The 71,486-nt window shown below is 49.5% G+C and overlaps 1 protein-coding gene across 1 annotated transcript; it reads left to right on the top strand.

Annotated features, from left to right (window-relative positions):
* Window positions 1-36,979: 36,979 nt before the first annotated feature.
* EXOC3L4 (exocyst complex component 3 like 4) lies at window positions 36,980-59,224 on the top strand (the record flags this gene model as incomplete). Its single annotated transcript, XM_082485782.1, has 12 exons — window positions 36,980-37,166; window positions 37,627-37,959; window positions 42,134-42,785; window positions 45,769-45,886; window positions 46,935-47,060; window positions 48,319-48,419; window positions 50,382-50,477; window positions 52,716-52,830; window positions 54,901-55,023; window positions 55,624-55,776; window positions 56,786-56,907; window positions 59,062-59,224. 12 exons carry the CDS (start codon window positions 36,980-36,982, stop codon window positions 59,222-59,224), a joined length of 2,289 nt encoding a protein of 762 aa, XP_082341908.1.
* Between the last annotated feature and the right edge of the window lie 12,262 nt (window positions 59,225-71,486).

The following is a 71,486-nucleotide window of genomic DNA, read 5'->3' as shown; positions in this document are numbered from 1 at the left end:
GAAAAAATGAGTCCTGAGTTACTCCAAACAGACAAGCTCTGAGCATGCCAGCGAGCTTGGAAAATGGCACATTCATGAGGTGTTGGCCAGAAAGGAGATCCAGCCCATACTCGCTAGACTGAAGAAACTATGTAGGCCTGGAGGAGGAAGGATCTGCACCCTGTTAGCAAGCACTCAGTGCACTTCCGAGGGCACTCTCCTGAAGGTAGTTGGCGACTCCCACCTTGCCAAGGCTCAGACAAACGGGTTATCCAATTTTTTAACACCCTGGCCCTTCTGAAGAATAACCTAGGGACACTGTCCACAGACAAGTCCTACAGCTGGTTCACAGTGGGGGTTCACAGTGGGGTGTTTCTTCACCACCAAACACCATAAAGCATTAATTGAACATGCTAATGAAGCCCTACATGCACCTTTTGCCATAGGTGACTTGCCCTCCATGGCGAGCCCTGCATGTTGCCCCAGGGTCTGGCAGCCTCTCCTTCCTATTCCCTGCAGCACGAGCCACCCAAATTTTTCACTTGCCACAACTGATTCTCACCGGGTGGTGGGGTGAGCAGCCACAGGGGAAGGTGCTCATCCTCACACAGCTCCTCCGATGCCCCAAGGCAGAGGGCCGGGCTCCCCTTTCTCTAGTGCAAATCCCCACTGCTTTGGCTGCAAGCTTGTTCACATCAGCATCCCGGGCTCATGAAACCCAATGGCCCATGGTTTGGTCCTCCCACGGTATTGTAGATCCCTGTGTCCTTGTCACTGCTTTCTCACCCAGCACTACCAACTTTTTTTGTCTTCTAAATTTTTTGGTACAATCACAAGGCCTGTTGTTTTGGTTTGCGGCTGTGGGCTACTTGCTGTATAAAAGGCAGCAGGAGGAAGGTCCAGCCTGTGACATAGGGGCAAAGAGCTCGTAGTAACTGCAAGGAGATGTCAGCACCCATGCTCGTCACCTTCCAACTGATTCAAATCATAGAATCATAGAATCATAGAATCAGTGAGGTTGGAAGGGACCTTTAAGATCATCAAGTCCAACCATTAACCTATCCTGATAAAAACACCACCACTTCTAAACCATGTCCCTAAGCACCTCATCTACCCTTTTCTTAAACACCTCCAGGGATGGTGAATCCACCACCTCTCTGGGTAGCCTATTCCAATGTTTAATAACCCTTTCAGTGAAAAAATGCTTCCTAATATCCAATCTAAACCTGCCCTGACATAACTTGAACCCGTTTCCTCTTGTCCTATCACTTGTCACCAGGGAGAAGAGGTCAGCTCCCATCTCTCTAAAACCTCCTTTCAGGTAGTTGTAGAAGGTGATAAGGTCTCCCCTCAGCCTCCTCTTCTCCAGGCTAAACAACCCCAGATCCCTCAGTCGTTCCTCATAAGGTTTGAGCAAGGGGAGCTGGAAAAGCAGCAAAGCACACTGCTTCAGCTGTTCCCGTAAGAGTGGTGCACCATCAGTGGGATCAAGAAGTAACCTCCTCCTTTCTAGGGAGATCCACCGGCACATGTGGCTGCCACCATTTCTGGGTGGCCCTTTTTGAGCTCCAGAGGGTCCATATTTTTGCTCCCAGGAGATAAGTGTCAGCAGTTTGCACAGCCACTGGCAGCGTGGTCTGACCTGGGCTGTGAAACTACAGAAGAAGACAGGAAGAAGTGAGGAGAGAGGACAGACCTAGAAATCCCGGCACGATTTTCACAGCTGCACAATCACTTTACCATGCCCGCAGCTCTCATGAGCTGCTCTCAAGATGCAAACATAAACACGTCCCAACCTATACAGGGTCAGTAGTCTCACAAACATGGAGAAGACCTTGAGAGACCTGGCATATACAATGTGTGGCGTCGGGTAATGTTATGTTGTGCGTGACAGCAGAGGCATGTTACAGGGAGATTTGAACAATGAGGTTTCTGAGGCTTGATGAATTGTCTCTCTTTCCATTAGACAGAGGCAACACCCCACTCCAGAGAGCTCAGATTAGGGCTGTACAAATAGATGAGATGTTTTTGGCCTTAATCCTAAATAAAAATATTTTAAGAAATCAGAATCAGAGCAACCTGAAAAAAAATGTTGTTATTCTTTTGGGCTAAGTAGACTGGTTTGAGCTACCCATCCCTCTTCTTCTCTACAGTGATACTGCAGAAATATTTGTGTATGGATGCATTTATTTTGGGACATTTGAAGAAGAAGAAAAAAGAAAAAAAGAAAGATGGCTGTCTTTTCCCCCTGCTGCAAATAACTGTGGGAGCCTTCCCTCCCTGAGCTCTTCATGGCAAGTGGTTGGTGTCTTGGGGCTCTTGGCCCCATCAAGATTTTACCACCATGCAAATCAGGGTCAGGAACACTAGAGCCAGGGTTAGACTCACAAGCATGTAGAAGGTAATGGTAACCTTGTAGGGAATCCAGAGAAATGGAGAAATCAAGACTAAGCCCATGATTAAAAGGATGCCCTAGTGTCACTAATCCAAAGACTGATGGGGTTTGCACTAACTTGGCCCAGGAGTCGTTATAGGGTGCTTATATAGGAGTACTGGTGTCAAAAGGCCAGAATTTGGCCACCTGAGGAAGAGAGCTTGTCAGTACTGGGCAGGAAACCAAAATTCTGCTTTGTAGCAAATGCCCTATTAAAAATCTCAAAAATAGACCAGATTACAATAAAAAAATTGAGTCAAATATTTAAATAAGAATTTTAGGGCATTCGTTTTGATATAAAAACCAAATATGAGAACAGAGCTTTTCTGAACCATTCTCCATCCTCAGCAATTCCATTCCAGTAATATCAGTTAGATTACCAAAATACTGTCATTCAAAAAAATATTCCTGAAAAAAAAATTCATTTTTCTGGTGGAAAATCATCTATTGGTATTTTTTCAGCTCAGGCTCGTGCTAGGAGTTATTTGCTGTTCTGTATGATGAATGTATAGCACAACTGGGAGCCCATGACAAATGCATGCATATGACCTAGTCAACAGGAAAATATTACTAGGAAGAGGAAAAGACAGGTACAAATTTTATTTGTATTATCATGAGTTGTGGTTATTTTTATGGAGTAATAGGATGCTGGCAACCTGTCATTTTTTTACATTATTAAAAGAAAACTCAATTTTTCAGAAAACACTCTAACTGACATTTACTAAAATTTGCTTTCAGCTACTCCTTTAAAACATAACTGAGTTTTCAGGTCCTCTGGAGGTCTGCAAGTATCTTTGGCATGGAAGAAACAAAGCTGGTGACCAACTGCACCGAGGAAGCAGTGAAGCAAAGTGCACCCACTGCAGCTACATGCAAAAAAAAACAGACTGAAAAAACCACAAACCCCTCCTTATCGGAAATGACTTCTCAGTTCTAGTCATGCTGAAGGCTGACGCAAAAAAAATAAACATTGACCTCTTTCATAAAGATCTTTGAGGGCTCTCAAAGAGGATAAAAGCTCTATAAAAGCTATTTATGTTGTTGTCAGAGAAGTATGTTTTCTACCTTGTCAGCAGGCCCTTATGCTTTCCAGCAAGGCTTGCTTCGGTTGGAGCTTTGCAGTCCTGTCACTTAAGAGTTGAAAAGGGACAGTTTCTTCCCTTCTCACCATTTAAGTAATGGCAATGGCAATGGATGCTTAAGGCTAGGGGAACAAAATTTTTTTCCTTCCAAAAACCATCATATTCTGGTGCAGGAGAACGGTGAGGGGAGCATAAAAAGCTTCATGCCTTCACCTAAAGCAGCATTTACGGTCTCTTTGCGTTGGTCCCATTTATGGATCCTGTGGGGCCCTTTTTAATTATACATCTATCACCTTGTCTTCTCCCAGGCATTGTTGTTCCCCTCAGACATCTTGAACGGTCTCTGCACCTTCTCCCTGGGCATCAAAACTCCTTTCTGCCCCCCATCTGCCTCACCTGGCACCCATACCCTGCCCGGACCTGGCTCATCGCTTGCTGTGTCTGAGACTGTCAATGGACCCCATGACCAGCCCCGCTCTGCCTGTGCCTTTGGTCCTCAGAGGACCGTGTGTTGGGGAGGGCACATCCAACCTAGGGCCACCTCATCTCCCGGATCCGCTCCCCTTGCGGGAATCCTGGCTCTGGCTGCTCCCCGACACAGGGAGCACATTATGAATGCCTTTATATCAGGGGACTACCATACACAGCCCCAGCTCAGTCTGAATTACAGATAATTTCAAATTGCAGAGGGAAGAAAAATATTTAGCAAAATTATGTAACCGAAGTTCAAAAATAGCCTATTGCCATCTGGTTGCGCTATTTTGAAGACTGTAAAACCCTCAAGTCTTTTTAAAGCTAACTCTACTGTTTGCAAACTCAGCCAAATTTTTTACGAAATCTCCAATCTCACATGCTTGATTTACCTCCGGAGTTTTTTGAACCAGCTTTGCCTGCACACAAGCCATATCCAGTCATACAGCTCCATTCCATGTCTGCCGTGCATATTTTAAAGGCCCTGTCACATTCCTATAAAAGCAGGTGCACAATGTCAGGAGACAAGAAAATTATAAAAAATAAAATAAGAGAAGATAAAATAAAATACCCTCAAACACTACAGATTAATCCCCAACCCACTTTCCTGCCTTCATTAGGGCTGTGCTGGGTAAGGGCAGAGGCATCAGGAGACAGCTATTTTAACAGCCTGAGCAGCAATGGAAATACCATCCCCCAGCTGTTAAAGGAACTGGGAACTGCAGAGAGCCCGAAACAGTGCCCAGGCATGACCTTCACCATTAAACAGAGGATAACTTCACGCCATTCACACCAGCTGAAATGTCGGCATGGAAGGGAGCATCGCCCTGAAAGCCCTCCAGGCCAGCAGCTCACCACCACGGGGACAGAGCCGAGCACCCAGCAGTGTAACAAGGTGCCAGGAGGTGAGGTTATCCAGCCTAGATCAGCCACACATCACCACTTCTTAGGTCTAGTATTCAAATATCCCTACTGACTACTAACCTTGCCAACAAATCCCAAGAAATCACCTTCCTACAACTGCAGTCGAATCTCAAAAGTTCTGCATCAGTGAGAGCGACTTGTATGGAAACCTTTAGCATTCAATATTGGTTATGTATTGTTCTCCAGTATATAGAAAAAAAATAAAACAATGCTTTCAAATGTATCCTCAGGTAATCTAGCCTAAACCCGATCCCTGCAGCAGAGATGAGGGGCAGCACCTACCTGCTCTGCTTTCGGACTTGCCACCACGGTGCTGAACTAATGACTTCCACGGCCAATGTACCAAGGAAAGACTGTTTCCCTCCAGCAGTTTTATGTGTACTGCCTTTCAGCCTCATTACATAAGGTTAATTATTTCTCACTTGCTTCCTCTGTACAGGTTGGCATTATGCACCTATTGCCTGCCCTGATGCTTTGCAGTCCTGACCCTTTTTCACAGTTGCCTTCCGAGATAGGGGTAGTCTCCCAGCATGGACCTTCATGACCTCTGGAGACACCATCTGCCTCCATTCATGCTCACCGGTGCCCAAACCTGGAGGGAAACCTGGCCTGAAACAAAGCCTGGGACCACCCCATTTACCTCCAGGAGACCGGCTGAGGTGCTCCTGCAGAAAGCGCAGTCACGCAGCTGCACACCCAGTTGTAGGTAAACACGGAGAGCAAGTTATTTAATAGCGTTATTCTAGTCTTACTCTCTTGGAGTGAACTATTAGCTAATAGTCAGGACTTCATAGGGTTGTTCCTTCACTGGAAAAATTGAGAATCTAATTAAGATGTGTCCCAGGTGCAATTCTGTTTATTTACGATGACTGAGTACAAAGCCTAGTTTTGCCAAGTGTGGAAGAACAAAAAAAGATAGTAATAACAATAACAACAAGAGCAGTTTTCTTACTCCCATTTACCAAAGGTGCCGTTTTCCATGGCAGCTTATAGCTATCTGAATAGAGACTGCTGCCACCCTGCCTCCCCCTGCCCTTGGTCCCTGGCTGCGCAGGGCTGCCACTCTTGTCTAGGATACATAGGATCTGATCAGACTGCCAAGGGCATCACGAAGGAGGTGGAAAGGATGCCAGGATGGATGCCATGATGCCATAAGAGTATCAGTTTCAGCTGTCTGAAGCTGCCATCCACCAGCAGGTCTGGGTTTCCAACAAGCTCTGTCCCTGATGGACAGCAGAAGTACTTCTTTGGCTTTCTTTCTAAGCCACGTGAGGCTATGACTAATGAATCCCTCTGACCTTGCGATTACATTCCCAAAGAAAATCCCTGCCACTCACTGCTCCCCTGGAAGAGGCTCCTGCTGGCCTGGGCTTGACTTGCAAGGCCATGCTTGCTGGTGGTGTTGGCCACCAAGTGACAGCGCCTGGCTGTTCTGGGCTCTCTGAGGGGAAAGAGGTGCTCAGCACATCTGTCACCCCTGCCAGCCTCTGAATAAAGATCAAAGACCCGCTTGATTGCAGCCATCATAAGTCCTGCAGTGCGGTGGTTTTTTGGCTTCATTTTCCTCGTCTCCTCGGCAGCCCAACGCCCTGCTCGCTGCGCCCACCTCACTACTGCTCAGTGAGCAGGCTATCCGCAGCGACACAGGTTTATTTTCTCCTTGGGCTGTCACAGTTAGTTGGGAAACCCAATAAAGTGTAAGCACTTGAAATTAATCTTCTGAAGGGCCATTAGTTAGCCTCTATCAACACTGACTTTCATCTGAGTCTTACTTGGTCCCTCATTAACCTAGGTGCAGAGCTTTGCCAGCTCCATCCTCACCCTCCCTTGGAGGTCACTCATGAAGGTGAGGAACATGAGGCGGCGTGACACCCGCTCTCACCCCGAGCACCGACCGCTTGTCCTGGCAGCGTGCTGTGCCTTGCACCACTCTCATCCCGGCCATCCCAGGGCCAGGGCTGCTCGCCGGCCTATTTAGCCTCTGGGACAGAGGCTCTTTAGTCAGACCGGGTCAGAAAAACATCATTCAGTGAATTGGAAGTCTGACATATTGTGCTGCTCCAAATGAAAACACGCTGAGTTCAAGTTGACGGTTCCAACTGAAAAAAAGTACTTAAAAAAAAAAAAAAATCAAACCAACAAATCTGTATATCAGCATTTCTGACAAAAAGCATGTAAATGACATTTTTAGTTGGAAACTGACTTTTTTTTTTTTTAACTTGAAAAGATAAAGTCAACAGGTGAAGAACCACATGGTCAGACAGAAGTTTCCCTCCTTCCATCTGTCTCTGTACATGCAGTCTTGGCAGTACATCACCGTACATGAGGAAGAGGGGAGAATCTGATTTACCCATTTAAAAAAAAAAAATAATCAAAAACTGAGAAAGCATTTAATGTGCTTATGGAACAACATCTTCCCAACAAATGCTCCACTGCTGGTTGTGGCTATTAAAGTTCTTGATGAAGTTTCTCCTTCATCTCAGGACAGAATCTCCCAAAGCCAGACAGCTCTATAGAATCATAGAATCATAGAAACAGTGAGGTTGGAAGGGACTTTTAAGATCATCAAGTCCAACCATTAACTTACCCTGATAAAAACACCACCACTTCTAAACCATGTCCCTAAGCACCTCATCTACCCTTTTCTTAAACACCTCCAGGGATGGTGAATCCACCACCTCTCTGGGCAGCTTATTCCAATGTTTAATAACCCTTTCAGTGAAAAAATGCTTCCTAATATCCAATCTAAACCTGCCCTGACATAACTTGAACCCGTTTCCTCTTGTCCTATCACTTGTCACCAGGGAGAAGAGGTCAGCTCCCATCTCTCTAAAACCTCCTTTCAGGTAGTTGTAGAAGGTGATAAGGTCTCCCCTCAGCCTCCTCTTCTCCAGGCTAAACAACCCCAGATCCCTCAGCCGTTCCTCATAAGGTTTGTCCTCCAGACCCTTCACCAGCTTTGTAGCCCTTCTCTGGACACGCTCCAACACCTCAATGTCCTTCTTGTAGTGAGGGGCCCAAAACTGAACGCAGTACTCGAGGTGGACAATCTCGAGGTGGACAGACTATGACAATCCCACATTCAAGCTGCTCTCCTGCTGTGGGCAGAGAAAATTCCCCCATAACCAGGGTATTCCCTGCACTGAGCTGGCTCCTCTTGAAGCTTTCCAGTCGCCTCTGTCTTTAGAGGGCTTGATTTTATTTCAGGAGAGAATCACATTTTCATTCTGATTTCAGGCTAGATCCAGCGCACATCAACTCCGTGCTCTGTAACCGCTACGTGCATTGCTTCCCCCTTGGTAAGGCACCATCATCTCTTCTGCTTGTAATTAAGACAGATGAGCGGCAGTTAACAGCGCAGAGGTTAATGGCCATTCAATTCGCAGTACACCACGGGCAGTGCAACGGCGAGTGGATGCATGCAGCCACGCACTCATCTGTCACCTCCTCCACCAAGCAGCCCTCCGCCAGTGAAGCTGTATGTGTGGTGTGGTGCCATCTTCCCCTGAGTGCTTTGGGTTGGGCAGGGAGCAGGGTGCCCCAGCCAAAGCTACGCCTGACTTGCACCCCCCTCAGGGCTGAGCTGGGGGGGACCCTCTCTCTCTAACCAACTATACAAGGCAACCCTGCTCTGACCTTCGAGACCGTAGTTTGGTGCCTAATGTCCCAGGCCATACACAAGGCTCAGTCTCCGATCTTTCCCCTGTTCCCCACCCTGCCCTCCCCGGCAGGTAGGATAGATGAGGAAACCCACCCAAACTGCATCTGTGCCGGCGCCAAACACAGAGGAAACACAGTCGCACCGCTCCCACTCGCTGTCTGCTTTATGCACAAGAGAATTGCGTTAGCTCTCAGTCATCAGCACAGCATGCTCCCACACACCCCCCTTCTTATTGTCCACTGTGGCCTTCTCCTCTGCATCTCCAGCAGCTTTCAGAAGCACTGGCCTCCCTGAAACCCCCTCCCATGCAATAAGCCTGGCCCCAACTCTTTGTTTATGTCAACACAGCCAAATATAGGGACCTTCATCCAGAAACAAACTACTTTTTTTAACCTAATTTACCCAGAGGGTCCACTCAATATCAAGGTCCTCTTCATGCGTTACCACTCTCCCAGCGTCTACACTTGCAAGCTTACAAGGTTTTCTTTGCAAGCTACTTAGAAAGTTAAATAGGACAGAGTGAAGCTCCAGGAACTGTCCATCTGATGTAGTTATGAGATTGATTTCCAGAGAACAGTCAGCTCAGAAAGGCAGCAGCCGCCACCTCCAACCTGCGAACCGGAGCTTCAGAGAAAGCATTTCTGAGGAGGGGCTCCTTGGACAGCCTTTGTGATGGGGAAGAAGGGTCCTACCACTTGTGTAAGCTGTCAGTGACTATGAGATTTTTTTGCCTGTGCTTCCTAAAATAATGAAATTCCTGTAAGGATTTGTGCATTTAGCCTGCAAGTCCTAGAATGGCATCTGAGTTGTCCTGGGGCAGGTCTGGGAGGTGTGGAATGTTTGTCAGGTTGCACTACTGCAACCTTTCCATGGACAAAAATCAAGCATGAAGCAGGTTTCACACAGTGGGACCATGGAATCCCCAGGGATATTTGAGGAGAAAGGGGAAGAGCAGAAGACGCTGACATTTCATTTTACAGCAGTAGAAGCACTGTGAGTTGGACGCTTGCTCAATTCAGAGATGCACCAGGACTCTGCATTCCCTTGCTCATCACATGCTGAAGCTTTCATTTTACTTTGCAGCACCTGATGAGGGTCTGTCATGGGAGTTTGGCGGATTCATGCCACTTTGTTAAGAGTTAACTGGAAGCATTGGTATTTCTTGACCATCAGTCAAACTACAGTTGCAGTGGCCCCGAGAGGGAACAATAGCAAGACAAACAGATTGGAAAGCCAATCCATAGGTGTGCATAAGAGATTTGTCATGCAAGAAAGCCTCCTATGACATCCTTCAGGATGTCTAGAGACTGAAAATGAGGAAGAGGTGAGCCCGCCGCCCAAGCAAATCAGCTCTGATCTATCCAAGACTGTCCCTGAAGCTTCAGCTGAGCAGGGACCAGTTGTGCATCATGAGTGAGATGCCAGAGCTGCTGCTCACCTGTGGCTGGTAAAGGTTGGAAAGAGGTAACAGCCTTCCTGGAAGCTGTGGTCTTGTATGTAAAGAAACTTGGAGGAAAAAAACCAGCTTTTGGAGGTCTTGTCTGCTGTCTTGGAACCAGCATTGCCTACATGTCAATTTAGGCACCAGCCTAAACAGGATTTAACTTCTCATGCATGGTAGGAAGAAAGAAAGCCTGACTGCTGTTAGTGGTTAGGAACCTGCAATGAAGTTCCCGACTGATCAGCAGGTTTTAAGGAAGAGAGTTTCTAGACAGGAAAGAGAAGCAAAATAGGCTCTTAAAAAAAAAAAAAAAAAAAGTAGTAGTATTCCAGTTTCCTGCTGCCAGCTCTGGTCTGGCATGTGGAGGCTGCTGCCCTGCAAACTGCTCGGTGGCCCTGGCACAGGCATCGCTCCACACCAGCCAGGATCTAATTGCACAGGGCTCATTCAATTGTCCCAACTGAGACCTCGCCCATGGGCTGGCCAGGAGCCCGGGCTGGAAGCCTCTTCCATTTCCTTCACACGGACTTTACCCACAGTGGAGCGAGGAGCCCAGTTCCCAAGGCCCATCTCACCCAAGTACAGCCTCTCCCCTATGCTGGCAGGTGAGTGTGGGGCTGATGCTCTCTGCCTGCCACCTCCTGGGCAGGCCCTTGGGAAGTCTAGCTGTGCTCTGCTTTGGAAAAAAGCCTCCACACCCACAAATTGCTTGAGAAACGGTTAACGGCTACAGAAACAATGACTATGAGGGAGACCCAGTCTTCACTGTGAGCTGGTGGCATCACTGAAGAGTTCATCCTGAGCTGTCAAAGACAGGATCTCATTTGCTGCCAAACACTCAGGAGCCTGGGAAAGTCCCTGCTTTGGTGCCCGCCCTGAAGAACAGGGTCACACTGGAGACAGCCTTGATACTGCTCCTGCTGTATCAGAGCTGTAGCAAGGCCGGTGGGTAGAGCATGCAACAGAGTGCCTTGGTTGCCTCTGCAGGAATACATGTTAAGGAAATATGGGAAGGGAAACAAATTGGACCCGTGCCCTGTTCTGATTCTTTGTGTATGAGAGGCTGGAAGTGTTTTGTTTTCTGCTTTTTCTTACTTAAAAAAAAAATAATCAAACATCAAGTTGTGTTTTGGCAGAGGTCTCCTCAGAAGATCTAGAGAAGTAGAGTGGGAGGTTTTGCAGCTTCTAGTGAAAGGGGGAGAGGAGGAGGTGTTGAACTGCAAAGATTTTCTCTTCCAACTGTTGGTTAGGAGTGGAGTTAGAGAAATGTTAGCTAAATACAGACTGCTTAAAACATTTTATAGGAAAAGCAATTCTACTCGAAATTCGTCAGCTTTTACTTGCACTGTCATAATACTATTATTTCTCCAGTGAAGAAAAAACAAACAGGGTAGACAAGACCTGAATTTCTAATGTAAAAACAAGAAATAAAACAATTTTTGTACCATCCTCACACAACAAAGAAGTTGACTGAGTGCCCATTTCTCCTTAGCTATGCACATTCTTTGCTACTTCTTCCTCTTACGCTAAGTGTAAGAGAAAGGAGCACATGGGACTTAGGCTTTACTTAATTGAAGTGCAAGATGCCTCCCCCTCCTCGTACTCCCAGTGCACAGGACCAGGGGGATTTCTGACCTTGTCAGTGATGGAGGTCTAAGAGATACAAGCATACAGGCCAGGCAAAACTGGTTTCTCAGGTCTAGAAATGGAGATGAGATTGGAGCCTCTAGGTGGAGGACAAGGCTGACAACTCAGAAGATATTTCTCAGGTGGAGGAAAGGGCATGCTGATGGCTATTTATGAGCCTTGGACCCGTTAGTGGTCCTCTACTGACCGGCCCTAACCAAGCCGTCTTGGCCAGAAGTCAGGACCTCAAAAAGCAAGCCTGAAGCAATAGACTTGTTACAGATAGGTTTCCAGAATGTACCTACAGGGACGCCAGCTGGAAAATCAGCTCGAGTCACAGGCAAGATGGAGAGTGCAGTGATCTGCTCAGCATGAGTGAGTGCAGACAGCCAGGAGTAGGCTGCATCAAACTGAAGAACAAGCAAGTGCTGAAGCTCTGAGAGACCCGAGCTGGAGGGAGAGGGGACACTGCCCTGCCTCTGAGCGACACTGTGCAAAAAAAGATCAGCAATAGGTGCAAGACTCTTGACAAGGATTATGCTGTTAAAAATCCTCCAGCACTACCCCTAAACAAGAAAGTTGCAGTGAAGAAGATTGAGACAAGTGCTATCATGTCATCAAAGACTTTGTTACAGCAAGATTATAATATCAAACCTTTCACAGGCAAGGAGACTATGCATGTAAAGATAAAGATGAAATATGTAACATCAATGGGCCACATGGAACTGTTTCATACATTGGAAATAAAGACAGGAACTCTGACATCAAATCACTGACAACTTCTAATTTTTCTTCCCAAGAAAAATTAGAAGTGAAGCATGTATTACCACATAAATTTTCTTGTAACTAGAAAGAGTTTGTGTGACCATACCAGGTAGACCTGAACAGTATTGCCAGGATCCCAAATGCTTCTCCCTGCCAAAGTAATTTTATAATAAGCAAACAAATAAAACTTCTAAGACATGCAAGAGAACTTGACCTTCATCCTTCAAAGAACTTATCTACATGGAATCCAGTTCCCAGAAATGTGTGCCAGACACACACGAGTGTTGCAGAGTTTTGTGATTTCCTCAGAATAGGAGGTAAAAGGTAAAAATTATGTCAGAAGACATGAGAAGTCCTCATGAAAATAAACGGGCTGCTCTGAGTATCCTCAATATTAATAGCTAGGAGAAAAAGACTGATGAAAAACATGTTCCAGACTGATCCTGCAAAAGATCGGCTAGAGAAGAGAGCTAAACGTTCTTGACAAGTTTGCTGAGGAGTGTGAGGTGGCGAGCATAAAAAGGGTACGTGAGATCCCTTCCAAACCTCAGACACCTACAAGTGAACCAGTTGCAAATAGAGTGACTCAGTCAAAACTGACACAGAAATATTCTCTCTAGCTATGAAGGAAAAAAACCCAACAAACATTAAGTAGACCTTTCTATTCATTATGTTGAATAAATATTACTTGAAACAAAACTCATCTTTATCAGCATAAAGGCAGAATTTGATATTAATCACAAGCAAATATCACCATAGAGGATTTCAAAGTGAAGGCCAACAAAGTAAAGACTCACAGAGCAACACGCCAGGATAAAATTCCTGCCATTTTCTTCCAGCAGCTCTGTAAAGAAACCTTCGAAACAAAGCCACATCTCCTCAGCTGAGCCTGGGAAAGGAATCTACCCCTAAGGATGGGAAAAAAAGATGTTCAAAATTTCCTCAGCAGATTTAAACTACTGTAACAATCAGGATGGAAACATGCTGTTGCCTGTTCCAAAGCAATTCTTTTTGCATAACAGCACTAAGCAGAGCCCACAACACTGTCAAGAACAGGCTTCCAGTGCAACTTGGGTTTTGTCCTATTCTTGCATTGACCATATTTTCCACATCATTTAAACAAATGGAAGAATAGAAGCTATCGTGTGTCCATATTATATTGGCTTTCAGAAAGCCTTTGACAGGGCAGACAGAGACTTTCCATGGCAGATATTCTCCAACACCAAAGCAGTCACACTGGGTCACACGGAAGGTCCATCTAGCCCTACATCCCAGCTCCACCAGCAGCCAACAAGAGATGTTAGGGAAAGAACACAGGGATGGAGCATGCATACAGTGATTTTTCTCCCCCCACCTACCCACCCACTCCCTGTGTGTACTTCCTTCATTCCCCATCCCAAACATCTGTGACTTAAGGTCTTATTGAGCCAGGAGACCATCATTGTATTTAATTGCCTTCAGTGGATTTTAATTTTCCTTGACTACCTACTCTGTGAATCTTCGTAAAATTCTGTCATCTGCAGCATCCCCTGGCAACGCAATTCACAGCCGAACTGTATGGTGTGGAAAAAATTAACCTCTTTTACATTTTGTGCCAACCTCCTGCTAATTACACTTGATGATCTTCAGTTCTTGTACTGACAGAAAAAGGGTATGATCATCCCACATTCAACTCAGGCCTCTTATGATTTCATAGTCCTCTCCTACATTCTCCCCATTTCTCTCTTTCGGGCTGAAGATCTGTAGTCTGCTAGAAATCTTTAGTTACCTAAATCTAGAGGAATCATCCAGACACAAAATGTGATCTCCATTCATGAGCTAAGAAATTCTCAGTGCTGCCACTGAGTAACAAAATCAAATATTTCTCCTTCCCTGAGCTTGAACTGATATTCACTTCTTCGAAGGAACGGGCCTTTTTCATGCCAACTACAGTTCCAGGTTTGGACAGCATGGTCGGCGATCTGGGCTTATCTAACAACATTTATCTCCCGAGTGATACACAGGATGCAACAGCACACAGCCAGCCTAGTTTGAACCAGCTAGCAGCAAACAAACCTTAAAATCAGGGGGAGAGAAGCCAGCGTGTCCTCATACCATCTCCTAGGAACAGGATCCCTGAGAATTTCTGATGTATTTTCTCACCTAGGCAGCAGTTTTCCCAAATCTGGTGGCTTCAGCCACAATGGATAGCGTGCTTTTTGTAGGATCAGCAGTGGAATTCCAGCACCCTCAGCACCAAGCTACAGCTCATTAGCAATAGTGCACTAAGCATAGGTCAGAGTCTTAGAAGAGAGGCGAGTCCAGCCAACAGCAGTTAAATAGCTTTTATTGTGAATGCCTGCAGCAGATGTTCAGAATAAAGTGGCCAGACATAATGAAAACTACTGAGATCTTATAGCGCATAAGTCCACCCACAGCTGTACAAACAGCACAGGAGAGAAGGATTGTCTCGGGTATTTCCTACAAAAGCTGGGCAACGGGGTCTCTAAACAAACTCTGTTAGAGGCAAACCCCGAATGAAAACCAGCCTAGTGTGATTTCTGCAATATAAAAACAACTACAGCAGTGATTTTACAAAAGAACAGTGTGAGAAAATTAGAAGCATTTCTCCATTACGGGGCTCTCTGGCGGGGACAAGCTCTGCTTCTCGCACCTGGCGGGCGAAATGTGCGTCACGCTGACCAGAGGTTGGATTGGAGCTTACCAGGAGCATCAGAACTAAACTGATCTCAAGTGATCTCAAGTGCCATGATCCCTGCTGTATGAGCAAGGCCCTAACACACTTGCTGATCTTTCTGGCTTGCTATAACCTCATTATTATAGCTTTTGGGCTTTCAGATGGCCCAGGCCCAAAAGGGCCTCATGATGATGTCCCACCTCATGACACGCAGCATTAGTGCTAGTGTAGTAAAAAGGGTCTCAGCTGTTCATGCAGCTGACCAAAAGGCCTAATTTTACTTAAAAAAAAAACCAACCTGCATTAAATGTAACCTTCAAAAGCCACCTTCTTGCCTTTGAGTTGGTGCATTGATGTTACTTTGACTTGTGCCTCATGGTACAGCATTACCCTTAGAAAAGCAAAAGGAGCCAAGTTTTAAAACATTTTCTGTTGTTGCTTATAGAACTTCACAAGATAACATTGCTAGACAACTTCATGTAATAGTTTACAGACTTGTAAGCTTTTTAATAGCAATCCAAAATTATTGTCTCTTAATATCGCCTGACTTTGGAGGAACCTTGCCAGTTTCCACCAGCCAGGAAATCTGTTCCTTGGGCTCATTCACAGAACATTTTGAGCATCTCTGGCAAAACATTGGCTTGAGCAAGAGAAGAAGTTACTCTGAAATAAACTCAAAAGTACATGTATAGACAGCAGCAAGCAAAATTCCAGAATAACTTCATTTTCATGGGGATACGCAGGCACCAAAATGTCCACAACATGACATTTCAGCATCCCCGTGCCCCAAACACAAAGCAAAAGAGAAGGTCTCGTTTCTCTGCAAACGGTCCCAGAGCTGATCAAGGAACAGTCAGTGCCACCCGTCTGCTGCAGTGGCCTGAACAGCACAGAAATCAAAATGGCTCCAGCACAAAAAGATAAGTCGTTGTGTTGTTGTTTTGTTTTTTCCCTGAGGGATAAGATCTTCCTTTAAAATAAGCCCATAGAGCACTTGATGTGAGGCTTCTTCCTAGCCACAGCGCAGAGTCGGAAACCTACTGTGGTCACATCTCAGCTGCCCCTTTTACAGGTACTTGGTAGAGACGCAAATAATTGCCTGAGATTCTAGAGTAAAAGCTGATCGAAGGCAGACCTCAAAGCCCAGTTGTGGAAGCCTGGGGCCTCCTTACACGGTCTGACATGAAGGACCCAGCAGACCCACAAGGGAGGCAGCAAAGGCACTCTTCACAGCAGCTACCTCTCCACACAAGTGCATCTACAGCAACCTGGCAATTAGGGGAAGCAGCTCAGGCCCCACCAGCTCCAAAGCCCTTCAGTGCTTCAGGCACTACAGGTCCAGCAGTGCCAACCCCAAGGGGTGCAAACGCCAGAATCACAGAATCACGGAGTTTTCAGAGTTGGAAGGGACCTCTAGAGATCATCTAGTCCAACTCCCCTGCCAAAGCAGGGTTGCCCAGAGCACATTACTCAGGACTGCATCCAGGCGGGTCTTGAAAATCTCCAGGGAAGGGGACTCCACAACCTCCCTGGGCAGCCTGTGCCAGTGCTCCGTCACCCTCACCGTAAAGAAGTTTTTCCGTGTATTTGAACGGAACTTCCTGTGTTCTAACTTGTGCCCATTGCCCCTCGTCCTGTCACTGGGAACCACTGCAAAGAGCCTGGCTCCATCCTCCTTCAACCCACCCTTTAGATACTTGTACGCCATAATAAGGTCTCCCCTCAGCCTTCTCTTCTCCAGGCTAAAGAGTCCCAGCTCTCTCAGCCTTTCCTCATAAGGCAGATGCTCCAAGCCCTTAATCATCTTAGTTGCTCTTCGCTGGACTCGCTCCAGCAGTTCCCTGTCCCTCTTGAACTGGGGAGCCCAAAACTGGACATAGTATTCCAGTTGTGGCCTCACCAGTGCCGAGTAGAGGGAGAGAATGACCTCCTTCGACCTACTGGCAAGTTCTCAAAAAGTTCTCAAAAAATCAGCAGATTAAACAATAAAAGCAGGCTGCCAGTGGTCTTGCTTAACAACTTCAGGTTAGCACAGGGAAGATGTTTCCCATGCCAGAGAGGGTCCTGATGGAGCATTGCACCAGTGCAACAACGTGCAGACCCAACCCCAGCTCAGGCTAGAGTCATTTTCTCACCCCGGCTGCCCTCTCACACAGGAGTTTTTAGCAGCTTTGTGCATTCACACTCACCCACACTCAGCTTCAGTTCTCCTTCCCTCCAGCTTCCCCTGCCCCTCCAGAGGGTCAGAGGAGCATCCACCATCAGAGAACAGGCAGCATCACGGCTCATCTCACCCTAACACTGTCCCTAAGCACAAATCCAATGCCTCTGAGATGCCTCTTGGTTGGTTTGCTTTAGCAATACTACACACAGCTGTGGAGAAAACAGCAGCCCCAGCACTGACCTGTAGTTAAGGAGTTATGTGAGCTCACGTGCTTCAGCTGGAAATCATCAGCTGATCAGCAATATTTACTTATCATTAGCATAAATTTAAAAAATAACCCTAAAATGACACACACAAAAAAAAAAAAAGTTGTGAAGGGATTTCAGCTGCTCTGTATCACTTCTCACCTTCGGAAAATAATGTGGCTTTAATGACTTCTTTTCAATGGGGCCCTTTGCTGCCCGCTGTCAGTTACACTGTGGTGTTTTGCAGGTGCCCCATGCAAAGAGAAGAACGATTTCTTGCTGGGAGGAAATGAGGCGTGAAGTCTCTCAGCAAGGCTGTTTCACAGGTTACCTGCAGAGCAGAAGTCCCTGCCAGTACGTCACATCAGCAGCCCATCTCCATCCCAAGGTGTGACACCTCCCTCACCCCCTCCCTCGGCAGTGGTGGGGCTTTGGGCACAGCCGAGTTGCCCATGGCCTCTCTCCTGCCCTGTGCGAGGGAAAAAAATATCACCAAACAGAGAATTGAGCTGCCTTTTGTTTGCTTCCCTCGTCATCACTTTGAGTCACCATGCGGAGGGTGTGTGGTGCCTCCGAGCGCTGCAGTGACACACCGAGCCCTGGCACCGAAGCCGGGAGCACCGATGAGTGCTCGCAAGTGGCGGGAGGAGGCACCATTGACGTGCAGGAGTCACGATTTTTTCCCTTGCATCACTATGTGATCCTCACAAAAGAAACATAAAGCACGCTCTCCATCTCTCCGTTTCAAGCCCACGTCTTTCTCGAGGAGACCAAACCCACGCCATTGCCCAATCCACAGGCAGCACCCTGAGGCCATCCTCTGCTTCTGCTCGCCGCTTCCCACGCTGATGCTGCTAGACCCTTGCTCCCGCTCTGCATGTGTGACCACTCCTCGGCGGAACGATGGCAGGGGACCATGAGACAGGAGCACCTCACAGACGCCTCTGGTGTGGAGTCAAGCGCTGGAGGGTCTGAAACCCACACAAGGCTGCAAATGGAGCCTGATCTCCCTGCATTTACAAAGCTCATCTGGAAACCCTGAAGCGACTCTCAGAAAACCCTGCTTGCCTCAGACTTTCTTTAGAGACTAGATAAAGCAAGAAAAAAGTTTGTGCAGTAGCTGCTTTTGCCTTTTGATAGCTTGTTTCTCCAGCAGACAGAAAAGATAAAGGGAGCTCTATGGGGAAGAAATTTGCACTGAAGAATATTTCTGAGTCACTGATCAGTGAAGGAAATAAAGGGCTTCAGAGCTTCTTGCTCACTTAAAGAAAAAAAAAAAAAGGATCATTGATTTTACTGGGACTCCCCTAGGCAAAGCAGTCACCTAAAGTACAATATATTTTTATTGTGCCACTGGGAACTGGATGCAAACATTTATAAATCTTCCTTTGAGGAGGTTATCACTCAGCCGTTTTAAATAGCTTTCTGCAATACGAAAATCCTTAAAACCAGACACCCCTCGCATTTAAAAGGTGCCTGCGGGGAGGCGAGGCCCTGCGTTTGGAAACGCACCGTGTGCCCTCACGGATGAAGCCCCCTTCCCCAACGGGAGGCTGAGGCAGAATTGTCCCCCAGCAGCCCCCAGAATGTGGACCAGGACCCGCTGGAGCCAGCCCAGCCCCAAAAGGGCAGAGCATCTGCGGCACCCCCTGGGGCAGGCTGGGGGCAGCAGCTCCCTAAGCCAGGTCCACTGGATGCTGGGGCAGGCAGAAACGTGGTGGGTCAAGGTTACTGGAGCTGGGTGGGATTAGCTGCTGGCCGCTACCAGCAGGACCGGAGTTTGCTCATTTAAAACTCGCTCAGGTACCTCTGCATTCGCCGTGCTCTCTTCGGGACTGCAAAGCCAGCACAGCGTCAGCGAGGTGTAGCTTTGCGAAGGTAGTGGCAGTCTAAGGCTGCCAGAGAGGTAAGGAAGGCAGGAAAATACATCTTTTATTATAGCAGCTGATGTGTCAGAAGAACCGGACAAACTCTGGCCCAGAAAGGGTTTAGATATGCTACAGCTTGTCTTTTTTGCAGTTGTGTTAATTCATCAAACGAGGATGGAGTCTGCAGAGGCTGTGGAGACCACCCAGGGCTGGTGTGTTATCTGTTCGGCACTGCTTTGCTGCACTGAATTAAAATCAGTGTCGCTAAAGCAGTATAACTCACTTTTCAGGCCACACAGTAATTAAAAGGCGTCTTTTGAAATAGTTTTCTCCTGTACATTGAAGGAAACATTCTCTGTCTCTTCCCGTACAGGAATGGGGGGCAGAAAGTGAAGTCTGCTTCAAAGTGAAACCCGGCTTCAAAACAAGCGAAAGAAAGCGGTCCTTCAGAGAGCGGGTGGCCATGTGGGACTCCTTGCTGCGTGACGTTTTGGATGCTAAAAGTTTGCATGCATTCAAGAGGAAGCTGGAGAAGTTCCTGGAAAAGGAACCTGCGGAGTGTTGCTACATGCTTTCTGCAAACCACGTTTAGCCCAGGAAGCCCCTAAGCCGAAAATGGTTGGAGGTTAGAGGAGTATATGATGCATCTGTTTTCTTCTTACTTTTCTCTGTGCGCCAGTTTGTGATGGCTTTCAGAGACAGGGTGGTGGGCTAGATGGACCTATGGCCAGATGCGGTATTGCCAGGTTTGCACTCTTTTAAAACAAGCCACACTGATCCAAATCGTCTTTACACCAGTATGACAGTGTCTGTTCATTGGTACCAAAATAAACTACGTGGGACCTGTGTAAAGGAAGGGCTGAGGGATGCAGGAATCTAAAACAAGAAGTGAGAAGAGAAGCCAGCTCCCAGGAGCAGCTGTGCCACAGAAAGCAAAGTTTTCTCTGGATGATCCCTTGGCCCTTCCCTTCCCTCCCTGGGCCCCCACAAGGACAGTGGCAGCTTGCCAGCTCCTGGACCAGGGTGGTCACAGCCCCCTCACCAGCTCCAGAAGGAGACCCATCTGCAGGGACATGAAAATACAGCTAGGAAAGGAGCAATTCCTTTTTGGGCTGGGGTCCTGCCGTTCCCCCCCTCACAGGCAGCCTGGTTTGTTTGCACAGCACGTTTTGTACTTGTTTCTCTTGGAGTACCAGTCCCGGGCGGAGGAGCGGAGCGGGTACAGATGCGTGGAGTCCAACCGTACAGCTCATCCTCAGCCATAAACATGGGCAAAATAAAGTATCAGGCTGCTTCTTTTCCCTCCATGTCTTGAAAATGGCAACAAGAAGTAGTTTCCATTTCTTCTGTCCCCTGTGTTGCCCCTGCTTCCTAAACACTGAGCTCTCCCCACCTGGGCGCTCCGAGGTAGCAGTGTGTGTATCCCATTTGGAAGCACGAAAGGGAGCATCGCTTGGCCGGCATCGCTCTGAGCTGCCCTGTCCTGCCCAGGGAGGCTCAGCAGGAGCAGCGGAGCCCCCTGGCCAAAATCCTGTGAGCAGGGAAGGGCTCAGGAGCAGGAGTCACCAGGGCTACTGGCCACGCTGGGCAGCAATACAATGCTCCCAGCATGGGTGCGTTGGAACCAGTTTGCTCACTTCTCAGACCTTCTCAGTTCTAAAGATCTTTCAAAAAACCCAAAGAGTAACAGTAATTAAATGCAAACCAGTACCTGGACATGGTCAAGCGATGCTGGCCTGAGGGGTGTAGGGGAGGAAGCCAGCAAATATGTACCCTAGTGTCAGAGTAGCACAGGTCTGTCACTGCGCCACGACGAGCCCCACCGAGGCCACCAAGAGCGAGCGAAGCATGAAATCCGGTCGGCTATAGGCAGTCAGTCACAAGAAAGCATCTTCCTGGGGGCTGTTGACATTATTATTCTAGATCAAGAAGCAAATCCTACGTGTTAGTTACTTAGTAGATGAAGTTACCATGCCAACTCATATGCTACCTTTTTTTTTTTATTATTATTATTGCAAGAGTAGGCAGCGCTCCCTTGAGATTTCACAAAAGGGGAGGAAAAATGTCAAAGTGCCAAGAATATAATGGAATTTCTAGTCTCAACCCTCTTCCCCACAGATCTGTTTTTCAGCATACATCCCTCTCCTTCTCACGGCAGCAGCGGGGCTAAGCCAAGAGACTCTCTGAATGGTAATTTAGTGGCCAGCCCACGATATTGTGGTGCTACACTTCAGTAATCCGCAGCTCTCTGCCCCCGCTTTGCACAGTTTTCAGGGAACTAATGCAGGGCGCTGGTGCCAAATGATTGCACAGCCTTCCCCCAACCTCTCCTTGACTTCTCTGCACTTCTTCCTTTGTTCACTGTTTCTCTCCTGCCTTCCCATCTGTCTTCTTTTCCTCTGCTGGAAAGATATTTATTTCTGCCAGTTACTTTCATTTTTTTTCTCTGGTGTCTTTACTTGTTTTCCTTTTCAAAATATATTATGTTCCTGTCTCTTCCCTGACTTGGTGCTGCCCCTTCTGCTCTCCATCACCTCTAAGGCCCCCTTGCAGAGCATGGACCCCCCAGGGGAGCAGATGTAGGTGCCACCAACATGATGCTGGGAGGCCGGGAATTAGCTGTCCATACCAGTAACAATTTCCGTTAGGCACCAATTCGGCATGAACATGAGAAAGCCTTTGCCTGACAGAGCTGCTGTGCCCAACCTTGCTGGAGGCAGAGCCGAAAGCCTGCCTAAATTTAGTGCACTTTACTTTCTGCCTTGGGACTAAAAGCCACCCAGCTCCAAGAAACACGGGTGCTGCAGCCCCTCTTGGGGGAAATCCAGTGATGGATTTTTCTGATGGATCCAGGACATATGAAAAAAGAGGGGCTGCAGGGAAGAGACTGGGGGTCAGATGTGACCGCCAGCTTCCTTCACCTCTTTGGGCACCTGCGTAATGTTGGTTTGTGGAGGAACAAGAAGACTCTTGAGAATCTATGGAAAAAAAAGTGGATTCAGTTAAATACAGCCACTCCTGGCACTGCCTCCTGGCACAGCCGGCAGTCCTTGGCGCTGCACTCAGCTGGATCAATGCGGGAGCCACTTGTGCCCATACACCGACGGTTGGTTTTGTCAACATTGCCGTTTGTTTGGAAGACACGCAGCGGCGACGGGGAGAGGGTGGCTGGCAGAGGCTGTACGGTGGCAGGGGGGAGGTGGGAAGAGCGGGGGTCCCTGAGCTGCTCGCCACGGTGGGGCGAGGAGGTCCAGCCGCTTGCTGTTCCCGCAGCAGACATGGACAGGGGGACACCAGCCACCACTTTCAGATCTTGGTCTGGATCTTACATCCCTTGTTATACGAAGACACTTGAATCCAGGGTTTGTCTTCAGCACCTAAGAGCCGGCTCTACCCGCTGAGAAGGAAAAGCACAGTTACTGCACTGGTTTCACACCCTATTGTCTTTAAGATCTTCTTGTGAACCAAAAAAAATGGGCACAGACCTTTGTACCAAGCAAAGGTTCTTTCACAACTTACCTTGCATCACTTTGCTTATCTGTTCACAGCCCTGGTCATTTAAGTTCAAGGCTGTGATATGGGTTGTGACTCAGCAGCTGGCTGCGGCCAGCACCAAACAGGATACACTTATTTGTCCTGGTCAACATCCAAGGCCAAGTCCCGCTTTTTATCTTATTTAACGATCTTGGCCATTGACCATTGTATTCAAACACGGTCAAGCGCAGTGAAGACAGGCCATCCAGAGGTGCCCCTTGGTTTTTCACAGACAACGCAGCAGGTAAATATGAATAATTACTGCAGTTCTAATATTATGCAATGTATGCTGATGCTTGGCTTTTTGTGGTCAGGTTTCGCACATCTGTTTGACTTTTCCTATTACCACTTGACCCTGCAACACATGAAAGCTTGACTTAGTGATACATAAGGGGACTTCCCAAAAGTGCCCAGTGGCTGCCAGCTCTGCTCCTACTGAAGCTGGTGGGCATGAGATAAATCCACACCAACTTCACACCACCTGCTCCCACCCAGATATATAAAAAATGTTTTAGAAGGATCAAGCTCAAGCAGAAGCAATCTTTAGACTTTGGAGAGGTTGCTCACAGGAATGAGGACTATCCCCACGTATCACTGCTGCTGAAGGGATGGAGAGATTGGAGGCTGCGATTTGAGAAATTACACCAGTGCAATTACTAATTTGCACATAATGACCTGAATCATGGCTTGGGGAGGGGGGGGGGGTATCTTCATCTCAGTGCATTGCTGTAGCATGGTGGGTTGTACAATGGGATACAGTGTGTAGTAAATCTGAAACCAAACTGCACTTGCAGTGAGTAACTCAGAGCCCACAATCACAGCTTGAGCAGAAAGTGAATTGCATTTCAGAATACAATGTTGAAATAAAACAACAAAACCCCAGAGAAGTTTAATAGGGAAAATTGAAAAGCCTTGTTGGTTATATTCTTTCAGTCTGAAAAACGTCAATAATATATTAGAAAGAAGTGTTTAATAGGTCAAAGAAGAGGAGATGACTGACATTCCTCTGCGATGTGGCACAAAGATAATCACCACAAGGCCAAATATTTTTCAACGTCAGTTTAGCAGATGAAGCCAGAGAGAAAATTAAAATGTGGGAGACAAAATGTACGATAGCCACAGAAGCAATACAAATTTGGCTTCATTGTTTATCCTTTGATTTTTTAGCAGGCTGGGGAAGACATTTGTGTTTGGATTTAAAATGTGATTTATCAGTCCCATTGCTATTTTGCAATCATAGAAAGGGAGGATTTATACACCTTTCCCCCTCAGTGTCATCTTTGCTCATCCTCATTCTCCCCTTCCAAGAAATGGTGTATCAAGTGGCTGATTAGAAAACGAAGAATGTGGAAAACTGGAGGAACGCCCTTGGAGTTTTGTTAATTCAAACACATCTCTGCTGACTCTTCCAGGGAATTGCTGGAAATGGCCTAAAATCCAAATTCCTGCATGAAAAGGCTGAAGCCTAACTCAGACCAGAGCTGCATGGTTCCAGCACCTATGGGCTCCTGCAAACACCTAACGCTGCAGAAGGGTAAAACAAGGAATTCGGAGTGGGAATGTCGTCTCTGTCTGTGCAGGTGCACATGAGGTATTTTCAGAGAGCAGCAACCTGCGACGAGGTGATCCTCACCACCCAGCAGCTCTTCACAGGCCGGGGCTGAGTTCTCCAAATAGCTTCAGCTGCAGAAAACCAGTAGCATTTTAGGACTGGGTTTAGTGAAGTTGCCAGTGCAGCGGGGGAAGGTTTGGGACGGTAGCTGGGGGTACTCAGCCAGGCTGTGGAGCTGCAAAACCCCTGGTAGGGCTGAGTTCCCACCTGCCAGGCACTGCCCCAGGAGGAAGGTGCTGGTATTCCTTTTGGAGCCTGCTCTGCATTGCACCAGTGGCAGAGCAGTCCCTGGAGCGAGTCTGGGCAGCCACCTCTGGCTGGGCAACCTTGTGTGTATCTAGGTGAGGGTCTGGCTCACCAAGGTACGCTTGCGTGACAGGGAACACCAAAGAGGACATCAAGCATCACCTGCCACGTCCTGCCACCCACTTCTACCAATAGATAGCTGAAAGCAAAGTGGGGAGAAGGGCAGGAAAGGTCAGACAAGGTTTCACCTTTTAAAAAACAAACAAACAAACAACAACAACAAAACAAAAACCTGAAAAATTTCAAATCTGTTTGCCTCATGAATGGATTTCTCTCCCCACAAATTGCTTGGTGTGGCTGCTGGCCTGAGAAACCAGGCAAGAGGGATGTCCCACGGCATGGCACCAGCCTGCCATCGGTACTGCGGCTCCCTCTGAGATTGCCCAGCTCCAGGTTGTCCATCCATGTGGCTGTGGCAGGGCCCTGCAGCACCGCTCGGCGCGTGGGACGCAGGTTGGAAGTGGCTAGTTGCAGAGAAAGGGGGCTGCTGCTTCCCTGCGGGGACAAGGGAAAAAGTCTCCCTCCGGGAAGGGACGGTGCTCACAGCCACCAGGAGCTGGTGCCTCGCATGGGGCTCCATAGAAACAGGCAGAAAGCTCAGCTCGCTCCCATCTGCTGACTTCACAATTGGGGTTTTTTTTTAATTATTTCTTTCCTCCAGTGGCAGTGGGAAGGTCATCCGGCATGAGCAGCATCGAGAAGCAGCGAGGGTGCCGGGCTCCCAGGTGGGGACCCTGTCCCTGTGGCTGACGGGGGTGCTGTGCCCACAGCGACGTGCTCAGCGGGAGCACAGACCCCGCCGCAAGCGGAGGGGCTGGCAGCAGGACACAGCTCCCAGGCAGAGGGAGCCATGCTCCCCGGAGAGCCCAGCTCCACAGCGGCACAGCTGAAGATGGCTGCACATCCACAGCACAGAGAGCTTCATCCACCTTCCAGCTTTCCAGCTAACGCCAGGCTTTCCAGCACATCCTCAGCTCTACAGAGACGAGTTTGGCTCAGTCCTAGGAGGGATGTGAACCAGAGTTTTCTGCACACCAAGGCTATGCTGCAGCTTGTAGGGCATGTCGTGTCCTCAAAACTGTGTCAATAGCGTCAGGTCAAATTAAACCACATCTGCTGGTGAAAAAGAAGAAAGGTTGGCAAGGTTTACCCAGCGAGGAGGTAACGCAGACTGACGCGGGTTGCTCAACCTCAGCCCGCGCCTCGGCGTGTTTGGTGCTGCGCAAACCACACAGACATTGCTCGGAGGAGTTTTCTGTGGGCTCAGGGACAGAGTCACGGCTGTGCTGCTGTGACACTTGGCCCCATCTTGGCAGTGAGGGGGACAAAGTGGTCCAAGCCAGGCTGCCGGGCTTTGCTCTTGGCAGTCATGTGAGGACCAGGACAGCAGTAGGGTCTGGGCTAGCAGGACACAGGGACCCTGGGGAATGTGGCCCTCGGAGACCTCCACTCTGCCCTCTCCTGCCTCTGCAAGCTTTGGATTTCATCCCCTTCCAGCAGGGCTCAGAGAAAAGCTGGGTCTTAAGTCTGTTACCGTGGTTTCCTTCCATTCCTGCAAGATTTGCTGGGCAGAGACTGACTTTCAGACCCAGAAGTAGAAGATTTCTCACCAACACGATTCAGAGAGTAAAACAAAAATAATTTTGTGCTTTAATCCTCCTCACCCTGCCAGCACTAGAGCATTGCAGAAGGAAGGAAGCAGAGAAAAGTGTTACAGGAGGGTGAAATGTGCATTGGAAGAGTTCATATGAAGGGAAACGTGACAGCGTGTGGTCCTTCGGTGTCCCCTACATATGTGCACGTGTTGAACACACCTGTCTATCTATCCAAGCACATGCAGACAGGTTAAAATTACAGCACGCGTTGGGGTGATGTAGTGGCACGTGGAGGTAAGTAGATACTCAATAAATCTGAAGCCTTTGTTTCCCAAGTTGGAAGAAAGTCAGTTGTGCCTCCCCAGGTCCAATGCTGGAGCAGATTTTTGATGCTGGAGCAGATTTTTCATGCTGGAGCAGATAGAGGCAATTAAGCATATCTTTTACTTTCTGGGTTTGGCTCTGGTGCAGGAAGGCTTTTGCAAGAGCACCTTGGGAGCCCGGGACACCCACACACCCCAGTGGCAGCTCGGCCCCCCCCAGCGGCACAAATCCCGCAGCAGAGGGGAGAGCTCTGCCAGACAGCTTCTCCTTGTTTCACCCCGGATAAATCAGAGCTCCCCGCTAACACACTCACAGTCAGCCCCGCGCTGCAGAATTACATCTGCTCCACTTGCTTCCTTTTTCCTTTTTTTTCTTTTTTTCCCTGGGGAGATATAGGCTTTCTTAAAGGGCCACACGGCACATGTAAATATCACCCATTGAGGTGTGCACCCGATTTTGTGCGACAGCCCCGAAACACCTGCGGTGTGCATCAGCAGAGAAATCAGTGCCGCTGCACCACGCCAGCCCCGGGTGCCGGTGGCAGCCCTGACTTGCTGGAGGATGGGAGGGATGGGGATGTGGAGGCAGAGGACAGCCCAGAGGTTTGCAGAGCGTTTGCTGATGGAGCGATGCCAGAGGGACCGGGCTGCTGCCGCCCAGCCGGAGGAGACACATGGGAGCCCATGGGCGAAGGGTGGCCATGGAGGGTGGCTGGGGAGTGCAACATGAGTGGTTAGGCTCCCCCCGATCAGCCAGCCCCTCTTTTGCAGCAGGATGGCCCATGGCCCCAAACAGCCGATTCCTGTACCCCAAGAGTGGACTTCACCTGTGCCTCTGCGATCGGGGCTCGGTGGGGCCGTGGGGGCTCCGGCAGGCTTGAGTGCTGCCTTATGCTGCTTTTGCACCCATTTCTGTAAGAGACACAGGAGGAGGGGCAAAATCTGCCAGCGCGGGTGAACGATTCATTGTGTCCCTGTCACCACTTTAAATCAAATTAAACTCCACAAAAAAAAAAGAAAAAGTCGGTTTTACCAGCAGCACCTGTTACGCTGCTGCAGTCACGGCTCCATTATAGCGCCGCACATTGAGAAGTTTCAAAACACGGCTGTATAAATCCCCTCGGACTGAAAAAGACAAAAATGCCAGTCAGCCGGTCTGTTTGGAAAGGGCTGAGGACAAACAAGACTGACAGACGGCTCTCGGGGCTGAGTGTTTTGGCAAAACTCAAATTATACACCCGAGTCACTCGAGTGCACGTGTGACATTCAGCCACGGTATGAACAAGAGCCGTTCCCGCTGACCTCCGCGACAGCTGCCCGCCCTCCTGCTGCTCCGGGGCGTTCTGGCACCATCTTCCACTGGTCTCCAGTTTTCCGTAGGGATTACGCATTTAATAAAATAAAGGACAAACTCCTAGGACTGGTTTACAATAGCATCATTAAACGGACTCCAGTCAGCCAGAAGAGGTGCCCAGTGTTTTGCAGCAGCAGCAAGGGGTTGCTAAAGCTCTAATAACTGGTTAGGAGGTACTGCCTTCAGCAGCTTGATAACCAGCTATGGCTTAACCAGTTCGCTCTGAACAAAGCGGCACCACGATCTCTGTACCAGCTGCATGCGGACGCACCAGCAAGGTCTGACCACCCCACCATCGCCACGCAGAAACGATGCACGACTCGCCGCAAATGATGAGAAAGACTGTGAGGGTCAGACTGATGGATTGCACATGAAATAGTTCGGGGCAAATCAACCGAACAGAGGGACGCTTGCCCTGAGCATGGCTTGGTTTATAAAACCTTCGGCTGCCTCGCACGGACGAGGCCCCTCTGCCATCGCTGACCACCCGCCCTCATGGCAGTGGCTCGTTCAACGAATTATCTCCACACCGATGAGCCCCTGCAGGCATTCATTGGCACAATAGATTAGAGCAGTTTCAGCAGATTTATGGATTTAGGGTTTATGGAGTCATTGATATGTGAATTAAGCACTGACTGACTGAGACTAACACTTCAAAAGGAGTCATTATAATCTCTATAGAAATATAATGATTCCAGTGACAACATCTTCAATGAAACTTCAAAAACACCTATTTAAAAAAAAAAGGTACAGAAATATATATTTAAATAAAATACTAGTTCTCCGTTTTTCCCATCCACCAAAGGTAAGGAAAATTCAGCTTTCCAGAGGCCCAGCCCTGAGGATGGACATTCAGGTTTCATATGGGGAGACGTTCAGAAAAAGCTGCTTCTCCTTTCCCTGGGAGCACCATAGCTCACACTGGTGTGGGCAATGCAAAAGTGTGGCAGCTGGGAGAAAGCCATGGACTTCTAGCACTATACAGATAAGAGCCAGCCTTCACCTTTTCCCCCCCTCCGTCCAAGCAAGCCTGGGATTAAGCTGGAGAAAGTTCAGCCAGGAAGAAAGAAGAGGCCAAAGAGGTTTCTTACAAGGCTCCGTTTTTTTTTTCTCAAGGTCCTTGTGCTTGAGACTATCCTGCAGCAATGTGGCAAACAAACATTAACCTGGCTTTGGTAACGTTTTTGAGCACCGTACACTGCAAAAGCAAAGCAAACGCCTGCAATGGAGAAGGGCAAGCTCCTGCTGACCAGGACCTCCCTGTCCTCTCTGCAGCAGAGGCAGCGCTGAGGTCCCAGCACAGTCCTTGGCCTCAATGACACATTTTCAACAGCAGACATCTAGCTGTGGTGACAAGCAGAGCAGGCAGGTGCCTTTGCTCCAGAAGTGGTTCACTCTTAGCCACCTAATTTGAATGACAGCGCAGTCTAACTTTGCTTGAATCACTCAGTGGGGCTTAATCCCCTCTCACAGGCTGCTGGCCACAGGGGAGCGATCAGCCCACGGCCACCTCCAAGGGGACACTCTCCCTGCCAAGTGTGATGCCCCGTCTCCATGTGATGGAGCTGGTTATCCCCCCTACGCTGACAGACCTCAGGCTCCACCCCACTGAAGCCCGTGGAGCTGCACCACAGTGAAAAGCCATGGCACCAGGCTGGTGTTTTGGCAAATCGTAGGGCAAATTAAGAGTGGAAGCACAATCATGTAGATAATCTGTGGTCGCTGTCATGCACAAAGCACTTCTGCCCTTCGAGATCTGATTTGGCAGCTCCTGTGATGAATGGGATGAGGGCACCCTGATCGGTGGGACAGGAGCTTCTTTCTGAAGTCAACGAGCTGTGACATTTCAATCTCGAGGCTGCTCTAAGGGCTGGGGTGATGGACTCCACCCTGGTCTTGATGATGTTCGCTGCAAGCTAATGGGCTACAGAGCACACAACCTGGACAGCTAGTTTTTTTTATGCAAAGAGTAATTACCATCCATCTACTCATCGGCTCACCGCTAATGAAAAACAAGCAGAAGGAAATGCTCAGCAGACGGCACCACAGCGTGTCCCTGGTGCACCAGCTGAGCATCCCCGGGAGCAGAGCTGCTTCCGGGTTTGGGAGGGGGGAGAGCACGGTCACTGCGACCCGGCCCCGGCTGCAGCGTGTAGCACTGGGGATGGTGGGGCCGGTCCATGCTGTGCTGGTGAAACCTGCTTGCGGAGCTGTTGCAGCGAGTGGCGAGCACAGGATTTGTAGCTCAAAAGGCCAGAACCAGGCCAAAGGGGAGGCCTCTCTCCCAGCCACGCCATCCCCGTTGGCCTCGTGCGCGGCCTGGCTCACTTCAGCGCAGCTCCTGGCGTAGCACACAGGGCTGGTAGCTCACTGAAAGTGCTAAATATTTTCATTATACCAAAAAAGAAGAAAACCAGTGTGAGACATCCTGCTCATACAGGCCTATTTCAAATCTCCTTTGGGAGGAGGAGAGGGAAAACTTTGATGTTTATCCTTCAAAAGCACCTAGGGTGGGCTTCTGCACAGCTCGCATGGAAAATCCTCCTGGCCCACCTTTCTGCAATGAAACGAGCACTCGTGTGTCTGTTTCCCAGTGTAATATTTACTAATCCCAGTGGTCTACTTCTATGGCTGCACAGAAACAGTGTTGGACCCCGTCACACACACATCCCTGGGTCTGGAGCACCCTCCTCTCCCAGGCAACACTCTTGTGCTTTGGAGAAACGCATCCTCCAAATGCTTCCACTCAAGCCCCGGGGCCAGCATCCTCTCCGCGAAAGTCAGTCTCCAAATCACAACCTGTTTCTTCCCTGAAAACGGACTTTTCAGCTTAAGGCTCAACCCTTCCTCACCTTCCCCTACACCCTAAAACCAGGAGGAAAAATATTGCGGTATAAGCAATCTATCTCATTTCACTGCAAACCACCCCCCAGGAGGCAATAGCTGTATAGGCACACGCAGACTCCGAACGTGCCTTTGCCTCATCCATCACCGACGATGCTGTTACAAATATCAGGCCAGTTCCTCAGCTGCAATAAATCACTGCAGCACCAGAGCTTCCTCCACTGACACGGGCTGAGATTTCGGCCCCACCACGGGGTGAGTGAAACCTGCAGAAAGGGAGCAGGTCACAGCACACCCTGCCGAGGCCATGCCAGTTGGGCTGTCGAGGCTGGGAGTGGGGATCCGGCACGGCTTTCCGCAACCGCATCGGAGGAATATTCCCCTGTGGCCTCAGCAATGCATTTTTCCCTGGCATTTGGAGCTGATGAAAACCTCAGGGCTGCGGAGGGGATGGTGGGACCCCCCCATGCCACTCTCCCTCCCCCTCACCCCCACCAAGGAGCACTGCACCGCTGGAGCCTTTCACTGTGCTCCACGGGTGTTAGATGCAAGAAAAAAAATAAACAGGAAGAAAATAAATATCAGTAATAAACGTAGAGAAGGGAAGAGGGAGCAACTAAACCCCAAACCAAATATTCAGAAGGGTCAGGAGGCAAAGCAGCAGTGTGAAAGCCTCACAGAGGTTAGTGGGCTCAGAGCATTAGGGAGCTGTTGGCCAGCAACACCCCTGCAGATTTGGGTTGTGCATGTCTCACACCGTGGCTAAGAAAATCAGAAACGCCTTGAAATATTCTCATAGCAAGAGATCAACCAACACATCTCATCTATATGACCTTCCCAAGGAGGGTGAACCGAATACTTGCATTTCACAGGTAGGGAAACTGAGGCAGGCAGCACAGCAACATGCTCCAGAGTTTGTCCTGCTTCAGGTGTGTCCGTTAAACCCACTAACACATGGGAGACTCCCGCAGCTTCAGTCAGTCCTTGCTTTCATCTGGGCGGGCTGCACTGAGATGACCAGACTTCTCGCATTGACCAGACCCTTCTCTTCTAATGAACACCGATGGAAAAACTTTGTTTTGAGGAGCACCAGTTGCATTGTCATTGACGTTTCACCCCAGCTACAGTCCCAAGTTCTGGTATGAGCTGTGCTGGAAGAAGGGGTAAACCAGCATGTGAGGAGGAGCTGGCTTTGCACCTCAGGGTGATTTTAGTGGGTTTTGTTCCTGTGATCAGTGATGAGGCAGGGCACGTACTAAGGGCTTTGCTTGCGAGCTGGCATGCATCGACACGGGAAAGGCTGGAGGGGGTTCTGCCCCATGTGGGCCATGATGAGTAACTCTGCAACAGGATCCAGTGAGGACATCTCCAGGGATATCTCCTCTGCTGTGGACTGGGCCCCAAGGGCGAGCAGGTTGGGACCATCGCGTCCTGGGGGGGAGTGGCAAGGTCCCATGGCCATGGGAACCAGGGAGAAACGTGCTGGACTTGAGGATGAATTTGCTGCGAGAAGGAAAAAAGAAGAATCCCTTTCCTCGTAAAGTGAGTATAATGGATGGGGAATGGGGCTGGGTCACCATGGAAAACCCCGAGGCACAAAGGTTGTCACTTTTTGCCACAGTGCAGGGAAAGCCATATGTATTTGAAAGCCTGTGAGGTGGAAGCCTCCATTCCGCCCCAGTCCTGGCCTGGCTCCCACCCTCTGCCAACATTTCTAGAAATATGCAGGTATTTAGGGACATGGGGCTTGTCCATAGTTCTCTTATCCTTACCTCATGCCTGGATCTCTCCCAGCACCTCTGCATCCCTAGCAACCTGGCATCTGGACATCAGCAGCTCCTCACCATTAGCGTCTGTCAGTAACTGGGCCAAACCTGAAAAGATCAAGTGAAAACACTTTGATACTGCTGCATGAGGAAGTATAGTCAGAAAAAAAGAGCCGAGGTCACACAGCCAAGTGGCTGAGAACAAGCCTGGTTTTCTATTAAAGCCAGGATGCAAATTTTTTATGGAATGTAACTTGCAAAAATTGGCCACTGGATTGCAGCAGCCACTCGCCACAAGATTCCTGACCACAGCTCTGAGGCACCGGAGCTTTCACCTGCATTTGCTAGGTTCTCCCTTACTTGTGATTTCTCAACCCATTTTTGCCTCCTTTTCTGTTTTCTTCTCCCTGGTTGAGTTGTCCTGATGGGAAGGTCCAAGCTTAGCCTGGTCCACCAGCATGCTGCTAGCTCAGGTTGAGATTATCGATATTCAAACCCCCAGACAGTGATTAATCTGTTCTCATGACTGTGCCCCGAGACCCAAAAGGCAATTAAGCTGGTGCTGCTGGGTGGAAGGTAATTTCACAATGCTTCCTCCAGATGGCCAGATCTTTTCAGGAGCATGTGTTCCTGTTAACGGCAGGGCTGAACAACCGTACAGAGTGCAGCATGCCGGCTGGGGCGCAAAGGCTGGCGCAGCCGGGACACTGCGTGGCTTTCACTGCATCAGTGGGTGGATTAGCAAAGGCTGAGCAGGAGACAATCCGAAGCATTGCTGGGGATAAACAGTTGGAGGCCACATACTGCAAGGATTGGCTTTTCTCTCCGGTTCACTCATCCACTTCCAATTAAGAGCCTGGTTGTAAGTCTAGCATCCGAGGGCTGCGCCTTCCTGGTGCCTGGGAGGGATGGAGGAGCATCCTGCGATGCCTGGCAGGGCTGGCTTGGGTGCCTCACGGCTCACTGGGGACAGGGTGGTGTCCATGTGGTGCCCATGTGGTGCCCATGTGGTGCCCACAGCACTAAGGACCGTGAGCTTTTTAGCGCAAAGTTCTCTGAACACTCACCAGCTCCACCGTGGTACTGCTGAGAAAACATACACCAGATACTGCAGGGCTGTTGAGGAGGCAGGACTTCCTGAAGACTTTTCTTTCCAGGTGTTATGGAGAGTAGGAAGGGACAGAAGCATTGTAGCATCACCCAGCCTCACCATTTTATTGAACTTCACCACGATCAGTGTGGTTTTTATCTTTGAAGACCCCTCCTAGGGTAAGGAGACCCTTAGGTTTCCTTTTTAAAGAAAATTAACCCTCACAGCTAGCTTGAGGTTTATGACCTTCTAGCAAAATTGAAGGAAAATGGTAAACAACTGCGCAACATAGTAAATTTTTACATTCTCATGGCCTTCTGGGGCCAGACTCCTGGAACAAGCATTGCCCTGGTGGCATTTCCAAGAGCAGGCATGCTCCTTGAGAGCTGCTGCTGGGAGAGAGCACTGGAAAGAGCTGTCAGGAGAGAGGCGACCTAAACTGTGGGGTGAAGAGCTCCCCCGGGCTTGTGTTTATCAGCATCCCAGCAGGCCCTGGTGCGAACTGTGTTTTGGGGTGGTTGACAGCTCCCAGGGAGGTCCAGATCAGAACCCATCCGTGTCGGACCTGCTGCCTGCTTTGGCTGCACCCCAGCCGTAGCAAGCCTGCCTGTACAAACCAACATCCCAGAAATGCCTGGAGGAGGAGGCGATTACTGACCGGCATGGAAAGAGGTTTAGTTGGACTTTGTGTCTGAAGGGGCTTTCCACACCTCAGTATGTGCCTGCATAAATAGCTCCCTCCCTTTGTCCCGTTGTCACCCTGCCAGAGTGGCAGAAGCACTACCCGTCGCGGTTTTCTCCAGCATGGCGGGGCAGTCTCTGGCTTAAACGTGGCTTTGAAGAGCCCGAGGACAAAGAGCTGAGCTCTGGGCCACCTGGCTGGGGAAGGCATCAGGCAGGACTCCCCCTGCACCACGGGGCAGCCCCAAATGATGCTCTGCCCAGCCCTGTCTTGCAATCAGGGCATCTTCCCACCAGTCTGCACTGCCACTTTTCTCTTTTTAGTTAATCACAATTATTCCCACCCCACACACTTTCCGTAGCCTGGACACACAGCCTCTCCCAGCCTTAGGGTAGTTATGAACCTCTCTTTTCTCCTCTGCCCCGCACAAAGTCCAAATGCCACAGGACTTTATTTTATTGCATCGATCCCTCAGTCAACCTCCTGATCTCCCCTATCAGACTGGAATGTGTCGTGCTGGCAGGCTCCTAAAGCAAAGAAATGCACATTGCCTATGGCGCGGTGGCACCTCCTGATTTACACCGGGGTCTCAGCTGCCTGGGACTGCCTGGTGTGCCCAGCTGGACAGCCCGGCTCGCCTCTGGCCGGGCACCGCAGGGTCCCCAGGCTTAAGTCACCTACAGGACTCAATGACAAGCCAAGTGACTGTGTTTAATGTTGTTTAAATATCTCAGACCCCTTTTTTGCACTTTTGCTTTGAGTTCCCTCTGAGGTGCCCAAATGCTCTGGGGATGGAAGGTTCCAGGGCCAGCATCCCCATGGAAATAAGTGCCCTTGGGGCAAAGTGAGGAGCGAGGAGGTGAATATATAAATGTATAAGCGCAGAACACATGCCCTCCCGTCCCTCACCCACACCTGGCAATCATTACTAGGACTGAGCCACTCGTGACCTCCAGAAACGGGGCAGAAGGGGGTGAAGCTCCCAGTCATCAGCTCTGGGGCTGCTTTCGAACCCCCACACCCAGACACCGTGGGGATTCAACCTGCCGGGGCAGGACCAGGTGCCAAAATCCTTCTTCCCCCAGCTGCCTCGGGCCAGCTTAGCCCAGCATCCCACCCCATTGTCAAGCCCCTGGTCTCACTTCTGTCTCCATCTGTAGGGTAAATAATTAACCTTGAATCAAAGCTTGGAGCGCGTTCAGCATTCCTCCCCCGCCTCTCCCCTTCTTTTAAATGCCCAGACATAACGAAAGTGAAACACTGCTGGAGTTTCTCCTGGGGAGCAAACAGACAAAGGTGCTGGAGGGCTTGGGCAGGTGGGGACAGGCCTTTTTTTCTTCCATTTCCAACAGCTCTTTTCCAGAGGGCGAAGGAGGATGGAGAGCGGCGCCGTGCCCGTAGGGAGCCCCTCGGCCAGCGCGGACGTTCAGGACAATATTCCAGTGAGCTGAGGTGGGCGAGAGCACCCGGACTTCTTCCCTGTGGCACAGAGCTGCCCTCAATTTCTGTGGATCACGCCTACACTATCCCATCTCGCTGCGGAGAGGATCGGTTCGGTTGGTACCAGGGTGTGTATCCCTTCTCTTGCTTATGGGTTCTCCTCTTATGGTCCTCCTGCCCTGGCTCCCTCCACCGCACAGCTCACCCCTTTGATCATCGCTCCTGCTCTGCTCCAGCCACAGAGCCCCTGTGCAGGGTTTGGGCTAGGGACTCAGCCCCCTTCCTACTGAAATCCCTGGAAAATGGGGTACCCTCCTCTTCCTCCCACCCTCTGTATGGGCTGTGGTGGGGTGAGCTCTTGAGCAAGGCAATGACTGGCTGAATATTCCCCTGAGAAGGTGTGAGGCAGGGGCTGAGCCCCGCTGTGCGGGCAGCTCAGCAAACCCACGAGAAGACGCGGTCCCTGCAGTTTACAGCCTGGGAAATAACCGTGCCCAAGGAAGCGAAACTCTGGCCAAACTCGGCTCGAGGAAGGCTGAGATCTATTTTCAACATGTCTGTTCACTGCAATCATGTCTCTGCTCCTGTGCGCTGGACAGGCCTGAGACCGGCAGTTCCTGGGTGACCTCAAGCAATAGCTGTTTTTAATGATTTAAACTGATCGCTGAGCTGCCTTGAGCCCGCTGTGGGGAAACGTGGCATTTCCCATCCTCAGAGCTCTGCAATGTACAGCGTGCCCGTGAGCGGGCCATGTTAGCTGGTGACCTGGTGAGAGCCCTTTGCAAGGGAGGGAAGGCAAAACCTCTCTTCCCCCTTCCCCAGCACCCAGGCCAGCCCTCAGGGTGGGCAGAGGGGAGCCGATCTGTCTGCAGCAGGGCAGGAGCTGAGCCAGTGCAAGGAATGTGACTACAGACAGGAGCACTGACAGGAGCACTTCTGTTGAAATCTGATGTCTCCTGCAGCATCCCCTGCAGCTCACGCAGGGGCTTGCTTGGCCCTCGAGATACCCATTCTCAGCATGCCGGGCAGCCGCGCGCTGAGGCAGGATGAGTGATGAGAACCTTCACTGCATCGTACAGCCTCCCGCGCCGTAACCATGACGATTCGGAGTGCGGAGACTGCTGTGGGTTTGATGGAAGGGGCTAGAGCAGAGCTCAGCCACCCGCTGGGACCGCTCACCCCTGAGCCACCTTCCAGCAGCGGCAGGGCAGGGCTTGAGCAGGGCAGAAGCAGCAGCACGACCCAAAGTTGCTGTATCCACATCATAAAAAGGCAACACATCAGTGAGGCTCAGGAAGGGTTATCAATCCTACATGTCTGGAAATCCACCTAGAAAAATGGAAAGTAAAACCATACCTTGTTACCAGCCAAATGGTATGTTTACACACGTTTCAGCATCTCTGATGTTTGGCGATTCCTTGATGCTGGACAAATAGGTGCCTCTTGCCTGATTTATGGAGTTAAGTAGAGCTTTCCAAAGCTAAAAGCAGGCCAGCACCTGGTGTCTGTGGGTAGAGAGATTGTTTCAGTAGCTACAGGCTGGAACAACTTGCTCTGTCCTTCTATTAGGCACAGGAAAGGGACTGGCCAGGTTGTCAGTCCAGGACTGACTTTGGAGACACAGTAATACCCTGTTACGAGCGTCTCAACTAATTCTGCTGTTTTATGCATTGCAGTGATTACTGTCAACCTGTTTGGAAAACCCCCTGTTGAAAGACAAGATGAACTGAAATTCGGAGATAGCCCCGAGGAGCGTGACTGAAGAACCAGCCTCTCCAACAAACAGTACAGGGGAGGAAAAGATGGAGGTTGCTTCTGACCTGAGCAGCCCAACTTTGCACAGTAGGGACAGTGGCTTCTTTGAAAGAGGTATTAAAACAATGTTAAGCATCCGGAAATCAAAACGAAATCAGAACAAAGAAAAAGAAAAGGAGGGTACTGGCACTTGGAATGGAAAACGGCTTTCTTTGCGATTCTCTAAGAGCTACGAGGAGAACAAACCCACGATCTGTAATGGTGTGGAGGAGATTGGTGAGAAGCTAGAAGCAGAGCTCATTCAAGGCAAGCCTCTTTCAGGTAAGAAGCAAAGCCACCAGTATAATTTGCTTGGCAGGGTATATGCAACCTTCAGCTAATTTACCCTTTGCAATTCTTGGGCCCAACAGGGATGCTAAAGAATCAGGCATCTCATCACGGGGCAGAGACAACTGTCACCCCTTTGCACAAACTCGTTGGGCTGTTACCTGGCCCAGCTGGGGCAGGTCGCCCGTCACTGAACAGGCTGCTCCGTGGCCTCCACTACGTTAGTTTAACCGTATCCACAACCTACTTACAATCACCACATCAACCTGTTGGCTCACATATCAGCAGTCATATTGCGCGTCATACATAAAAGTCACCAATCTGCTGATCACAGTTTGGGAACTGCTGGTCTGACAGTATCCAGAAGTGCAGTGTGGGCTATTCCTACACTATTGCCTGCAGTGCACTTTTGGACAATTTCTGCTCTTCAGCTCTCAGACTGATGGTCCCCAGATTGCGCTCTGTAGGTTGCTGCAAGGCCTTGAAGGGCAAAAAAGATGGATTGGATGTGATCTGCTTTGGCACTTCCACCTTGGCTCCTAATCCTAGAGACTGCTTTGCAAAGGGACCTCTGCAGATGCTTTTAGCCTCTTACACTGACTTTCTGTCTATTCTTAGAATCACAGAATCATAGAATTGCTGAGGTATGAAGGGACCTTTAAGATCATCAAGTCCAACCATTAACCCACCCTGACAAAACCACTTCTAAACCATGTCCTCAAGTACCACATCTACCCTTTTTTAAACACCTTCAGGGATGGTGAATCCACCACCTCCCTGGGCAGCCTATTCCAATGTTTAATAACCCTTTCAGTGAAAAAAAATTTCCTAATATCCAATCTAAACCGCGTCTGACATAACTTGAACCCATTACCTCTCATCCTATAACTTGTCACCAGGGAGAAGAGGTCAGCTCCCACCTCTCTACAACCTCCTTTCAGGTAGTTGTAGAGAGTGATAAGGTCTCCCCTCAGCCTCCTCTTCTCCAGGCTAAACAACCCCAGTTCCCTCAGTCATTCCTCATAAGACTTGTCCTCCAGAACCCTCACCAGCTTTGTAGCCCTTCTCTGGACACGCTCCAACACCTCAATGTCCTTGTAGTGAGAGGCCCAAAACTGAACACAGTTCAGTTCTTCTCATAACAGCAGTGATTCAAGTATTTGTTTGGTTTGTTTTCCCCAGGCTGGTTATTCTCATGCATTTTGTCAGCATTATACAGATAGGTCTTAGTCAAATTATAATAATTACCTTCAGCATAGCTCTCACCTTTCCCCAAGCATGGGCAGACTGCAATGACTTTGATCGTGGTTTGAGCACTGGTCTCCTCCACCTTCTCAAGGCAGAGGTACCAGGAGATGGGCTGAGGTGAGTCAATGTAGCTTGACCTTTCATCAGCCTAAATTTCTACAAAAAAATTCTTGGTCTACTGCATGTCATGGGGATCAGATAGAAGGGCTGACATCGTCTCACTGCTGTAACTTGCTCTGCTGTGCCATGAAGTTTCTTACTGCTTTGCACTGATTCATTGTGAAGTTGGTAATCTGGATCTGAGCCCGCCTCACAAACTTTGCCAGTCCGTTTACAAAGAGTCATAGATGAGGAGCAACAGGAAACATTACCATAAGCCCTTTTCATCTCCTGCAATAAACAGGCTGAGGAATTGCATGAATAAGGCCCATCCCGTGCCCAATAACTCGCGATTGGCCTAGACTAGAGCAGCTCTGTCAGAAACACATCCCATCCTGAGATAAATATGGCAAGCGATGGAGACTCCACCATGTGCACCATTAAGCTGCATAATGGTTAATTGCCTTTCAATTGTCTTCCTTCAACTACCAGCTGGCTGATCTTGTATTGCTAAATTAAAGATCCATTTAGCACCCAATATCACCTCCCTGAATAATTATCCTAGGTGGTGATTAAATGGTGTTTTCTCACTTTGACAAACAGAACAGAATGTATTCCTTTAGTCTCTCACTGCAAGTACTTGTGCAAACACAGGATTTATATTAATTTATCTAGAAGAGAGGAAGTTAATTGGCACAATCTCCCTCCCCTCTGAGCGCAGAAGAAACTGTAGCTCCATATAGGCACTCAAAGCCCTGTGCATTGTATGCTGCATTAATAGTTGAGTTATTTGATTTATTTCTGCCTTCATACAGATACTTTCACACTGCACAGTTTATTTGGTGCATATGGTTTAAAATCTGTGTGCAGACAAGCCCAAGGGCATAAATTAAGGGTTATGAACCAGTCCTTCATATCTTCTTTGAGTGCTGTCCAATTTTTGTGTATCATTTTTTTTCATCCCAGAAGCAGTGGCCACACATGTCTAAATAATACCTTTTCCTTTTTCCTCTTTAATATTGCCTTATGCCCAGTATCACAGTGGGATCTCCTGTTCAGAGCATCTGTTATGATGCTGGATATGGCAAGAGCTTCCCGGGGCCTCGCAAAAGCTAGCGGTGCTCTTGGATCTCCTCAACACATGGCAAATACTTCTTATATTACTGGCAAGTAGGCAGTGGTTCTTGCACCAGCAAGGCTTTGAAAAAGAAATGGGAAACTCAGTAGACATCAGGCACTTTGGGGGTAACAGTATTTCGTGACTTTCCCCCAGCTCAGCCGACACCAGCCAGTACTGGTAGTGGGTGCCAAAAGCAAAGGAGGTGGGGAAAACCCACGTGAGAACTGAGCACCAGGAGAAAGCACCCACAGGTTTGGATCCTCCTTCAATGCACGCACCTTCCCAAACCGCCCAGGGACAGCAGTGCTCATTGCTTGGAAAACACATGTCACTGGTGAAAGGCAGTGCTTGGCATCTGACTGCAGGTTTATGTACAGGAGGTAAACAGCCAGGTGACCCAACCCTGAACCACACCAGGTGGGTGAACTTCACATACCTGACATGCTTTGGTGTTTCTCCGGTTCCTCCTGCTGGGACACTGGGACCATCGTCCCAGAGACTTTCCTCACTCCTCAGCAAAAGGCTTACTGCAGATTGCAATAACTGCAGAGCTGAGAAGCTGTGGCTTCTGGTCCTCCAGAAGTCCCTCTTTTTGGTTGAGAGGAAGCTGAGGACCACAAGCATTCACAGAACATCTAAATGTCTGGAACAGATAAGAGGGATCTTTCAGAGGCCAATTCCTGTGGTAAGCACAGGCTGGTAAGGATGGCCAGCCACGGATGGGTCAGTATCTTGCTACCTCAGTCCCTGCATCTCAAGGAGTCCTCATAATGCAAATCACCAGTGACAACCTCTGCAGTTTGTGTTAGCTTTTTGCTCAGTCTTCAGAAATGCAGAAGCCAGTTTAGCCATGACATGAGTTAGGGAAGTATCTTAGAAAAACTTGATAATGCACAAAATCAGGACAGGAGGGGAGGCCAGGGTTTGCCCAGGGTTACATCTGAACAGGGAATGTTCCCAAAAATGCATCAGAAGCATCCCCAAGCCACTATCCTGTTCCCCCAGGGCCTTGGTATCTCTGGGGAACATGCTGGGGGGTAGGCTAGGGATAGACCCTCTAGTGAGATGTCTGGCCCGGGAGCTCAGAGGGCCCGAAGGGGTCTGTCCCACTGTGCTCCTTCCCACCCCTCCAGCTGGACCCCTGGGCCTTCCCCTGCCTTCTCAGGCAACATGCTGGAACATCCCCAAGCCAGAGGTGCTGTGGCCAATGCAGCAGCGGAGCTGTGCTGAGCACACTGGTATGCTGGGAAAGGAGGGCATTCCTGCCAAAGGAAATCCTGCTGGGAGGTTATATCACAAACTCTTCCCTCTGCCAGTCCCGTTTCAGCTCCACACTAACAGCAGGGCAGAGCCAGGGGCAGTTTTATGCAGCCTGAGACCCCTGTCCCCCTTCTGTGCAGCCTTGTTAGCCATTGCTTGAGGTTTTCCTGCAGGGCTATAATCACTTTTTTTTGGACATTTCTTACCTCTGAAACCAGCAGTATAGAGATGTGGCTCAATTTGCAGTGATTGCTTTCCTCTCCTGTGTCAAACAGGAGCTGGAGAGATCGGCGGGGGAAGGTCAGTCTAACAGACGCTGTTTGGACCTGGCTACTCAGAGCAGCCCTAAAAGCCTCCCTGTGGGGCATCTTGTCCCATTCCCAACCTGTCAATCACCTAACGCCTGCTTTGTCCCGACCCTTTCCCCCCTTCTTTCTGCAGTAATGGAAATCAATGAACTTATTCAGAAAAGGCAACTTTTGGAAGCATTTGCAAGCATCAAATACTTGGAAGATGAGATTATCGCTGAACGCGATGCTGAGAAATACAAAGATAATCCCCAGGAGTTTGTGAGGAAATCCAAGGACGTGGATTTGCTTTATAACTCCATCACAAACATGATCCAGTCCATTGTGGTGGGAACACTGGAGCATCCCACTGTAGAGGATACCATGCTGAGCTCCCTGGCGACTTTAATTGCCCGTGAAGAAGCAGCTCACCCTGACACAGGCAATGCTGCTGGCCCTGCGTCGGACTTGCTCGGCACACCCAGAAAGTGGAGGGAGGTGTGGAGGGAAGCTGTCGACGAGAGCGCTAGAAAGAGAGTCCAGGGAGTACCCATGGCATCAAAGGAAGAAGATAGTTCTTGGCTTGATCTCCACTTAGATTTGCTCCAGAAACACCTGAAGGAAGATTTACTGAAAATCAAGTTATCAGTAAAAAAGTGCTACCCAGAGGAGTACCAGGTGTGTGACGTGTATGTGGAGGCTTTTCACAAGGCCGTTGCCCCACACTTGCAAGATCTCTCCCAGAGACCACTGGAATTCAACGAGCTGTATGCCTTGCTCGACTGGGTGGCCAACACCTACCGCAGGTAAGATGCTACGCTTGCCACACTGCTTCAGCCTCCTGTGGAGAGCGGCAGGGCCACAGGGTGCCTTGAAAACCCCGAACTATTTTCAGTTTCCTGCAAGAGAGACGCAGTGACTTCTACAGTAGAACCAGATAGCTAATCTATTAATAGGTGGGGACAAAGGTTTGTGGATAAAACACTTGCTGCTTTTCACAGATCTAAATTACCTCGTTTTCCCCTTCCTCTCCCACTCACTGTTCTCACATGCCAGGAAGCTCCTCCTTGCAGCGCTGATAAACCTGCTCGCTTTCTGCAAATATTTTGTAAGGCCCAGCAGCTGCCCGATGACTTTTCCAGGCACAGGGAGGGACCTGTGGGGGAGCCATGCCTTCTTCCTGTTTAATTAAAACTGTGATGCATTTGGAAACAGGCCACGTTACCCCCACATGTTCAGGGGTCAGACTCGTCTCAAGGAGGTACCGAGACATCACCATGTGGAATTAGCCACATGAAAACAAAGGCTCTGGCTCAGACGTGTCCATTACTTGAATGGGAGGTCCATGGTTTTTAGGACCTGTTAAAGCTCCCTGTAACTCAGGGGTAACTAAAATATTCTAGGACCCACATAGACATATCAAACACCATCCTCAGGGCACCCTATGCGTGTGGGAGTAAAGGCAGGAATTCTTCACAACAGTAAAAACGGTGCAGCTGGACATTGCCTCCTTTTACAGGAGACATCTAAGGCACCAGCAGAAGGTCCAGGCATTGTGTGTCCTCAGTTGTTCGCTGGGCTAGACCACAGCCCGTCATTCCAGCACTGAAGAGCTTCTAGACTAAACCCAACAGAAATACGCAATGGTGTGGGAAGGAGGAGAGAGGCAGTATCCACAGGAGATGAGTCTACTAATAAGCACAGAACAGCTATGTCAAAGCAAAATCGTGTCTCCCCCAGTAACCAGCCTCCAGGAATGGCCTGAACCAGATGCCCAAGGATAGGACAAACGCAAACCAACTGACACCCCTCAAACAAACCAAAAAGGGAGTGAAGGCAGGAGTACCAACACAGAGTCAAACAGTGGGCAAAAGTGGACAGGGAGAGGGCAGTGCCAGAGCAGTGCAAGCAGCAGTGACATTTGCCCAGAGCATTCCTAGCCTGGGTAGCTTTTGGCTCAGGGATATTTGGACTGCAGATGGTCTTTGTTTTGAACAGCCCTGAACAGATTTATTCTGTGAACTTGACTAGTTGCTCCTAAAACCTCATTTACGGTGTGGTGACCATGTTGACATATGTGTAGCTCCCTTAGCATCATGGCACAGGTTGAGCAGCTTTATGGCAGGAGTTACACTATGGGAATTACACTCCCATTCATTGCCCCTCTCCCTCACTTGTCTCTGTCGATCTCATCTGGAAGGAAATTCCTGCATGTCCCTGGTCCCTGGGAACCGTGCTGCACCCCAGCATTGCAGGAGAGGGGGGAAGAAATGAGCTTCAGCTTCCAGGTTCTGCACCAAAGAAAAGTGCCCCCATCATATTTCTCTAACTTGCTGTGAAAGAGCTTTTTGAGAGCTTGCAGCCCTTTCGGGTGCTGCTTGCAATCACCTTCCCAGGTTGGGCTGTTTCCATTTGATTTTCCCATTCTGAAAGAACTTCATCCGCTCTTTGGACCCATCCCCCCAAAAAGAAGAAATTGTCTGACCCAAACTCATTATCGATGCTACAATTCAAACAAATGGGGGGAAAAAAAAAAAGAAAGAGAGGAGAATAAGCTCCTCGAGTATAACTTTGAGCCAGTTTTTTCAGTCATAGCAGAGAGTTTGTACTTAAACCTGTGGTTTCCTATTAAACGAGCAGCAGACTCCTGCAGCAGTTGGGCTGTGCAATGCTCCACATGTGCAGATGTACCTCTCCGGGAAATCTGTACCATGACTGTGGGAGCATTGACTCCAGGACACTATCAGCAGGCTGAGCTTTTTTTTCTGCTGAGCAGTCACTCTGCCCCAGCCTGACCTTGTACGGTACAATCCTCACTTGGATCCAAACCTAACCGCGTGCTCGGCGCTGGTTTGACGATGGGAACGCTTTTCGGTGGTCGAACAGGTTGTGTGTAGGGGACATCGCAGCTGTGTTCCTTGCTACCCAGGTGACTGCTTGCAACTTATTCAAGTGCCTGAGCATTTTCTTCTTTCTCCTCTCCACCTTCATCACCCTGAAAGATGCGATGCTTCCATGGTCCGTGGCAGATTGCAGGGGTAGCACATTCAATTGTACAGGCTAGTAACGGGTTTCTCGCCCTGGAGGGAGAAACACAAGCACTGCCTCCCTTTCCCTGCCTCCCCGCTAATCAGCTGGCCTGATTACACTGCAATCCAGAGGGAAGCGAGTGGTGTGTCAGCTGAGCGCGCTTTGTAGTCGGACTCTGTAGCTGCACGTCCACCCACCGCTTCCATCTGCGGAGGAAGCGCGGTGCGGCGATGGCCTGTGTCCCCAGCATGGGAACGCCTTCCAGAGGCTGCCCTGCGCAGAGCGGGACCGGCTCTGCCGCCTCCCCTTGCTAGGGATAGTGCGCAGGGAAAAAGAACAGGCTGACATGAGCTGTGATGTGAGACCGGAGAGGGGCCGGGGAGATGGGCTAACTCCAAAGCAGCACGCTGCTACAGGAATTACCCTGAAAGGCATTTCGCAGGCTTGTAGTCAAATGAATCAGCTTCAGGTTGTTTATTTAAAAAAGTAAATTCTCATAGCGCTTTTCACGTCCAAACAACTCAGAAGTCTTATGATTTCTAAGGTGGGCTGGAACCTTAGATCATTTTGATTTTGAATAATTAGGATTTTGAATAGTGAGGAAAGATTTTCTTGTTAAAGCTTGAAAACAAGCATCACAATTTAAGCTTTAAGTATATTTCTCACGGCTTAATAATTATGTAGCTCATGCCACATGAATATTCCATCGGTTTACTTACACTCCGAGGCAACATAATTTGTTCGTTTGAATCTTTCCAGTGAACTCTTTCTGGGTCACCCTGATCTCAAACCAGAAGTTAAGACAGAAAACCTGTCCCTGCTTTTAACACCGGCTGATTGGGATAAACTGAAGAACGACTACATCGCTTCTGCAAAGGTGAGAGTTTTGACCTTGCCCCCGTGTGCCCCCCAGGAAGGGTGTGGGAGCCCCAGCCTCCCGGGCAGAGGTCTTGGATGGCTGCATCACGGTGCCTCACCCCACCAGGTGCTGAGTCTTGCCAGCACCGCGCAGAACGGCCTTTAATCAAAAGCAAAACATCCTGAACACCAGTTCTGGGACCGAAGCAAGCCATGGGCTTGAACCTGGATGATCGCAGAGCGAAAAGGACTGTACCAGACCCATACAGTACGGCAGAGGCGTACCGAAAGGTCACAGCTGGGCTTCATCAGACTAAAAGCATTGCAAAGTTAGGTGTAAAGACATTTTAGCTGCTACTTTCATGGTGGGTGAGTTTCTCCAGCACATCTGAGGTTTGCCACAGCCACACTACTTTGCGCTTAGGGAGAGGACCTCCCCGTGGTTCAGCTCCTCCTAGAAAACCCATTCTGCAGTTGTCTTTGTGCTGTCCTTGGCTGGGACCCTGTATAAGATTACATGCTTTCCTGGCTCTTTGCTGGGCTCAGACATTTTCTTGCAAGCCATTTCTGGAAACAGGGCACAGCCGAAGGTGAGCTCGAGGTACCCAGCTGAATAGGTATCGCTGCATCATGCTGGTGAAAGATTGTTTTGTTTCACCAGCAGCAAGACTGATTTATCAGCGAGGACTGAACAGTGCTGCCACTTACACAAGTGGCTTTACTGCCAGAAAGGACCGGTTTGATCTTTAACCCTGACCCTGTGCGTTGCACACGCTGGAGGACTTTGCAATCAAGCAGTCAAACAGCTGACACAATAATTCCATGCCAGAACGATTCTCCCTTGATTTGGGAGTACCTTGCCCCCACGCAGCACAGCTCCTGATTTTCCCCAAGTTCCTGGGTAGACTGACGGGGTCTGGAGCGAGACCTTTGACCCTGCTTACCTTCCCGCGCCGCACACGTGAGCCCCACACACGTGCGGACGCAGCAAAACGCCGCGAGCCGCTTTACTCGTGCTTGCTTCGTTATCCTGAGCTGCATGTTTCCTTCCTACGTTTAACATTTAGGGGAAAATCAAAAGCTATTTTGGAAACATCCTGAGACTGGAGGTCACGGAGAAGTGGGAGAAGGAAGTTCATCCAGAAGTGAAGGAAAACCTCTACCACTCCTCGCTCTCCTTTGATATTCAAACGGTATTTAATTAGCTGGGACAAAGTACTGGGGGGGGGGGGGGGCTCTGTGGCTCCAGGGAAACTGGATCATTACCTTCTGGGGTGGAGGTACCGCCTCCTGCGATAGTTTATGTTAGTCACGCACTGGCAGAATACATTAGAGCAGAAAATGCAGTTTATTACAACTTTTAGCTCTCCCGCTTGCCTTCTAGCTGCAAATTAAACCTGCTGTCAATTGTGTCAGCAACATAATAGGCAACTGATTTTAAAGTCTTTAAATCTCTTTGATTAGAAAGAAGAAAGAGAGGAAAAAAAAGGCGGAAAGAAAAGGTTTGTTAGAAAAACCCCTTGGCTGAAAAAGCAACTTTGTCCCGGGGCTGCAGCAGCCACGGAAAGGCCGTAGGCAGTGACAGCCACTCCAATTTAAACAGTATAAAAAACAAAAGCACCAACTAGTTTTAGGGACTATAGGGTAATAAAGCCAGGAGGGGTTTGGATTCATTCTCCTCACTCAAAGGGTTGAGTCATTTCAATTAAATAATACAAAAAAAAAAAAAAAGAGGGAGAGAGAAAGAAAGAAAATCAAAGAGTTTTGCCGGCTGCCGTGACTCATTTTCCATAGAGGAATATTACACGTTGTGTGATCACCGGGAAGGCAGGTCTGAATTGGATTAGCAGATGGGTAGGATGCCTCAGGAAGCGCCAGCGCGGGACTGCAGCCCGCCTCGCTCCTGAGAGGCAGCTGGGATTGTGGGAATGGGAATCAGGGAAGAGCCCCGGTGCGAGCAAGGTTTCGGGGTGATGCCCGACCCTCCGTGCGTGGCTGGTGTCGCTCCTGAGGCGGGGGCTTGTGCGGGCCCCCAGGGACGGTGCTTATAGCCACCCTCAGCATGGGGACACGGGGACAGCTCAGCTCCCCTTGGGCATCGGGTCGGGGACTGATCCACCCCCGCAATTCCCCCCAAAAATAGGAGGATGGCACCAGGGCAGCTCACAGCTCCAGTCAGCGCTGCGTCTAGCTCATGCTCAGAGAGCAGAAGGACACGGAGCCATTGGGGATGAATGATTATGCCACAAATCAGTTTGTGCCCCTTGGCCCGATCTGGATTATTATTTTTAAAACTGCCAGAGAGTAATAAAAACCTCCTGGCAACAAGTCGGCTGTTTCCCCTTTGCTAGGCGAGTCATTTTTATTAACCGAAGCTGCACAAGGTCCTTGCAAAGGAGGTTTCTCCCATGCTTGTCCTGTTCACTGGCGGGTTTTCGTGCCCTTTTCTAGATCATTGGGGAGCACATGAAGATATCTGGAGCGATCAGCAGAAGCCTGGGAACGCAAACGCTTGAGCTGTGCCTGGCAGAGCTGCATGAATTCATACCAAGGTCATCGCCGCTCCGGGCAGCACATTCCTTCCAAATGAGTCCCACATTGGTAAAAAAGCAGGGAAAAGGTCCATGCACTGGGCCAGACGCTGGCACCGAGCAGGCACGGGCCTGCTCCTGGGAGAATTAGAGATCACAATGAGCCCAGTAATGAGGAAGCAGCAAAACAACTTGGAGGGAGTGATAAACAGACCCAGATGGGACTCTTGCGAGTCCCAAAATCTGCGGTCAGAGCTCCAGAAAGGAGCTGCTGACTGAAAAGGGATGGGACCACTGCGATCCGATCCATCCAGGACCTTTGTGGCATTGGATGGCGGTCGCTTGCAGCTGCAGCCATGAGCAAACAGCAGTTATGGGCCTCCAGACCCAGATCCTGCTTGCCCAAAACGCCATCTAGGTCTCCCGGGATGAGTCCTGCTGAGAGGGTTTTCTCTTGCACCCCATGGCTGTGGGCATAGAAATGGATGATGGGACCCTCTCTGTTATGAAAAACATACAGCTAGGCCACCTTCTGAGTCTTTTTAAAACTTACCCAGTGTCCAAAGGACACAGGACCCTGCACCTTTGCTGAAATAATGTTTTTCTGCTGGGTAGTCCCCAAGTTATGGCCTCAGATTTTACCCCCTGCGATGTGCTTCGGGGATGCTGCAGGGAAGGTTTTTGGCTCGCAGAGCGTCCCAGCACAGCGACATGCTGTCCAACTCCAGTGGTTGCGCTGTGTTTTGGGGGGGTTCACAGCCACTTGCCAGAGCAGGAATCTGCGGAGGAGAAAGGCTATTCGGTATGAATCAACTCTGAGCGAGACTAAAAATAATTTCACGTTAACCTTTGAATTTTCCCACCTCCAGCAGGCGCTGAGTGGGGAGTTTGCTAATTGACGTTTTGCAGGAGGGAGGGTGGGGAGCCTGAGTGCTGCTTTGTCCGATGGTGAACCCGGGGCACGGCAGGTGTCCAAAGTGCACCAAAGGCTTTCCCTTCTAAACCCCCATCTCCAACAGCCCAGCCATCTACGCTGGTCTCCCATACCCTAAGCGAGCAGGGTAGTTCAAACCAGCTATTTGGCTTTGAAGTCTGCCTGGGTTTTTGAGGAGAAACACAGTACTGATTTTCCATTCTTTCTTTTTTTTTTTTTTCCCTCTCCTTTTTTCCCTTTTTTCTCTTTTTTTCCTTTTTTTTCTTTTTTCTTTGTTCTCTTTTTAAAATTTTTTTTCTTTTTTTTTTTTTAAACAAAATTGGTGTAATATGCAATCCAGGGCAGCAAGGGCGCCCAGACGAAAGGATTACTGAAACTTAAGCTTTTTCTTAAACAAACCTGAGATGCAAGCAGCTGAGGCCGGCCCAAGCAGGTCCCTTTACCCTGACAAAGAATGGGACCACCAGGCAAAGCCTGCCTGAGCATGCAGCCTCCTGCCAGCGGTGCGGACCTGGCTGTAAAACAGCTGTCAAAACCATAAAAGCTGTGCTACGCAGAAAGCAGTTACCTAACCTGCCACGCTGAGGTTGGGGAGGAGGGGGAAATGTAGGTGTGATGCCCTGTTCCTATTCACCTGCTGTTGTAAAACCAGCCCTGAGGTAAATCCTTTCTTTGCGGGCTTAAAAAGGCGTGTATTATACTGCCCCAAAAGCCAGAGAAATGAAGTGCCAGAGTGATGAGCCTGAGTACCACGGCCACAATTAATCCCTCGGCGCGAAGAAAACTCAGAGATTTGGTGTGCTGAGATCCCTGGCATCTCTCCAAAAGTGCTGCATACCCACTCAGGCGTACCCTAAACCCATAATTATCTGCCATCTATTCCCCTCCAATGCATACACATGTTATGACAGTCAGAAAAAACATGTCCGCATACAGAGGGGACGGGTTGGACCAGCCACCAGTGTCTCCTGACATCGCTGTGGACACAGAAAATGAGCCTGCCTTGGTCCCCCCTGCCATTACTGTTACTGACATGTCTTCTCCCGCAGGTTCGGGGAACAGTTCGTGGAGTGGAGCACTGCCCAGGACAGCCCCATCTTTGCACCCTATTTTGCTGCCTACATCAACAGCTTCCACGACCTGGTGTAAGTCCGCTCCCCCCGCGCCGAGCTGCTGCGTCGCTGGGGTCTGAGAGGGTGGCAATGTCCAGAACGGAACGACCAAGGTCTCCTGCGGGTGCCCTGTGGGGTGCTCAGCCTCCAGCCCTTCCTCACCTCCCGGGGGGGGGGGGGGGGGATGTTCCCCAAGGGATGCAGGTAAAAGTCACTTCAGTGGAGCAAAAGGGTGAAGAGACAGAGGTGGGGATGAATGCAGTGCAGGGATGGATCCGATGCTTTGGTGAAAGCTTTAAACTCATTTTCAGCCTGCCTCTTTCAACCTCAGAGGAGGGGTTTTTTTCGGTTTTTGTTCTGGAGCTTGGCAGAATAAACCCAGCAACACGGTCTGACAGCTGCTTTTGGCACTGGGCTGGAGGAAACTCTGTGAAAGCACTCCTGCAAATAAACCCCTGCCATGGCTGCTGGCAGCAGGAACTGCCAGGGCTTTCAATGCGTTAAGAATCAGTTATTTAAAGCCATGCATTAAAAAGGCCTCTGATAAACAGGTATGCCCACCAGCTCTGACTATTAAAAAGTACTTTCAGGAGAGAGGTGCTCTGCCCATAAGTAGGACGGTGCCAGTTACTGTGTGTCCCACGATCTGGTCCGTCAGCCCAGTGCTGTGGGATGTGGTGACCCTGCGCTTCCCACCCCGCAGCTGCCTGCACGGCCACCGCAGCCCTCCGGTGACGGTGCCGCGGGGAACCGGGGCTGTTCGTATGGCACCTGCCCCGGGGGGATGGTCTGCAGCCACGCAGGGACACGGCCCACCGAGGCCTGGGGGCTCTTCAGCATCTGGGGTCATCTCTGCCATGCAGATGTGGCGCTTCGGAGGCCAACCCAGCCAGCTGACACGCAGCTAACACCTGGGCTCTGGCCACCGAGAAGCTTGGGTTGTTATCTCCATCCCATGCTGTTTCATCGCTGCCCGGCACTGCCTGTGGCGGGGACGTTATATGCCAAATATTCTTCGGGAGATGCAGAGGACTGCGTGTTGCGGTGTCTCACAGGAGCGAACGGCTCCAGCCGCAGTGAGCACTACCGTCGGGAAGTCTCTAGATGGCACGGTCTCTCCAGCAATGCTAACCTCGCCGAGGAGACGGCTTTCTCTCCCTCCTCCTAGCCCTGCAAACAATTGCTCTCTCCCCTTCCTTGCTGGGGACTGGAGAGGTGGTGAAGGGAGAAGCCAGCCCTGGGCAGGGAGCTGGCAGGTGTTCGGGTGGTGGATTGGCCCCGCTGGGTTTATTCCTCTGTGGAGGTAAATATTTGTCCGGCTGAGGTGGTGAGTTGCTGGGCAGAGGTGGGTGCCCTGACAGAGTGGTTTTGTGGGCGCTAGGCGCAGACTTCAGGTGTTCAGCAGGAGTTATGGACCTGAGCCCCGGCCTGGGGTGACAGGGTTGCTCTTGGGTGTTTTGTAGTCCGACTTGGGCATCCTCAGACATACAAACTAGCTACCAAGCAGCAATAGGAACCCGTCGTGCCCTGTGGTCACAGCAGTGGATGTGGCATGTCCAGGGATGCTTGGGGCCCACCAGCATTTTGGTGGTGCTGCCTCAGTTCCCCCCAGAGCATGTTACAGCAGGGCAGGGATGGAAAGTGAGAAGAAAGCCAGGAGCTTGCAATACCCTCAAAGCCCACACGCTGCTGGGGATTTCATTAACCTCTCAGAAGTTGTGTTCTCTTTCTCGTTGGCATGAAACCTTGCAGAAGTACACACTGTCCCTTGGAAACTCCACAGGTTTCCACCTCCGTAGTTCACCGTCTCAGCTTCTGCTAATAGATGCTGCAAGGAGTGAGTCAGCAGCGCTCTGGGGGACACAGGGTCCGCAGCTTTCCCTTCTCTGGGCTTTATTATTTACTTCTCTCTCAGCCTGTAAGCCCCTCAGTGCTCTCTCAGGTACCTGGAGATCATTTAGCAGAAGTGTTGCTCAAGTGAAAAAGTAACCAACCTACGCAACTGCTTCGCATGGTTGAACTGTCCCACCTGAAGAGGAAATAGGTGGTTTTTTAAGCACAGTTACTCAGCAGTGATTAATTTTTGGTATATGGATTGTGCAAAAAGAGTCATTACTTTTACCCATTAAGTGTTTCCAAGAGGAAGTGCTAGATACACAAATTTATTTAAAAATAATGCCCAATATGCCAATATGCTGGATAAAATGCTTAGGGCAGTGTAATAGTTTACATTTTAACATTAACCCACTGGTGGTGTCTCTCTCTCTCTAGGTCAGGGTTAGAAACAGCGTTTAAAGTCAACGCTGAGGAAATGCAGAAGATTTTGGCAGATCTGACAAGGAACTTCACAAGTATTTTTCTAAATAAATTAAGAACAAAAGCACAGGTAAGAGGATCTTGGTCACACTATTTCCTAAAAATAAGGGGTATGTGCAGGACCACTGCAGCAGCTGAGGATCATTGCCCTTCCCTTGTCTCACCAACTAGACCTCGTTTTGCAGCGCATGACATTATGGTCCTTCCGAAATGTATCGTGCCTAACATTTGTAGAAATCCTCCTTAACCGAAAGCGACACTTTCAGCGTCCTGGGGTTTTTTCCACTATGAACAATGATACATTTGTCAAGCTGTGTACTTTAGTACAATGGCAACCAAAAGAAAAGGGTATTTAGTGGCTTCCAGCATCTCAGCCAAAGCTGTGGGGGAAACTTCACCCATAGTGAAGCCCGGTGAAGTCAGCAGGACAGCACCAATGGGACGTTTTTCCTTCTATCAAAACATATGGATTTTTCAAGACTTTTATTTACTCTTACTTATTCATAGATCTCCCATCACAGTCCGGTATCAACCTCTTCAGACAGGACAGAATTCATTCTGGTAGAGGTGATTTTTCCATGCTGTTTCCATGGTGAAGGAAGACCGATTCTTTCATTGTGAGGATGCTAAAGCTCTGTTATCGGCTGATAAAGCGCTGGTATCAGCTTAACTTGTGTTAAGAGGACTGAAAGGCAATGTGCTGCTATGCAGTTTGTGCTTCCCAGGTGCTATAGATGGGGCTTTCTGATCTCAGCTGGCCGAGGGTCCACTGGCTCTAGCTGGTGTAACACAAGAGATGGGGAAAATGAAGCCTTTGGTCCCACCTCTTTTCTCTCATCCTAATTCACTTTCTAAATTACCGAGCGTGACTTTCAGAAGCAAAGACAGTCACACAACCGCTCCAATCTAAGCCAAGCCCGCCTGGCCAAGGGGACTTTCCAGTGACTGCAGAGTTTGTCTCGGAGCCTAAGGGGCAGGCGAGGAAGGAATCAAGCCAAGGCGTTGAGCAAGAGAGCTGAACTGCCCTGAGAAATGAAAGCAGCCAAGACAAAACATTTCTAAACAGCCCTCCAGCAGGCTGGGAGCACAGCAGGAGGGCACAAGGGGGGGAAATAATTGGGAAGGAGATTGCCAGGAGTCTCAAGACAGAGATCCCGAGAGCTAAGAGGAGAAAAGCACAAAGAGGATGTGCCAGAGAAGGGATATTTTTAATTTGGCCCCTGGGGGAGTCTCTTCCAGGTGTCACCAGAAACCTTTAGCAGATATTGCTGTGTTTCTATGTGGAGGCACATTACTTCTAGGGACCTGGCAAGGGAAATAGCCCGCTGGGGACACTTGGTCAGAGCACCCAGGGCAGATGGGGAACAGTGCCATCACTCCCACATCATCACTGACCATGAGGTACCAAGTTGAGGATGCTCCCAGCTGCTATTCTCCCACTGCCACATCAGGGCAGTGAGCAGAAGGGAAATCCCAGTGAGACTTTGTGCAGACACGTGGGTCTGGCAGGGAGTACAGACAGCCCCCTGCAAGTGCTGTGAGCAAGAGCAGCTTGATTTTGTTGTGGAAAAGGCTGGAGGGGTGGTCAATTACTGGGCTTATTTCTAACAGATTCACTACCAAGTGACTTGTCATATCCATAGCTGATACAAACCCATGTAACATTAGCATACATGGTTGCACGCCACAGCCTCTTCTAGCCACGCCTGAGTTTCGTCTGATTAATATTCACATCTTTTTCTTCATCCATACAGTAGGGATACAAATACATTTACTTAAAGAAATACAGTCGGTGCTTTAGAAGGTGGCACAGAGCAAGGAAATGAGGTGTCCCAAGTGAGCCTTTAATGTCAAAGCATCTCCTGCTCGGGGAGTGATGCTTCTCCTGTCTGCCCTGGGGTCCCTACCCAGAAAGAGGAGACATGGGTCTGAATTCCCTAGGGCAGAGAGAGAAATCCAGCCTGCTCCGTGCTCCTGCTGCCGAACTCCTGGTGTGTCTTCACGCAGAGTGGGTGCGCTGTCAGTGCTCTGTGCTTTTCGGTTCAAGCCCCCCGAGGAGGCATACAGCTGCGTGCCTTTGGCTAGTGCATCAGCTAGTCTGAATATAACCAGTGTCATCAGTGAGTTGGTCTTTTTTCAGCCACTCTTTAAGAAAATCCTGACCAAGGACTGGATTTTGGGGACAGAAAGGCCGGACTCCCTGGCATCAGTGATCTCGCAGTTCTCCAAACACCTGCAGCACATGAGGGAGCCCATGGGGCAGGTAGGCAGATGGTCCCGCGCCTGGGCACAGTGACACTGGGGGGATCATGCTGTCATTTGCAGGCTGTGGTGTGACCTGCAGACTCCTCTCCGGTGGTGGGGGCTGTTTATAACCATGGGGACTGCTGATGGGGGGGAGTTCAGCTATTACCATACTTCCACGTGAGAATAAGCAACATCTTTCCTTTCTGTAGTTTAAATATGAAAAACGATTCCTTTAAAGAGGAACAAAAAGCTTTGGTGAACATTACCACTGAACATTATAATTCCATGAGTCGCAGGCTTATACGCTCCTTTCACATCTGTGCCGTTGTGAAATAAATGAGTAGGTGACAACAGCTCTATATTTAAAATCTGCAAGAACCAACAAAAGCTACTTTGAAAACAATCCTAAATATCCCCCTTTGCTACTGAGGAGCCACCGGCTCCCTTCAGCAAAGCTGGCCCGGGCAGCGTGTGCTGGCCGGTCCACTGCCTTAGTGCATCCCCTCTATGCCCTCGGCTGCCGCTAAAGACCCCAGAGCTTCGCCTGCCCGCTCTCACTGCTGTGGCCGTGCCTGAGAACCACAGAAAAACCACGAGGTTTGCTTTTTTTAACCAGGAGCTTCTATGTAACATTCATAAGTACGCAGTGAAGGAATACATAACGCAGGTCCTCAAACCCAGATGGAAAATGAACAAGGAGACACGGCAGCAAGTGAGTGAAAAGATGAACCAGGAAGCCAGAATCCTTAATAATACGCTCATCGATCAGGTATGTGAGTTCCCTCCTGGCATTCCTGGGTTGTCCCATTCCCAGAGGCGCGATGTTCCTGCTTGGCTTCCCGGGGAATGAGGTGGCAGGTTTTCAAGGAGAGCAAGCCTCGAGAAATGTTAAAGTGCTTAAAAGAGAGCGAGGAAGGTGGTCACTGCAGGTTAATGGCGTGGACTTTCAGCCCAGTGGCTACCCTGCAGTAGCGGCTCGTGCGTGCTCAGCTGGCAGCTCGCTGAACGCAGCGCCGGGTGTTTTATCACACCCCCCGGCCCGCGGGCGCTTTGCGTAGGGTGGGTCACATGCTGTAGGGTCAAGCTCGTCCTGTGGCAGCTCGGTCCTGGTTCTGTTCCCTTAGGCCATGGGATGCATCTTGTCTCTGAAGGATCCCTGCCCTGGGTACAGTTCGTGGAGATGAGTCGGGCAAGAGGGTCCGTCTGGGCACACAGTCTGCATACAGGAGGGTGATGGGGAGAAAACTGCAGCTGTTTGCGGGTCTTGTGGCTAGGCAACATCCGTCTGGGATTTTCAAGGAAGCCAAAATTGAATTTATTGGATTTTGTGGAAAGTCAGGTGTGTGGGGCACTGAGCCCCACCGGGGCGGTTCCTTGGCTGAGGAAGATCCCTCTCAGCAGTGAGGGACACAAAACTATGAGGCATTGGCGGGGGCGGGAAGTCTCTGGCATCCAACGCTGTGCTGGACCACAGCCGCAACGCCCTGCTCAGGGTCTGGCTCCCCGGGGTGCTCGTGGGCATCGGGGAGTGCAGAGTCGGGCCCCGGCGGAGCTCCCGGGGGTGCTTTTGCCATCGCCACCCAGTGCTGCCTCGGCCACCACCCGGCTGCCCCCCCGGCAGCACCCTGCCTGCCCGAGGGCAGCCTGTCCTGCCTGCAGCAGGGCTGTCCCACACCCGTAAAAGCGACCCGCTGCCGTGCTCTGCCCTGCAGGTAAAAAACATTTTGGCAGACGCTGCGCTTCCCCCTGACGTCCTCGTACTATCTCCTCGTTCGCAGGGCTCTGACGCCAACTGGCTCCTTCCTGCCATACACCACATCGCCAATATCATTGGGGAGAAGAAAAAAGACAAGATCAAGGAGTACGTCAAGGAGCTGTGTCAGGACTATCCAGACATCAGGTACGTGAAACAGTAGATGCCAGAACTACTGGGCTACATCCCAGACAGTGCCAGCTCCTCCTGTGCCTTGGCCAAGCTCTTCAGCTTCTCTCCTCTGCTGGTAGCCACACGTTAGAGGTCAAGGTGCCAGCAACAGGGTGAATCCCACCTTAGTTTTCCTTCTTTATGGCTGTATCTTTTCTCTTTTTTTCCCCTGGCTGCTGGATCTTATAATGCACACAAGTTACCTCAAAAGTCTTTTCAGTAGAGAATAGAATAGAGTAGAATAGAGTAGACTAGACTAGACTAGACTAGAACAGAATAATTTCAGTTGGAAAAAGCATACAACAATCATCTAGTCCAACTTCCTGACCACTTTAGGGCTGACCAAAAGTTAAAGCATGTTATTAAAGGCATTGTCCAAATGCCTCTTAAACGCTGGCAGGCTTGGAGCATTGACCACCTCTCCAGGAAGCCTGTTCCAGTGTTGGACCACCCTCTCGGTAAAGAAACGCTTCCTAATGCTAAGTCTAAAGCTCCCCTGATGCAGCTTTGAGCAATTACCATGTGTTCTATCACTGGATACCATTTTATTGCTCCAAATGAACCTTGTTTCGCTGTAAAGCTCCAGGTTGCCCTTCCAGTTCATCACCAGTGTTAGCCCAGCTTGCCAATTTGCAGGCTCCAACTTCGGAGCAAATACTTTGTCTCCTGTTCCCAGGCTCAGACCTCAAAGAGCAGCAGACATTGACACGGTTCAGCTGCAGTTTCTGAAAGGGCCTCAACGCAACCACTATATTTTGGAATAAGTTACAAATTCTTTCTTTTGTACTTTCCATTTGCTGTTCCAAAGCAGCATCTGCAAAATTTAAGGCTACTGGAAAAGTAAACAAACAAAGTGACTAGCTCTGCGCATGGCTAAGCAGCTGCATATCAGAAGTTACCTCCTCCTGTAGACCTCTTCTACCAACCATTGAGAAGGAATATCCGTGGCACAGCTTGCAAAAAAAATTCTATTTCATCAGAGTCATTTCAGAAAAAGACCAAAGGTTTTTGCACTGGGTTACACAGTTCCTGCTGGATAACACTTAACAGAATCAAAATAAACCATAAATTTAACAAATTGCTCAGAACACTGAAGTGTACCCTCAAATATTCAGAAAATAATTACATTAAATATACTTTCCTCTCCCCAAAACTACGGCTCAAAATTTTTCATAAGTATATTTAACTTGAGTGGGTCGGATACACTTCAGGCTTATCTGTGTGGGGAAATTCAAGACATGAACTTGAAAAGGAATAATTGTTCCTGAGTAATTTCCTAGGTGAACACACCTATCCTACAAAAAAAAAAAAAAAAAAAAAACAAACAACAAAACCACCTTAATCCCAGTGTCCAGGCTAAGCTGACGAAGGAGGCAGTGCCTGTTCTGGGAAGGATGGGGGAGATAAATGACGGCTAGTCAGGCTTAGCTATTTGAAAACATTTTTCCAGGCAGAAAAGCCATTTACAAGGCTGTGATTTGTGGTGCTTTTTCATCATTAGCCTTAGACCCAAGCCAGGTTTTAAGGCTCGTCCTCTTGGTTGATCTATTTCCTGGCTTTCCATTATTGAGTAATATTATTTTAAACAATTAAGTTTGGAAAATGAGGCGGAACCTGCTGAACCTGCATTGCTTCCTGTTCAGGTCTCTGTTAATTCTTCCCCTGAGCTCTTGGAGACGTTGCTGAATTTGTATATACTGATATTACTGGAACAGGATATGTTTCCAAGTTGGCTTTCCTAGCTCTAATCTAATTAGTGCCTGTCAGCTTCCTAAATATTAGCACTTCCATTACTCAACTCAAAATAATCATTAAATAAAAGGTCTGCAGCCTCTCAGGAAAACTTGCAAAAGACGTCACCCCTGTGTGGAGACGGAGGAGGAAATTCCCCAGAGCACCGGCAGCAGGAGGGTGTCCCACCAGCACAGGGCGGTAGGAGCTGATGCTCACAGGCTCGGTACCTCCGGAGGCTGCAGACCCCCGTCCTGGTGGCTCCTCCAGCGCAGTGAGGGGACGTTCCCTGATGCTTTGCCATAGCCTAGCTTAGTCTCCAGCATGGTGGTTGGTTGCTTTACCTCCGGTCTGGTTTTGCTCGCTAGGACTGAGAGAGGTCTTGTTTTTTTTCTGCAGGAAGGAGCATGTCCTGGCGGTCCTCGCGGTCCGGGGGCTGAGGCGCACCAGGAGTGGGATGATTTTTCACCAAGGCTACCATGTGCTGGAGAGTCCTGATGGTGGGGAGGGCAGCACACTCTTCGCTGAAATTGATGCCCCAGTGGTCATCAGCTGCTTCTAAAACGGAACCAAAACATCAGTCAGAACCCCCCCTCCTCCTACGCTGCTTCTATGGCATGATCCAAAATCTGCTATCCCACCTCACTCCTCTGCAAACGCAACTTTTTGACTGCTGTGGGAAAAGGAGTAGTTTTCTGAACTTGCTACCCCAAGTTCCAAAACCCAAGGCAACAGACACGCCAAGACACTGACCTCCTGCAAGAGCTCCTGGGCAGCAGCTCCGGCCCAGGCACTGTGTCCACCCTGGGTTCCATACGGATTTTATTGCTAGGAAGCTGCTCCGTTGTTTGGTCCAAGAGTGAGTCTCATCTCAGAGAACAGAAAAAAACCAAAAGGAGTTCTCTCAGAGCTATATTAAGGCTTGGACTGTGTGTTGCATAATTATACAGCAGCAGAGCAAGAGGCCCCTTCATAATTAGTGCCCCTGAGCAACCAAGGCGCAGAGCTTGGTCAGGAATGTGGTAGCACCCAAGTCTTATTTCCCCTCTATGAACAAGCTGGCTGAGCTGGGTGACACAAGGTCAGTGACGTTGTGACCTGATGCCACAAACCACTGCCCACCTGAGGACGAAAACCTTGGAGGGTAACCAAACCCCACAGCTGGGACACGCAGCACATGGACCACTCTGCACTCCACGATGAACCCCGTGGCCCTTCTGGTGTTTCAGCAGATTTCCCTCACTCGTGGGCTGCCTTGCAAAACTCCTGTTGGACCAAAGACCCGTTCATGCCATCACAGCCTCTCTGTGTGGGCAGACATGCCTGGATCAGACATGCCATGTGGAGGGAGGCTTCAAGTCCTCCCTGTCCCATGGAAAAGGGCCACCATGTCCCTAGTCCATTTTCTTGTATGTTCAAATGTATTTTACCTAATCTGCTACAATCTGACTGCAGTATGAAACCTAACGTGAGGTGGACAGGCATAGTGCCACAGATTGGATCCTCATCTGGTGTAAACCAGCATCACTCCACTGATGGGCATTGAAGACCACCAGTTTAGCTCCATGAGGGATCTAAAGCATTACATCCAGCATCTGCAGGGGAGACTAAAAGAGACATTCAGCAGCCTACGGCCATACAAATCTGATTTTATTTAATCCAATTTATCCTTTAGGTTGCCCTCCGCAGGAATTAATCCAAGACTCTGTACAGAGACATGTTTACAATCTATCAATTAATATGATAAATGTGGACATGGCATAGCCTTGAACACTAATTTGTCTGCTGTAGAGCTTAGAGCATCAGTAGTGAACCTCTTTCATCTCCTTTGCACCAGTATAAATTTCAGCCCGGGTGAGCAGCAGGCGCTGGTGACAGGCCAAGGGAGCTGTTGTGACGGATAGGAAATACCGAGTGCATCGTTAATTCACAAGCATCATATGAAAATTTTTCTGAGGTAGACTTGCTACCTCCACAGTCAAGATGAGGTGTTTTTCTAAAGACGGCTTTGAAATATTGGGTATAAATTGAGAGCCTGAGACAGAAAATCCTAGGAGGAATTTTCTGCCCTGCATCATTCCTCAGTACAGCTCAGGACAATTCCTGCAAATCCTTGGCTTGGTGACTGTATTTGCTATGGAGAAGGAGAAGTAAACTATCATCTGTATCTCCTGGCAGGTGTGTGGAGCTCAGGACCACTTTGGAGCTCTGCTTCCCTGTCCTGCAGACATGGTGCAAGCAGGGAGCCCCGGATTGCACCCCCATGGGTGGGTGAGCTGCATCCCCCTCCCAGCAGAGGGGAAGAGCATCAGCGCTGAGAAATGCACATTCAAAGTCAAAAGCACTGACTAAGTGGGGGGAGGATAAAAAGGAGATTTCAACTTTTGCATCCTCAGGCTGAGACATCTGAGACCGGATTTTCAGAGGAGTGCAGGATTTGAGGCACTGAAGCCTCAGCGGGAATTTTAGTGCATCAGAAATTTCCCTCTGCCCTGTACTCATCTCCGATCCAGGCACCTCACGCAACGCATCTGCAGCACGGAATTTTTCTCAAGTATGTTAAATGTATACCAGGTTTTCAACCTTATTATTTTACTGGAGGTCTCTCCACAAAGCAGCTGCCTTTCCTCAGGCTCCGTCTGCCTGGCCCCGGGATTAGATAAGGCTCTCGGCTTCCGTTTTCTAATAAAAGCAAGCTGCTACCCTGAAGTCATGGAGGAAAGCTGGGCACGATGACCTGCCTTTTGTCACAGCCTCTCCTGGGACGCTCGGACCCTGCAGCCTAGCATCCCGTGAGCCAGCGGCGGGAGCACAGCCTGCTTCCTCCGGGAGCTGCTGCTCTCCTGCTGCTCGCTCTGAAGCAAACCAATTTAATGCTGATCTCACCAGGGAGAGACTACAGTTCAGTCTCTGTCCTGCCCCAACGCTGGAAAGGGACCTCCAGGGTGGGTGGGGAGAGGGGTCCTTCCCCCCGGGCAGGGGGATGCTCAGTCTGGGCTGCAAGAGCTGCTCCTGGAGACGCCTGGGCAAGGAGAGAAGAAGGGCTATGCTCTCTGCTGCTGTCCAGCCATCTTCTGTCAAGCACCCGGTGTCGATTAGGACCATATTTTACATTCCAATAAAAGAGAAGAAAGGCCTCCCAGGGATTTTATTGTGAAATACATTGCTTTTGTAGGAAAGTGGCAAGGAGCTCACTTACTACCCTGTTAACTCCCTCCGTTTGCTGTTTCCCTGTGGTTTCCGCCATCAGCCCTGTTCCTACCCCAGCACACAGTTACATTCTCCACCGGGAGAAGCAGCTCCCTTTTACCCTGGAGTGCCCAAGCTACCGAGCGCAGATACATCCTCCAGTGAATAAGGCTTTCTCAAAAGTATCCAGCTCAACGAAAGAGGCAAACTCTCTCCAGATTTAGCTTCTCAGGGGTGAACGCTGCATTTCGGGGGGAGACCTGGCACAGCTCACAGCACTGTGTGGGCGGTGACAAATTTATTCTTTTTGTTTCAGAGGTCTCTGGTGTTTCACAATATTGTTTTTTCTGGTTTGGGGTGAAAAGGAGCGCTTCCAGTACTCTCTGTCCAAGGGAACAGTGTCTGCAGCCAGGGTGGCCCATGGGCTGGTGTTTGCCATCTGAGAAGGGCCTTCGGGTGCCACCGTTTCAGCAATTTGGTGAAATTACCTTTTCCTGGAAGCAAAGTGCCGCTCCATTGCTCACCACCGGCAGCCAGAAAAGCTCCAAACTGCCCCTCGGAGCACCGCCAGCCTGCAGCGATCCCTCCGCGGGGAAGGGCTGGGAAGCGCCAGCAGAGACGGGCAGCAGCCGTCCATGGCTCCTGGCTCCTCTCCCGAGCTCTGCCGGTGCCGGTGCCCACCCGGGTGCCCACCTAGATGGGCAGGCGCTCGCTGTGGGCATCAGCTCTGTCTGCAAGAGGGAAAGCAGGAGCCAGGCTGGCAGTCACCGCCTGCGTCAGCCTGTGCCCCACCACGAGCAGAGATGCTCTGTCTGCTGTGCAGGTACTGGGTTAGGCAGAATTTAAGTTTCAGGCATTGAAATTGGCCCTTACTCTCAATTGTCAATTATTCTGCAAGGAAAGGGAAGAACTATGTTGCTCTAAGACACAGAAAACCGGTTCAGTCCAAGCAAGAAAGCGATAAAGCCGAGACATTGCAGTGAAAGCTGAGGAGGCTGTCCCTGAGCTGAGGATCCTAATCAATCGGTCAAAATATTCCAGAAAAAGCCTTTTAGTGCAGCAGCACTATAATGTTCATCTCCCTGCCGCATGGTATCTTTCAGCAAAGAGCTCTCAGTTGGGTTAAAATATTAAGGATGTCCAGAGAGAAGTGGATTGCCGTATTACATCTACTTTACGAGCCGGGCAGTGTGGCCTGACGCCACCCAGCAAACACGGCTGGGAAGAAAAGAGGTGCCAGGACGTTATTGTCTCAGGGGTGGCTTTACTTTTCAGCTACTACTTTGGTAATTACGTATCACGGTTCTGCAAAGTACCGGCGTTTAGCAAACGTTTATCTTCTGCATTTTGCATGTTTCTCTATGAAATCTTGTCGTGGTTGGATTTACTGCCCCAAAGGCAGTCATTTCAGTTCCCTGGGCACTGGGCAGACACAGGAGTGCTCTGCTCAGCATCACCGTGCACTTTCATCCCTTAAGGACATTTTTATGTAAAACTCTTAATGATGACATAACATTAGCACTGGGATTGGCCCACCTCTCCCAGAAAACCTGTGCAAGAGATCAGCCAGTTTGCCGGAGCATTTATTGGACATAGCATTTTTAAATCATTTGCTATTACTGTTACAATAGTAAGACAGTATTGGTAAAAGGTAAAGACTGATGTAAATTAATGTGTGGCAAAAGCGGATTGAGATTAACTTTTAAAGAACTACAAGAACTGCCTCTTAGTCCCACAGCCACAGAACGATTTGCCTGAGGACACTGAGCAAACGTGAACTTTGCCTCCCTGTATTCATCCCTGTCACACCGAGCACTGCCAACAGCCTCTAATGCTCTTCCAATGAGGCACTCGCCATTTATATTTGTAAATTCGTATCAAGTCATTCAATTACATTATCCCAGAAAAAGAAGTAACGTGTAAAGCAGAGAAATCTCCAGGAAAAGGCTGTTGTAGTATTTTTGCCATCTTGGTATTCCCTAAGTGAGATTCTCAGAATGCCTGTGCAAGGCTTTCTCTGTTAAACGCACGGAGATTAAACTTCTTGCTAAATGAAGCAGAAAAAGTGAATGGCAGATCAAAGATGAGCACCTAAGTCCCAAGATGTCCGAACAGGCACAGTTTATGTTTGGCCATGCATGAAATTGTGCCTGCCGGCACGAACAGGTCCATAGTCTGAGCTCCGTAACGAGCGTGGGGCTGGGGAGCTGCCATGGGCTTTGCTCCAGGATGCGGGATTATGCCGTGGTTCCCAGGACTGTGGGGAGACTGGCATCAGGTGAGACAGAACGGCTTTTTTTTTTTTTTTCTTCCCCGAACAGCGTTACACAAGTACAGAAAAAGCAAATCAAGCCAAAAGGCAGAAGGGGGTGGTTATACAGCTTGCCAAGCCGACCCCCGGCTGCACTCCGCCCCTGGGAAGGGGCTGGCGAACTGCGGCTGGGAGAAAGATGCTGATAATCAGAAGAAAGCCCAGAAAGCAGGAATGATCTCACAGACTGCATCCACAGAGAAAGAGAGGTTTGCTAAACGTTTTTCAGTGCAGAGCAGTGGCCTTCAACTTTTCTCTGTCTACAGACTAAAGAAGTACTTTCAGGGAAGGCACAGAGCACAGACACGATAATCACCTTCCAGCCAGTTAACAAATCATGGCAAAAGGGAAGGAATAAGCTCTTCTCCATTTTCTGTGAGGATCAGGCATAGAGAAACAAGCTTCTGCTACACAAGTAAGCACAGCTTAGATGCAGCAAAACCACCGCTAGTGCTGATGGGGCTGAAGCACTCAGGACAGCACAGCGTCCGTACCATCAGCAGCATTTAGCAGCAAGCCAGGCAGATACCTGCAAGAGATGTGCCAGCATGGCTCATCCTGTTCTGCGATGAGGACAGACGTGTTGAGTCCCTTTCAGCAGTGCTGTGTGACCACACAGACACAGGAGCATGAGTGCATTGGTGACCAGAGACACCAGGCTGATAACACGTGGTGACACTGATGCTGTGATTCTCTAGGGCTGTAGTGATGCAAGGGACCATGGGTCCATAACCAGCCCCAGGGGTACTGGTTCAGATGCCAACCTAAACGTCAAGCTGCATCCTCGGAGCCCAAAGTGCCAGCAGAAAGAATAAGACCAGGGAGTCTCTTGTGCTTTCACATGCATGTATCCAACAGCGCTTTCTGCTGATGCTCATTATGGGTAATCCCAGAACTGAAATTAAAGAAAATCAAAGTAATCATAAAAGTCTGGCGTCCTGAGCAAGGCACAAAATGCTGGGCATCATTTCCTGAGTGAGAGAGCTCACGACTTTACAATACGTTTTCCAACACTCAGGAAAAAATATTTCCTGAAGGAACTGTGCTGTGAACAGAAGCGTATTGAGTAGACAAGAGGCAATCATGGAATTAATCATCAGAGTTTCATTAGGAGGAGCAAGGCCAAAAAAAGCTGGTGTTTTGTCTCCAACAGCACGTCACTTGCACACGTGGACCGTCATCTTCCCCTCACAGCCCCGATTAGAGGACAAGAATGCATTACACATGCTTTTGTCTTGACAACCCTTTCAACAAATGGGCCTCGAGCCCTCCAAAGCACGAGCGAAAGCCCACAGTGCCTCTTTCCCTCGGTGATCTCAAGGCTGAATCCACCAGGCACATGTTCTTGCTAAGCAGCCGTTAGTCACCCTCCGAAACAAACACCATTCCCTGGGATGACGCCCGTACTGTCTTCAAGGAGATGCATGGAGAGAAATAACAGCCCAAAGGACCAGGCTCGGTTTGCCCGTGATAAGAAGCTCTCCCAACAAGCTCAGGGAGGAGTAGTTATTTGGAAGCACGATTGCTTGCAGCTGCCGGAGGGTGCATGAGACACTGTGCTGACTTAGGAGACCTTCTGGATCTGATGGACTGGGTCCTGGTGGAGCAGGGCAAGGGGTGAAGGGTAGACAGGGGGGTGCAGGGAAGGGAGGTACCAAGAAATGGTATGTGCTGCTTATCCCATACATCTCCTGCCCCTGCTATAGCCTGCAGCCCAGCACTCCACCTGCATCTGCTCAGCAGGAGATGATGGCCCTGGGAAAGGTAACGGAGAAGAGGGCACCCACACAGCTCTGGTCCTACATCCCCTCCTATCTCAGGAGTGCCTCTGGCCTGAAGAGTGGGTGCGCAGCCTTGTGGCATCACATGTGAAATGCCTCTCTGCAACTCTGTTTTATCTGGGGAAAAAAAACAACTCTTTTTTTCCTTTTTTGTTAACCATATGACTTTTGCTCATTTCTTCACTACCAAACAGCACAAAGCCAAATTCAGCCACGGCACAAGAAAAGATGGATCCACGGGACTGTACCAAGATGTGGCCTGAACGTCAACCTGATTATTCTGTGCAAGGGAAAAAGCCACCGTTGAAAAGATCGTGCCTTTGCAGGGCTGGGCAGGATCCTGGAGAAGCTGGGGCACCCTCCCAGGCTGGGCATGCCCTTGGCACGGCGGCAAAGGCTACATACGCCGCAGCAAGAGAGCACCTCCCAGGAGCCCCCATGGCGAAGTCCCACACATGACATTTCAGCGCTGCCCACGGGGAGGGGGGCTGAACCTGAACACACCGTTTCCCCCACTTTTGGCTCCGACCCTCAGGCCTGGGATTTCTCATTTCCATCAAAATGCCTTTTGTGAGTGATTAAATACTGAAACAGCTCAAGGCTGTCTCTTCTGAGTGAATCAATAAAAAAAAGGGATAAAGGGAATTTTTTTGCCTTGCAACAGGGCAGGAATACTTGAATGGATGCCTAGTCTTGCTTTATGAAACATCCAGAGCAGAGAAAATCCCGCGTTAAGAAAACTGCCTACAGGCAGGCAGCAAAACTCACGGCAATATTGTTCAATTTCCCAGAGTTATTCACAATCCATTGCAAAAAACAACGGCTACCTCCCCACAATCAGTTAACCTTGGGCCTCGGTGTGTGGATTCACATGCCATTGTTTTAGTCACAACATGGAAAAATTAATTGCATTGTTGCTCTTACAGCTCTATTTCTGGGAAAATACTTGCATGGGGTGTACCGAACAGAATCCTCAAAGGAATATTATTTTCCACAGTTAAAAAAAAAAAGTAAACTTTAATACTATATGTAACAGCTCTTTCAACCTCTTATAAGTGAAGCTGCTTCTTCCCAATGCAGGTGGACAGAAGCCTGAAGGAGTTAAAAGTGCACACATGGGGCTTATCTTTAAATACCGCATCCAAAACACTGCTTTTACATAGGCATTGCAATATTGGTTTTATTGGTTTTCATATCCATCACTCATCTTTACTTATTTTACAGCTTTTCCTCTGTTTTATGAAAAAAAAAAAAAAAGAGAAGGCTGAGGGGAGACCTTATTACAGCATACAATTATCCAAAGGGTGGGTTGAAGGAGGATGGAGCCAGGCTCTTTTCAATGGTTCCAAGTAACAGGACGAGGGGCAATGGGCACAAGTTAGAACACAGGAAGTTCCGTTCAAATACACAGAAACACTTCTTTATGGTGAGGGTGACAGAGCACTGGCACAGGCTGCCCAGGGAGGTTGTGGAGTCCCCTTCTCTGGAGATTTTCAAGACCCGCCTGGATGCAGTCCTGAGTAATGTGCTCTGGGCAATCCTGCTTTAGCAGGGGAGTTGGACTAGATGATCTCTAGAGGTCCCTTCCAACTCTGAAAACTCCATGATTCCGTGAAAGGGATGTTAGAAATACTACGACAACCCCATCCGAGGCTGGAGCGGTTCAGGAAGGATCCGTGTCTGGCCTTTGCGCTGTTGGCACAATTCCCAGGGGAGCAATGCACCCAGCCCAGCGGTGCAGGCTCTGCCAGGACAGGAAGAGGCAAAGAAGAAGGTTATCAACCTGAAGAGCCAGCAGGGTTCCTCAGAGGTTTATTGAGGAAAAAGGAATATTTAATTGCAAAGTCAGTGGGAATTTCAGTCCTCAGGAGTTCTGTAAATCTCATTCAGGAAGGAATATGCCGCTAGTTACAAAGCGATAGAGAGCCTCTCTCTACTGCCAGTAAATTCAACAGCAACAACTCTGTCGATTTCAACAGTGCGGGATAAGCAACGAGTCCCTCACTGAGTCAGAGGGTTTGAAACAAAGTCTATTGAGTCCTCGCAGCCACTTGGATTTCCCCTGGAAACTTCCCTCTGTGCCACTCACCAAGCCTGAATTTGCTTGGACGCACAAGGATCACCCAGCAGGAGAGAACCCGGGAACAGCAATGGGCAAACCTCGAGGACCCAAAAGGAAATTCAAAACAGAAGAACTTCTTGGTGCCTCTCTTTCAAGACCTCAAAAAGAAGTACTGCTTTTGTAGCTTCCCACGTATTTCCCCCCCAGTACTTTTCACCACGAGCTGATGAGGAATTTATGGGAAGCCGTTCCTGCTGAAGAAAGAGAGGCACCCCACGGCAGCGAGTCCCGGGGCAGGGAAGGTGCCTGGGCTGGGGGAAAACAACCGCAGTGAAAAGACATCCTGATTAGTCCCACCAGGTCTAAACACGATGCTGCTTCCATCACGAGGGCTGGCTGGGATTTGGTACCCTCCAGTGACCTTTGGGACCACTGTTGCATTCCCTCGTCTAAAATTAGACCTCTCAACCAGCCCCTGCACACAAGCTGCGTGCCAGCCTGAGCACGGCCCTTGGCATCCGGGGAGGACCCAGGAGCTGGGTACCAGTGAGGACAGGCATGTCCCAGCCCCGGCTTTTAACTACGGATGGGCGCATTTCTCCCGCGCCCGTGGGCGGCAGGTATTCCAGCAGCTCCGCCAACGCGGCTGAAGCAGCTCTGGCTGCTGCGGGGCGGTTTCGGCAGTGCCAGGGCATGGCTGGCAGCTGGCAAGGTTTGTTTTGCGGCGGCCATCCAGGACGGCTGGGCTCACAGGCAGCCCCCTGCGAGTGTTAGTCTCCAGCTCGGTTACGCCTTCGAGACCTGCCGCTGCAGAGCAGGCGTCTCAGGACCAGGGGACAGGTAACCCAGCCCTGTGCTGCGCCGCACAGCTGTGCTGTCACATCTGGGAGCACATCACGGAGAGCGCGGATGTCCGATGCTGCCCAGGATGTGGCTTCTCGCACCATTTCTTACAGCTTAACTGATGAGGCTGCTCCCATTTGCCTTCCCTCAGCCCCCGGCTGTGCCGACCTCTGAGGGCATCCAAGTCAAAAGTGGTCCCACCTTGGTGACCCCTTGTTAATGCAGGAGCACTGGGAGAAAAACAGTGTGCATCTTCCAAGCGCACACACAAACACTCATCTAGATTTACAGAGAGCTGGTCCTTGTCTGTTTGTGCTGTCCCCCCCAAGGGCATTAGGAAGCTGCGAAGAGAGAAGCAGTGTTACATAAAGAAGCAAAAGTGAGGTGGGAAAAATAAAGAACTATGGGGTAGCAAGTGCTGGAGTACCTTAAAAAGAGGATGATAAAAACGACGGTGCTTTTCTGTCAGGATCTCTGAGGCTTCTCTGCAGCAGCGGTGTTTCCCAAAAACTTCTGTGCTACGGGCAGATGTGACACCCCCCAACTTCCCCAGCCCCAAGCTCTTGCAAATCCTCTCTGAGCATGTCGCCCTGCCCCATCCCAGTCCCGAGCCCAGTGCTGTGACCCCACAACATGCCCTCCATTTCCTGATGGGAGCGGGATGGCAGGAAGAGCAAGTTCCCACTCCTCTGGAGTCAGTTGTGCTGAGATGACTGGGCTTCCACACCGGGAAAAAGCACTTTGAGTTTCCTTTGGGCAAAGAGAAAGAAGCTACGCCCTTTCCTTAGCGCCCGCCGCTCCTCCCTGAGTCACGGCGTAGCGGATGTTGAGGATGCCCATCAGTCAGTCTGCAAGCAGCTCCAAACACAGGGAGAATACCACTACCTCCATTTCATGGAGGAGGCCGATTTGTCCCATGAAGCCACTCAGCCAAAGGTCCAGAGATAGCGAACTGGGAATGTCTGGCTGCCAGGGCTATCAGGACAAGTGTACCTCACTTCCAGCACATGACACCTCCTGCCTGCTGTGAACATGTCAGGGACAGCTGGGCCCCGCCAGAAACCTCCGATATGGACCCCTCCTCCAGTCTCCATGTCAGGGGAAGGGTGGCAGAACAACCTCAAAAATGCAAACCTCCCTCCCACAAATATCAGGAGGAGGGTGCCAGAGCAGCCTCAGAGACAGATGCCTCCTCCACCAGAAATATCATGGCGAAGGTGTCATCAACCTCAGCTATGGACCACTCCTCAAGCAGAAATATCAGGGTGGGGATGCAGACCACGCTTGCATACAAGCCCTTCCTTTGATGAAGATTTAGGCCATTCCTGTCCATTTTGAATTGCTGGTTCATTACTCAGACATGTAGGATTTTTGATACCAGTAGAAACCAAAATGAGGAAAGCTCTGCATGGTTAGTTCAGTTCAGATGGGGCTGGAGAGGGCAAAACTATCACCATGTGAGGTTTGTACCGCTGGTAGCAAAGGTCTCAAAAGGTGTTCACACTTCTGAAGCTACCAAATCACTTGATGTTGTACATCAAGTCCCCAACACCCACCTCCCTCGAATAGACCTGGGAAAAACACATGTATTCACCATTTAGGGAGGAAGAGAAGGGACCCAGAACTTAGAGAAGGATGAAGACATACTGCTGCAGTAGCTGTTGCTGCTGAACATGGTTGTTGAAGGTTGTCCCGCTTGCCTTTCACATCTAGATTCAGCAAATCCTGAGTAGATCAATCTTCTCCACACAAGGGCAGGCTTTTGCCTGCAGCAACAGGGTCCATGTTGGAAAGGACAGAGGATTTTGCAGGAAAAGGGATTTTTTTTTGATCTGAGAACACCAGTTTGGGCGAGTCCTTCAATACTTAAAAAATATTCCACATTGTTTGCCATTAAGGTGTTGAGTTCAGGTGTTGCTTTTGACCAGTAAGATATTACTAGATGGTTGATGGTTCCCTTTAACCTCAGATTGAGCTATCACAGACATGAGGGAAGAGTCTGCTCCTCACCTACCACAAAACAACCTGCACAAGGAGTTCTTCAGAGAAGGCCACGAGTAGGCTTCAAAGACAGCAGAAATCAGCCCCTTGTGTTTCTGTGAATATTTTGAAAGCCAAGGGATGTTGTACTTAAAACCATATGACTTAGCACATGTTCATGGACAAAGAATTCATTGCACATGAATAATTATCAAGAGTTGTGGGGCACAAATGAAAGCAAGTTTGGGGCAGGGAAGTAGTTCATGAAATAAGAGGAAAAATGAGAGGTTATATCCTGTCATGTCACAGGAGGTGTCTCAGACTGGCCAGAAACAACAGTCCCATCAGCCTGAAAGGTTTCAAACTTGTGTCCCAGGAGGTACTCTTCACTAACCCGTTGAAGCTGGGCCCTAAGACATTTAGAAGAAGTCCAGTTATCTGCAGCGTAGGAGGTTCTCTGTTCATTGACACACAGAGAAACTGAAAGAGGAAGAGAAATTTCATCCTAGTGATTTCGGGTATTGTCTAGGAGAAGTCGTCCTTGGCCCTCCATCTTTGCTCACCACTACTTATTTATGTCTTTTACACGAAGCAGTCATTGCCTGTCATGAGAATGTTTCCCACAGTGGTTAATACTGCATGACACAATCTGCACGGT

This window comes from Vanellus vanellus (assembly GCF_965231255.1).
Source record: "Vanellus vanellus genome assembly, chromosome: 6".
In the NCBI taxonomy this organism is placed as follows: Eukaryota; Metazoa; Chordata; class Aves; order Charadriiformes; family Charadriidae; genus Vanellus; species Vanellus vanellus.
Note: the sequence above shows the minus strand (reverse complement) of the source record. Positions and strands in the feature narration are given on the sequence as shown.